The sequence below is a fragment of the Vigna unguiculata genome, chromosome 8 (assembly GCF_037176805.1).
Source record: "Vigna unguiculata cultivar grain cowpea cultivar isolate G323 ecotype 2 chromosome 8, ASM3717680v1, whole genome shotgun sequence".
In the NCBI taxonomy this organism is placed as follows: Eukaryota; Viridiplantae; Streptophyta; class Magnoliopsida; order Fabales; family Fabaceae; genus Vigna; species Vigna unguiculata.
Window position 1 is genome coordinate 5,031,076 of NC_140799.1, and position 72,089 is coordinate 5,103,164.

The window sequence follows — 72,089 nt, forward strand, 5'->3', positions numbered from 1 at the left end:
TATTTGTATTTGTGTCGGTCTAATAGAAATCAATTATCATAATCGAATATTTATAACCTTAAAAAAAGACATTGAAATAAAGTTGTAAACTTTGTATGTCTATTATATCTTATTGAGAAAAAAGAAGTTCACAATTAAATTAAATTCAAAAATAAAAAACAGAGATTTATTGCTAAAAAATATTATTTTGAAAGAAAAATGTCCAAATTATAAATCAGCATGAAAACTTTTGCATTGGATTCAAAAGTCTTCACAAAGAAGTGTAATTGTGATCAATTCGTGATACCATATCTATTATCAGAAAACTTTGTTTATTTAAAGCAACGACTTGACTATAACGTTGATTTACAAAATGTGTCCCCTACGCCCACGATAACCATTTTGGAAAAACCTTTCAAATCAAACATAATTTATTGATTGCTTATTCTTTATTCTTTAAATAATTCATTTGAAGGCTTCACACGTATACGCTACTGTAAATTATGTTAAATCACCAATATTAAGAAAAATAATTCTAGTAATTTTATGAAGAATATAAAAAAATAAAACAACGTAAAGTTCATCTCCTACTGGGTTTAAGTTGATGATATTTGAGTTTGCCCTATGATAATATGATGAAATTTTGTGTTAAATAAGAAAACACAGTTAATTAGGATTTCAACGACTTGACTATAAAAAAAGCGATTGAAACTTTGTTGAAAAAATGTGTCCCCTACCGATTTTTTATTTTTTTTTCTGACGGAGCACCTTTTGAGAATAAAATTAGAGAGGTAGCATGAGTTGAATTTTTTTTTTTTTGAATTATTTACAATTGGAAGATGAAAAAACACTAAATTAAGAAAAGATAAAATAAGGTAAAATTAATTAATGTAGTAATAATTTATAATTGTTGTAAATTTTTGAGAAAATAATTTTAAGAAATACATAAGTATATTGTTAAATATAATTTAATTTAATTATATTTTGTTGTTGGAAGTTTGTAAAGTAGCAATTGATAATTAGAAAAAATGAAGTGAATTTATATGTTATTCAAATTAGTTAATAAATAAAGGAAAACAGAGTCAAAATTTGTTGTTTCATAAAAGAATTATTAATAGATAAGTATTAAAATAAGTATAAAGATGTTAAGTATAACATTCCATTTAATTAATCAACGTAATTAAAATAAGCATCACACAATTATAATATAACATAACAGTCCTAGAGTTTAAACATAACTCTTTACTATTCAAGGCACACAATAATACCCATCAAGAAACAAGTTATACAGTTTACTGAAATCATATAGAAATTTAAAGACCCACAAGTATATGGGCCGTATCCCTAAAAAAAGTCCAAGAAGGACAGGAAGTTCAGCCCAAGAAGACCAAGCAGCGGAATCATCTACCTCCTGTTGACCACGAGTACCTCTCGCATCTAGTGTGTGCAACTGGTCTTAGTGTCTCTGGATAAAAGAAAATGATATGGGAATTGTCGATGGGTTTGATGGAGTGGAGGTCTTGAGAAATGAAAATGGTGATGAGTTGTGTAAAATGATTGGTGTTGAGGTGTCGATGACGAAGAAGAAAAATGCAAAGATGGAGGTGAGGCCCCTGTGGTGATGAGTGAAGGAGAAGATAAATTGTGTAGGTGCCCTAAGTGAAAAATCTGTTTGGTGAGGGTGCCTGGTGCTGTTAATAAGTATTTGGAGAATGAAAAAATGATGAATGGGTTGAAGATTGAGGTTGAAGATGGATGATGCAGCAGCATATTTTAATTTGAAGTAACCAATATTTTATTTCTATATGGTGATGACAGTAGAATGACAAAAATTTTGCAATTAATAATAGAATATAAATTAGTTGAAATGACGTAAAGTCCTATGCATATTTCATGGGACGATCCACTTTTACTATATAAAACATACAGCATATACTTATCTCACTTAAATGCTACGAAGATCAACACGCTTACATAGTTGTTAGAACAAAGGAAAAATAAAAGATAAAGTAGGAAACCATCACTGTAACTTAAAGAAAAAAACAAAATACACAAATTATTAATAATAACAAAATTTAAATATTAAGTTCATCTTGCTGACATTGTTTATAAGAACTATACCCCCATGTTCTCTTCTCCTACGCTTGATGACTCGTTCTCTTTTGACGAATGAAAAATACCTACGATATAAGATAATGAAAGAATTTATATTAGAATAATTAAATTAATTGGCAAGGTTTCATTGTATATAATTTTGCAATTTTAAAAAAAATATTAATACACTATAAAATATCTTAAATTGATATTTCTTCTTTCCATTATTTTAATATATTTTCATTTTTCTTACAATTTTTTCGACTTTCGATAAATAAAAATTGAAGATTAGAAAAGCAAATTGAAGGATAAAATATTTTACAAAAATAAAAAATTAAAAGTTAAAAGCTAAGATACTACTATGACATATGTGAGATGAGAAAACTCATCTGGTTTTCTTCTAAACTGAATTCATATATATTTATATATATTTGTAAATAAGTTGGATATAAATATTAATGCAATTCAAAGCAATATATAAAGAATAATTTACAATAAAAATTAAAAAATAAATGAACAATTAATGTATGTTTTACTAATTGTGAAGAACATACTATGTAAACATAAATTGAAATAAATTTTTTAACAAAAAGTTTTTTCACTCACCAGTATTATTTTATAACTTGCTTGACCTATGGAAGAGATTCACGTTGATAATCACATGGCACGAAATCGATCTCTCAAAGAATAAAGAAACTTGAAGTAAGCATGCCTTAGTTTTTTGTTTAAGAGAATGGCACAACTAACTCCCAAAAAGCCAGTTACAAATCCAGATTCAATTCCGATGTAAAACCATGCCAGAAACATAGATTGATTTCCATCTTCATCTACAAGTTTTGTGTCTTTATGATTATCATCTTGAACGCACATTTTGGTAAGTGGAGGTCCACAAAGAGCATGATTTCCCATGTAACTAAGTGTAGTGAACCCTTGAAGTTGTGTGCCTGATGGTATTTCTCCTGTTAGATTGTTGAATGATAGGTTCAAGTAACCCAAAAAGGACAAGCTGGACAAGCTCTGAGGAATTTGACCACCAAGTTGGTTTAATGAAAAATCAAGGGACTCTAAGTTTTTCATGTTTCCTATCTCATTTGGTATTTTTCCTACTAATTTATTGTGGGATAAATTCAAGGAGGACAAGCCGATGAGACTAAACATTTCTGGCGGTATTATTCCAGACAAGTTGTTACTTGACATATCAATTAAGGTCATAAAGTGCAGGTTTTTTGCATATTCTAATACTTGACCTTTAGTAACCAATTCAAGATATTCATCTATGAAGGTGTAACGACCACCATATGAAGGAATGTAAAAACAAAGTTTGTTAAATGAAGTATCGCAACCGGAATCGCGACGGGAAGGCGAATTGAAAAAGAAAACGGGTTTAAAAGAGATTTGGAGTCGCCACCATAGTTATTCTGGAAAACTACGGTGGCGACTCCCAAATCTTTTTTAAATCCGTTTTCTTTTTTGGGTTGTCTTTCCGTCGCGATTTCGGTTGCGACAGCTGGCGACTCCACTGGGAATTCTAGAGAGTCAAGCCATTTAATTAGATATGCACACTTGATGTGATTTTTTCTAATGTTTTCTTTCCCCCTTCTTTTATTTGTATATTCTTGTATTCATATGTGTTTGTATATAATTTCTTTTTGGGTAAATTGTGTGTTAATTATTTTTGCTTATGTTGATAAATGTTTTGGAATTGCTCTACTTGCCTGGGAAATTTTTTGGTTGTTTTGCAGGTGGGGGTTTGGGTATGCATCATTCTCCCTTCACACACACATTGTGCATATCATGAGTGGGGCCCTATACCCGGGTCTGTGTAACTTAGAATTAGAGGGGAATGTGTAGCAGTGCCACAGTGGATGAACTTCCCAAGTGGTCATTGTGAGAACCCCAACTAGAGTTTGCTTGTTTCCTTGGTACTCTCACTCTTTGTTGTATACCAACTATTGTGGGAAATATCATGAAGTGGGTCAAAGCTCTAGTGACCTTGATCCTTAAGTTTAGGGAACCATCCCGGGGAGCGCATGTACTTCACCCTAGACCTTAAGCGCCAAACCTCTATTAAGCACAAAGGGAGATTACTTGCTTTAATCATCATCTTGTGGTGTGCATAATGTACATGTGAATAAGTGCCTATTGAGGCACAATCATGCATAGCATTTTTATATCATACATCACATCTTATGAAAATAAGCGCCTCTTGACGCATAAACATGCATTTCATTATGTCACTCTGCATTCATGCATTTCATTATGTCATTCTGCATATCATGCATGGTGTTTTCAAATAATTGTATCACATTTCATCATCATATCATGGGAATAAATGCCTCTTGAGGCACATGCATTACATCTCATATAGGTTTTTTTTTCAATTAGTTGCATGTCATGCATGGTACTCTTTAATCGCATCGACATACAAGTGAGTAAGTGCCTCTTGGGCACAAACTTGCGTTGCAATTGTTGTTTTTAGTCATAGTGGCATGTACATAGTTTTTTTTAATCCATATCACGCAGACTTTGCAAAAGAGAGGAAGGAAATAAAAAAGTTTGTCACATTTTAAGTCACTTGTTTTTCTCGCGAATCATCAAATTCACTTCGTAAAAAAAAGAAGAAGAGAATAATGGGGTGCCACGCTTTTCTGGAGACAAATGTTTAACCAAGAATAACGACTTGACTTTTTCTTTTCAGACGTTCGTGTGCGCATGGTTTGAAACAGTTCATCCTTCGGCTTCCCTACAATGAAGGATTTGCCCTATCAACATTGACATTACCCAAGTTGATAAACATAAACCTTTAGAGTTGGTAGATTTTCTAAGTTTATCCTTGTCTACACTTGTGGGGTGGTCCTTGAATCCATTGAGACAAAAAAAAATCATTAAAAAAAAAGAAAATGAAAAAAAAATAAAGTTTGCTAGACTGAAAACCAAAAAAACAGTTTTGGCAAAAAAAAAATGCTTTGGTCAAATCAGTAGTAGGTTGAATGAATATATAATGTTTGATATCATATCTTTTGAAGCATTTGTCTAATCTACATAACATGAGAATTTCAAACTATCCTCTTTCATTACATTTCCACCATAAAACCTACATTTTGAATTTCATGGAGGATCAACATAAAATGGGCACACTGGCCTGGATAGACTGCGAGCAAATCTCTTAGCATGAAAATAAAAAATAAAAAATGTCTGCTAGACTGAAGACCTGAAAGGGTGGTTTAGGCAAAAAAAAAGACAAGAATAAAAGTAAGGGACAACCTGTAACATGAACCAATTTTCTTAATGAGTTGAAACTTCTTGAAAGAGAAAATAATCATATTTTGAAAATGATGTGTGGCCATGTTTCTTTATCATAAAACACAAAATGTGAACCTTTGTTACCCCTTTGAGACTTAAAAGAGCAAATATTTTTCTTTCAAATTACCTCGAACAAGGTTCACCTCACATTGATGATTTGCACTTTTGTTTGACAAACGGTTCACCAATAAAAAAATCCATGAGAATCAAAAAGTTTGAAAAAGACAAAAAAAAAATGATGATGATGATTTGGTTACATCAAGAAGAAAAAGAAGGAGGATCGATGTTAGAAAAAAGGAGAAATGCTGAACACATAAGAGACAAATGAATTTATGATGCATCATTATTCAAAGATCATTCTTCCAAGATACCATCACATCTTTTTGAGTTTTTACTATCCACATTTCCTTTCATACGCTTAGCCTTGACCACGATACAAGCATAATAAAGCCCACACAGATCCAAGACTGATTGTCGATACCTTTCAAAAAGTTTAATTCATGGAAATCATATTGACGTGCTGAAAGGTTTGTCCAAAAAAAAAATAGAAAATCTAAAGAATGAAAAATATTTTCTTTCACTTTATTGTGTCTGTCCGGTCGCTCGCACCGCGTGACACTCATTTTCAAAAATACCAAAATAATTTTCTTTCCTTTTGGTGTCTGTCCGACCGCTCGCATCGCGTGACACGTATTTTTCAAGTAAAAAAAATAATACAGAAAAATATAAAATTCCAAAATATAAAAAACATCGTTTCTTTTAAACAAACAAGCTTTTCTAAAGAACTATGTAACCCTAATTTCTCATTTTTAATGAGAATACGTAGGACCAAGGTCAATCCTTGTCGGGCCCAAGAAATTAAAAAATATTTTTTGTTTCTTTTTAGCATTTTTGTCTTATTATTTTCGGGGAATATTAATATTTTGAAAATCACATCAACTTTGCGTTTTTAATTAAAGGTACCGCCCTTGGGCGGGCGCTGTAGGGTGTTAACACCTTCCTTACGTGCAACCGACTCCCGGATCCAAAATCAGGTTTTTCGCAGACTTGTCTTATTATTTATGGTTTTCCGTAGTTTTCCAGAATAACTATGGTGGCGACTCCAAATCTCTTTTAAACCCGTTTTTTTTTTCAGTTCGCCTTCCCGTCGCGATTCCTGTGACGACTGAAGCATTGTTGAAAAGTAAGGTTTTGATATTACTAAGACAATTGGGTATATAACCAGAGATTGCGTTATTTGCTATATCCAATACAATGAGGGAAGATAATAGACATATTTGTGGTGCGATTTTACCAGTAAAATGATTGGACCTTAATTGGAGAGCCATTACACCATGAGATATCCAATGTGGTATGTTTCCAGATAATTGGTTATTGCGAACATTAAAGACCAAAAGAGAACGACAATTTTGCAATGAGCGAGGAATGTCTCCTTGTAGTTTATTTTCATGCAAATGGAGTGAGGTGAGATTAGATAACAAGCCCATTGATGGAGGTATTTTGCCTGAGAGATTATTGCTTCCCAAGTGAATAACAACCAAAGATTTCCAATTCTTCCAACAATTTGTAAGTCCTCTAGATAGATTATTCAATGATATGTCCAAGAACAACAAATTGTTTTTCCCATTCAACATCTTATGATCACACAAGAGAGGAGACATGTCCCCTGATAATGAATTATTTGATAACAAGACGATGACCACGTTTGGTGATAATTGAGGCAAGGAGCCTTTCAAACCATTCGATGATAGATAAATGAATGAAGAATTCAATAACACATTTAACATGTTCCCATCTATCAAATTGTCTTCCAATCGGATTTCAGTCACTCTTGATACAAAATTCCAAAATTTTTCTGGAGCCTCAAATGTTGATTCACATATAGTTAAACTTTCAATAGATTGTTGTGTATAAAACCACGTAGGAAGGTTGGGATTTGAAAACCCAAGAGTTAGTCTTTCAAGTTGAAAAGGTGGAATCCATTGGGAGTCAAAATCAAAAGTTAATGTGGAATACGAGTATATACCCAGATCCTTTAATTTTGACAATTTGGCTAAATTTCTCTCAGACACGACTCTAGTCAATCGATTTGAAGAAACATCTAAGATAATTAAGGATGATAGATTTCCCAAATTTATGGGAATGGATCCAGAAAACATGTTGTCACTAAGACTAAGAGTTTCTAAATGGTAGAATTCACCAAACCAATCTGGAATGGGTCTGTTAGTATTTTAAGGTTGTTAAAGGGATAGTTGAAGGGATAGAGAAAATGTGTGGATAGTAGAGTGTGAAAGTAATAGTTGGAGAAGTGTATTTTGTAGTTGAGAGTAGTTGTATTAGATATTGTGCTAGTTGTTCTTCATGTTACAAATGGTAGGATACATGGGTATTTATAGACCCATAGATTATTCTAGAAACTTCTAGCTAGAACTAATGCAAATACTTCTAGATTTTTCTACATAGTTGAATGTTCTTGATTTTTCTTTCTATCCTAGGCTTTTCTCCAATACTCTAGAAGTTTCTTTACATTCCAACAACTCTATCTTATATTTTTCTAGATTCTTCTAGAATTTGCATTATACTTTAATACTCCTCCTTGATGCAAATTCGGTAACTCCAAGCATAGTGCGTAGTAGTTCAAATCTTGGTCTTGGTAAGGCCTTTGTGAAGATATCTGCAATTTGATCTTCTAGTCGTGTAGCCGTCAGATAAAGTAGACTTCCAACTAGACTCCTGTATCGAGATGCATCGGCTTCTGGTGCTCCATCCACTTTTTGTAGTTTCTCATTCGTCACTAGTGGTGTGCTTACAGGTTTGCACCCGTACATCTTAAATTTCTTCAGCAAATCTTCTATATATTTCTTTTGTGAGATGAATATTCCATCATCTCTTTGACTTACCTTTATGCCGAGGAAATAACTCATCAAGCCAAGATCAGTCATCTCAAAGGTCTTCATCATATCTTCTTTAAACTCCATCAACATCTTTGTGTTGGTTCCAGTATAAATAAGATCATCTACATATAGAGAGAGTAAAAGAGTATGCTGACCTTGTGTCTTGATGTATAGTGTAGGCTCACTCTTGCTCCTCCTGAATCCTTGATTGGTGAAATATTGATCGATTCTGCTGTACCATGCACGAGGAGCTTGTTTTAGGCCATATAAAGCTTTCTTTAATCTCAACACTTTGGCTTCTTGGCCTTTAACCACAAATCCTGGTGGTTGCTCTATATAGATCTCTTCTTCAAGAACACCATTGAGGAATGCATACTTGACGTCTAATTGGTAGATGCTCCATCCTTTTTGTGCTGCAAGGGCTATTAGAGTTCTTATTGTGTCTAGTCGAGCAACTGGAGCAAATGTCTCATTGTAGTCTACTCCAGGTTGTTGTGAATAACCCTTAGCTACCAACCTTGCCTTGTGTTTGTGTATGGTACCATCAGGGTTTAACTTTGTCTTGAAGAACGACTTAACTCCGATGATATCTTTATCTTTTGGACAGTCTGCTAGCTACCAAGTGTTATTTTTCTCTATTGTCTTTATCTCTTCTTTCATTGCCTTGACCCATTCTTCTTGTTTTGCGGCCTCTTCAAAGGTTCCAGGCTCTAGTATGGCCAAGTTGCAAGATTCATAGATGTCTGTTAGAGATCTGATTCGTCTCAGAGTGGATTCAGGCGATGATTCTTCTTGATCTTGAATTGATGTTGGAGTTGCAAGAGATTCTAGAGTTATAATGGTATCTTGATCATTATCTTCTTGGCTTGTAGTTGGTTGATTGTTGGGCATGTATATTGTCTTCCTCTCAATTTGTTCCTATTCCCAGTTCCAAGTAGAACTTTCATCTACTTCAATGTCCCTACTGATAGTTAGCTTCTTTGTTTGAAGATTATAGACTCTGTAGCCTTTGGATTGTGTACTATATCCCAAGAAGATGCCTCGTACGGTCTTGTCTTCTAGTTTGTGTCTCTTTTGGTCTGGAACATGAATATAGCAAACAGATCCAAATACTCTTAGATGTTTAGCTGATGGTTTCTTACCGCTCTAGGCTTCGATTGGAGTTTTGTCTTGGACTGCTTTAGTAGGACATCTATTGAGTAGGTAGACAAAAATGTATTTGGTAGTCCTTTCTCCTTCAACATTGATCTCGCCATCTCCATGACTGTGCGATTCTTTCTCTCTGAAACACCATTTTGTTGTGGAGTATATACGACTGTAAGTTGTCGTTCTATGCCTTCATCTTTGCAGAATTTGTCAAACTCACGAGTTGTGTACTCTTTTCCACGATCACTTCTAAGTACTTTTATCTGTTTTCCACTTTGTTTCTCGACAAGAGCCTTGAATTTCTTGAATATTCCGAAGACTTCTGACTTTGCCTTTAAGAAATAGACCCATGTCATTCTAGAGAAGTCATCAATGAAAAGGATGAAGTACCTATTGTTGTGATGTGAAGGCGTCCTCATTGGTCCACAAACATCGATGTGGATTAATTCTAGTAAGTCTTTTGCTCTCCATGCTTTGTCTGTTGAGAATGGTAATCGGTGTTGCTTACCGAGAAGACATCCTTCGCATGATTCATTATTCTCCTTCAAGTAAGGAAGATCCCTCATCATGTTTTTTTGATTTAGAAGCTTTAAGGCATGTGTGTTGAAGTGGCCGAATCTTCTATGCCAAAGCCATGAGTCATCAACTTCCGCCTTCATGGCAATATTAGTTCCAGGTTTGAAGCTTATGGGAAAGCTTCTATTTCTCTTCTCCATTTTTACTTCACCAATTTCTAACCTTCTACTGTCATAAATTTTGCATGTATCTTTCTCAAAGTGAAGAGAATACCCATTCTTCATCATTTGGCCAATACTTAAAAGATTTTCTTTAAGATTGGAAACTAGTAAAACGTCCTTGATGAATTTCGTACCTTTCTTTGTCTCCACCATGACAGTTCCTTTGCCTTGAGACTCCACTGTGGCGCCATTTCCAAGTCGAACTTTGACATTGACAGATTTATCAATGTCTTTGAAGATACTTTGATATTTGGCCATGTGATTGCTGCATCCACTGTCCAAGTACCATTTTCCTTCTCCACTATGAGATTCTTGATTGGCATAGAATAAACCTTGCTCCTGATTATGTTCTTCAGTAAAGTTTGTTTGATGCTTATTTTTATTACGACAATATTTCTCCACATGTCCAGGCTTCTTGCAATAATGACATATTGGCTTCCCACGATGCCAACAGTCTTTTTCTGCATGACTTGACTTATTGCAAATGCCACACGGAGGATATTTATCTTTCTTGCTTCCAGAGAAATTTCTAGAATCTTTGCTTCTAGAATATTCTTCAATATTTTTCTTTTCTTCTTCTTCTCTCCTTTTGGGTTGTAATTTGAGCTTTGATTGGAAAGCATTTTCGACTGAATTTGTATCAGCACGATTATTTAATCTTGCTTCGTGCGCTCCAAGGAGACCAACTAATTTACTTATCGATAGAGAAGATGGATCCGAGGAAGTTTCTATGGAAGCTACTATGGAATCATATTTCTCTGAGAGTGATAAGAATTTTTTCTACCACTCTTTTTTCCTTAATTTCTTTTCCATATAGCTTCATTTTATTCACTATTTCTTTTATTCTTCCATAGTATTCTTCAATGGTCTTAGATTCCTTCATCCTGATGGTCTCAAATTCTCTTCTTAGATAGTGTAGTTTAACGGAGCGTACCTGTTCATTGCCTTCAAATTCTTCTTCCAAAATATCCTATGCCCTTTTTGCAGTTTCTGCATCCATGATCCTCCTGGCGATAGTTTCTCCCACAGCTTGTTGAAGAACAAATAATGCTTGGGCATCCTTTTGTTCAGAATCTTCTAACTTTTTCCGTTCCTCCTCAGATAGAGTCTCAATATTATCTGGTTTTGTATAACCAGATTGAACAATATCCCACAATTTTTGTGAGATAAAATATGTCTTTAGTTTGAGTTTCCAAAGGTCAAAATTTTCACCAGTAAAAATTGGTAGGGGGACTGAAGAAAAGTGAACAATGTTAGAAGCCATAGATTAAGAGAAAAAAACTCTCTTCTTTTGGAAGTATAGAAGGAAGGTTTTGGAAGTAATAGAGTAATTTTTCTACGCCCAATAAATGATCGAACGTAGCTCTGGTACCACTGTTAGTATTTTAAGGTTGTTAAAGGGATAGTTGAAGGGATAGAGAAAATGTGTGGATAGTAGAGTGTGAAAGTAATAGTTGGAGAAGTGTATTTTGTAGTTGAGAGTAGTTGTATTGGATATTGTGTTAGTTGTTCTTCATGTTACAAATGGTAGGATACATGGGTATTTATAGACCCATAGATTATTCTAGAAACTTCTAGCTAGAACTAATGCAAATACTTCTAGATTTTTCTACATAGTTGAATGTTCTTGATTTTTCTTTCTATCCTAGGCTTTTCTCCAATACTCTAGAAGTTTCTTTACATTTCAACAACTTTATCTTATATTTTTCTAGATTCTTCTAGAATTTGCATTATACTTTAATAGGGTCCATCAAAGTTATTTTCATCCAATACCAAGGCTTTGATTTCTCGAAGATTTAACAAAGTCTTAGGTAGATGTCCTTTTAAAGAACTTGATCTAAGGTATAAATAATATATATCACAACTAAGATTGAATAACCACTTAGGTAACTCTGAGTTAAATTCATTTGCAGAAAGACTAAGAAATTCGAGTTTAGTAAAATTAGCATACCGAAGAGACAAACTCAAGTCTTTAAGTTGACAATTACGCAAATGGAGGAATGAAAGTGATGGAAGCATAGTTACTAATTGAAGCCAATTGGTTTCCTTGCTAAGATCAATAGAACGGAGGTTAAGATACTCCAAAGAGGAGATATAGGGAAGCCACTGAAGGCTATTGATGGCAAGATTCGAGTTAAATGATAGATCAAGATGGCGAAGAGTTGAAGAGTTGACACATCGAAGAGGAGAAGTAAGTATAGATAGATTGTGACAATTATGATTATGTAGATAATCAAATTGTAATTCTAAGAAGTCATTGTTTCCCAAATCCAAGTAATCTAAAAATTGCAACTCCACTAACAACAAGGAGAGGTGAATGGAACCTGTAAGACAATGCGTTTTGTCTTCTTGATCTGTGTAACTTTGAATAGTTGAAGAACATGGGAGAGTGATTCGAGTAACTCTACTTGTGATGTTACTACACATTACTCCATTCCATTTACAACAATCTATTTCAGCGGACCATGAAGAAAGTACACCTGATGAATCTATGACTCCTTGCTTGAAGTTGAAGAGAGCATGCATGTCTTGTTGGTTGCAACGAATATTGATGTTGCAGAAGCCTGTGTTGAACATGGTTCCACACAACAACCATGAAAAAATGATAGCTTTTTGAAAAGGAGATATATTCATGATTACAAAAGAAATGAAGGTGTGAGCAAGGATGGATGACTTGAACATAATGGAAACAAACTTTATTTATAGTAATTGGAGTCTATTAAAAGTTTCACATTACGTAATAATATATTGAGGGTATTATATATATATATATATATATATATATATATATATATATATATATATATATATATATATATATATATATATATTTAAGATATTTAAAAAAAATATAATAATGAAAATATTCAATCTTAAAAGAAATAATAATTATTTTTAATCCGAAATAATTATGCTTTCAGAGGGTAAGATTATTATAAAAGATGTTTTTAAAAATCTTTAACGTAATGTCTTATTTACAAGTTTAATATTTATTCAATTTCTTTACTCACTCCCATACCATTATATTTCAATATTATCCTAAAACTCTTACTCACTTTAAATAGAATTATAAGTCTATTTTAAGAAAAACCCTACTACTACATTAATTTTGAATATATAATGTAATGTAATTATTGTTTTTTCTTTAACTTTTAACGGTTGGTAGTAGATAAAATTGTTGTTTTATGGTGAACTTTTGACGATGGTTTCGACCCATTGTTGATTCTTTTAACTTTTAACAATATTTAATATAATAATATTCAAAAATCGTCTTTAAAAGTCTTGATCTTTCCATAATTGTTATAGATGGTTCTCACTCTTTCAAAATATTTATGTTTTGATTTTCAACTTATTTTAAAAAGTATCAGCTTAAACATACACATATGCGATAGTGCCTGTGTCAACACTCAATTTCGTCCGGGTAACAATGATCAAAATAATAAAAAAAATTAATTAATTAAAGTTCAATTGAGAAGAATAAATAAGTAAATAATTAAAAAAAGAAAAGAAAAAAATATGTTTTAGTTTGAGGAAAAAATAATTATCTATTTATTTTTTTATTATTTTTTTTATTTATTTTAGTTTTTTTTATTTGTTTATTTGGACTTATTATTTTGATTATTACATTATTTTTCTTTCCATTATTACAGCTCCATTTTTGTTTTAAGTTTCTCATTCTAGTTTAATAAAAAAGAAAGATAAAAAAAAAGAAAAAAAAAAGAAAAAAAAAAGAAAGAAAAAAGAGAGAAGGGAAAGGGGAAAGAAACAGGTAACGTAAGGTCTCTCTTCTGTCAGACCCATGCATGCTATGCTATCATGGTTTTGTATTGGGAAGGGCATGTAGCATGGTGATGATGGCTGAAGGAGCAGGAAGCAACATCTGCTCTCAGCCTTGTCCCAAATTTCGAAATTGGAAGGTGTAGAGGGTTACATAATAAAAAGGGGAAGATTCATAAGGAGAGGGGTCTTTTTTTTGTTACTATCTGATAGGGGAGAGGGCACAAGAGATAAGTGAGGGAGAGAAGGAGTCAAATTTGGAAACAGAAACAAAGCTGTTGTTAGTGCATTAAGTTACCGTTACCGTGACGACTTGATGTTGTTGTTGATGTATGAATTAGAGCTTATGTTAATTTGATATTAAAGTTAGATGGTTTGAAATGAGCATGGTTATATCTCTTATTCATTTTTTATTCCCATCGCACCTGGTACAGTAAAGAACAGAGCACAATGTTTGTTTTTTAAGATATGTTCTTGTTTGGTGTTACTGTTGTCCGAATGAATACTGAAAATTGCCAAACCAAAACCCAAACATTTCACCAACAGTTATATTCTGCAGAGCACATTTTCACTAACTTTCTCGTCACACGTGCATAAAAATAAAAAATAAAACATGACCCAAAAGCAGTACTCACACACTGCATTCCATCATCCTTCGTAGTCCACGCATCCTTTCATTTTCACTCCACCCCCATTTTTTCTGCACAACACAAACACAAGATTCCTCCATCATCATTTTCACATTCACCTGCATAAAAAATCAAAATAAAAATAAAAAAAATAAAAAAACAGATTCACTATCATTAGCGACCGCTCTAACGTTTTCACAACACACCAAACCTTGGCGTCTCAAGACCCAAAAATCCAAATTCCAGAACAGAGAAACAGAGAAGAAAGAGAAATCGCCGACGGCAATGTCGCCAGCGAGTCGGACTTCGAACGAGCTGAGCAGCAGCGGCTTCAATCACGGTTGGGGCGCGACAGCAGGGGGCGCGACAGCGGGGCTCGCGAGGTGGATTCCAGACTTAGCGTGACTCGCGCGAGAAGAAGACTGAGAGACTTGGAACGCAGCGGAGGCCGGCGACGCTTTCGGCAGCGGTTGGCGCCGTCACCGGTGGCTCTGGTGGCACGCGAAGCTTGCGAGAGAGTGAATCGTGTTTGGAGGACAAGATGCGATTGAGGGAGCGTTCGCGCGCGCGGAAAATTAAAGGAAAAAACTGCAATGCGAACGCCGACGGCCTTCAACGGTGGCCGGCGTCGTCGATGCAGGTCATGGCCTGCCCTGTGATGGAGGTGAGCGGCGACAGGATCTTGGGTCGAGAAGAAGGAGCTGCCGTAGTAGAGGGAATGAATTTTATTTTCAATTAGGGTTTTTCTTGAAAAAGAAAGAAAAAGAGCTTCAGGCTTCATCACTGCATTACCACACGCACCCTCTCTTTTACCTCAACCACACCCTCCTCCTTTCTCTCCTTCGTGTACACCCTCTTTTTTTAATTCCTGCACCTCCATTTTGTGTTTCCTTAACACACCCCTTTATTTACTGCACACACCCCACCTGTTACTTCTCGCACCTCCCACATGTGATACTCCTGCACCCCATGCATTTGTCTATTATTTTTGGGTTTGTTGTTGTATTTGCTTTGTGCACCCCACCAATTACTCGTGCACCCTTACTTTTTTGTTTTCCACTTTTATCCATCTTAAATTTTTTTATCCTTTTATAAATTTATTTATTTATTTTTATTTATTTTATTTTAAAAAAAGAAAACAATTATATTTGAACATTATAAAAATTAAAATATAGAAAAAAAATCAAAAAATGGTTCTCTTTCATTTTTATTGTGTCTGACCGACCACCCGCGTCGTGTGACACTTTCTTCCAAATAATTTAAAAAATACTAAAATAATTTTCTTTCCCTTTTAGTGTTTGTCCGATCGCTCGCATCGTATGACACATGTTTTCAAATAATTCAAAAACACCAAAAAATATATAAAATTTCAAAATACAAAAACATCAACGTTTTTAAACAAGATATCTTTTTAAGAACTACGTGATTCTTGATTTTCCATTGTGAGATACGTAGGAACTAGGCCAGTCCTTGTCAGGTTCACCTCCAAAAATTAAATCTTTTTTTTTAAATGTTTTCCAAATATCTTTTAAAGAACTACGTAACCCTGATTTCTCATTTTTAATGAGAATACGTAGGACCAAGGTCAATCCTTGTCGGGCCCAAAAAATTAATTTTTTTTTTGTTTCTTTTCAATATTGTTTGTCTCATTATTTTTGGGGAAAATTAATATTTCGAAAACCACATCAACTTTGCACTTTTAATTAAAGGTACCGCCTTCGGGCGGGCGCTGTAGGGTGCTAACACCTTCCCTACGCGTAACCGACTCCCGGATCCAAAAATCTGGTTTTTCGCAGACTTGCTTTATTTTTATGGTTTTCCATAGTTTTCCAAAAATAACTGTGGTGGCGACTCCCAATCTTTTTAAAAAACCCGTTTTCTTTTTTCGATTCGCCTTCCCGTCGCGATTCCGGTTGCGACAGCCTGTATATGCAATATTTAGATATGCATGATATTATATTAAAAATAAAATGAGATGAACGGAAAAAAATAATTATCGATGATTATAGAAAAAAAAGAATAAGAGAAGATACATAGTCTTATAGAAAACATTATTAATTTTTAAAAATTTAACAATTAATTATATTATAAGGATAAAATTAAAATTATGAATTGCGAACACAGAAGAGAAAATATCTTTATACATTATTATAGATAAAATTGATATATTTTCTTTTTTTTTTTCTATTATTTAATTCAATTTTTCATTCATTTCATGTTTGGACCACACCAACATCTCACCGAAGAATGTAACTAAGGATGGCAATTAGGGCCCGGTCCGCGGGTCTAGCCCGCGGGCCCGCAGAAAAAACGTGGGGCGGGCCAAGATAGTGAGCCCGCATGCCCGCGGCCCGTGCGGACTGGCCCGCAAGCCCGCATAAAATTAAAAAAAAGAAAAACTTGCACTGTGTATATTAATTACTTCTTTTGTGGACTCTTGCATTAACGTTTCAAATTCTTGTATAACTGGAAAAGACAAATATTATGTAATTTTTAATGTGCTAAAATTTAAAGAATACATTGTGTATGTCATAGTCTGAATATCATGAAAATGTTGAATTATCAATTTATCATCTAATTCCCCAAAGTCTTTACTTAATTTTGTGAACTTCTTAAAGTTTTATCATAAAAATTTAAAAAAAATTTAAAAAATTATAAAAAAAAAGTGAACCGGCCCGCGGGCCTGCGAACCAAGGGGTATGCAGGGCGAGCCAGTGTTTTCAGCCCGCATAAAGTATGCGGGGCGGGACGGGCTAGCCCCGCATTGTCACCCCAAAATGTAACAATTATATATTGGGGATTTTGATTAATTGTTATGAAAAGAGATAAGATGATGTAAATTTTTCGTTCACAAATTTCCTTCCGTTGAAATATCAAATCCGTGTAATACTAAGAATTAATTGTTTGTTTGTCCGCAAGATATGAAAACAATAAAAAAACGAATTTAATTAGATTTATTTGGCAAAAAGAAGAAAATGATATTTTCTTTTGAAGGAAAGTTTGTGGAAGATATGAATAACAAAATTAAAGTCAGATCCGTGTAAAGTAGGTGTGGAAAAAAGAGAAGACACTTGCTCCGATTTAGGTTAATTTTCTTTCGAAAGGGAAGTTTGTGGAGGATGTCAAAAGATCAATATTTCCTCTTCTTTTATTACAAAATTCAAAACTTTCAACGTAACTATATATTCATCAAGTTTAACAACTATTCTCATCTACTTTGGTCCAAGTTTTCAAATTATTTTGTTTTTAAATGTAAAATTTATACATGTAGTTTTAGCTTCAATGTCTTAGGTCATTAGACCAAAAGTTGACTTAGACATCGGATCTAGTACGATAAGTGTTATTAAAATAATGACTTTAGGAGGGCAAGGATGAAAATAAGGGGACCATAACTCTTTTACCTTTTGGTTAGAATATTTTAGTGTCATGGTGTCCGTAAAACACCACAAGGTATGCGATTGTTAACTTAAAAATAAAGAAAATATAAGAATTAAATATGTTTTTGGTATCATAATTTTTAGTGAAAATTGAAATTAGTTACGATTTAAAATTTTGATTCAATTTAATAATTTAACTTTAAAAATACATAAATATAATCATTTTAAAAATAGTTATTAAGTTTATTTGATATTTTAATTGCGTTTCATGATAATTTATTAGCTAAAACAGAAATGTATAAATAACTCTAATATTATTATAAAACACAATTAGAATGTCAAATAAATTTAATAAAATTTGATTAAATTAACTAAAATCACATATTTATAAAATTAGAGACTAAATTTGATTACAAATTTGAATCCTAACTAATTTCAAAAACATTTAATTCAAGTGATGAAAAAAATTATTGGCACTACCTCTGTAGCTCATGGAGCGTACCCATACCCAAAAATTTGTTAAATTAGGGTAGATACTCTGTTATGAGGAGAGAGCGACAAAAGAAACAAAGAAGAAAATTAGGGACGCGAGAGGTTGAAAAAGAGAAGGACCCACACTATCACACGGAAGACTTTTCTTTGCACCAGCTAAGTTTCCCTTAACCTTCCTTTCCTCTATCTCCATGCTTCTGTAGAATCACTCACCAGTGAAAATGCATGCCATAAGTGAAACGACAGTTCAATCTTTTAAGCACAACTTTTTATCATTCATTGACCAAATTGTGATCCCTTGAGTGGATTCTTCATATTTTGAAAGTTGTTTTCCCATATTTATGTTTGTACAATCCGATGAGACTAAACATTTGTGGAGGTATTGTTCCAGACAAATTGTTACTTGACATATCAATTAAGGTCATGAAGTGTAGATTGTTTCCATATACTAATACTTGACCTTTAGTCACCAATTCAAGATTGTCGTCATTAGCGAAGTAACCATCTTCATATGAAGAAGCAAAGAAAAAACAAAGTTTGCTGGCTGAAACATTATTGAAAACTAGGGTTTTTATATTATCAAGACAATTGGGTATATGTCCAGAGATGGCATTATTTGCAATATCTAATATAATGAGGGAAGACAGTTGGCACATTTGTGGAGGGATTTTACCTGTAAAATAATTGGACCTTAATTGGAGAGCCATTACACCATGAGATATCCAATGTGGAATGTTTCCTGATAAGTGGTTATTGCGAACATTAAAGACCAATAAAGAGCCACAATTTTTCAATGAGGGAGGAATCTCTCCATGTAGTTTATTCTCATGCAAATGGAGTGAGGTGAGATTAGATAACAAACCCATTAATGAAGGTATCTTCCCTGATAGATTATTGCTTCCCAAGTGAATAACAATCAAAGATTTCCAATTCTTCCAACAATTTGTAAGCCCTCCAGATAAATTATTATATGATATGTCCAAGAATAACAAATTGTTTTTCCCATTCGACACATTATGACCACATAAGAGGGGAGATATATCTCCTGAAAACGAATTATTTGACAATGAAAGAAATGCTACATTTGGTGATAATTGAGGCAAGCAACCTTTCAAACCATTCGATGATAAATCAATGAATGTAGAGTTCAACAACACATTTGACATGTTACCGTCTATCAAATTGTTTATTATTTGGACTTCAGGCGTTGTTGATAGTAAATTCCAAAATTTGTCTGGAGCCTCAAATGATGAATCAAAAATAGCTAATCTTTCAATATATCGTTGTGTGTACAACCACGCAGGAAGGTTGGGATTTGAAAACCCAAGACCTAATTGTTCAAGTTGAAAAGATGGAATCCAATTGGAGTCAAAATCAAAGGTTAATGTGGAATATGAGTTTATATACAATAACTTTAATTTTGACAATTTGGCTAAATTTCTCTCAGACACAACTCCTGTCAATGGATTTGAGGAAACATCCAAGGTAATTAAGGATGATAGATTTCCCAAATTTGTGGGAATTGATCCAGAAAACATGTTATCTCCAAGACCAAGAGTTTCTAAATGCTTGAATTCACCTAACCAATCTGGAATGGGTCCATCAAAGTTATTGTCATCCAAAGCCAAGTCTTTCAGTTCATGAAGATTTAACAAAGCCTTAGGTAGATATCCTTTTAAAGAACTTGAGCTAAGGTATAAATCATAAATGCCAGAACTAAGATTGAATAACCACTTAGGTAACTCTGAGTTAAATTCATTTGCTGAAAGACTAAGAAATTGTAGTTTGGTAAAATTAGCATACTGAAGAGACAATTTCAAGTCTTTAAGTTGGCAATAACGCATCTTGAGGTATGAAAGTGATGGAAGCATAGTCACTGATTGAAGCCAATTAGTTTCCATGCTAAGATCAATATGACGGAGGTTGAGATATTCTACAGAGGAGATGTAGGGGAGCCATCTAAGATTATTAATGACAAGATTCCAGTTACGTGATAGATCAAGATGACGAAGAGTTGAAGAGTTGACACACTGATGAGAAGAAGTAGCTATGTGACAATTATGATTATGTAGATAATCAAATTGTAATAATAAGAAGTCATTGTTTGTCAAATCCAAGTAATCTAAAAATTCCAACTCCATCAACAATAAAGAGAGGTGAATGGAACCTGTAAGGCAGTGTGATTTATCTTCTTCATCCCTGTAACTTAGAAGATGTGAGAGTGATTCCAATGACTCTACTTGTGATGTTACTGCACATTACTCATTTCCATTCACAACAATCTACTTCAGTGGACCATGATGGGTCATTCACTCCTTGCTTGAAGTTGAAGAGAGCATGCATGTCTTTTTGTAACAACCATACAAAAATGATTGCATTTTGAGAGGGAAATGTTCTCATGATTACAAGAGAAATGAAGGAGTGAAGATGGATGACATGAACATAGAAGAGAGAAAGTTTACTTATAGTAATTGAAATCCACACAAAAGTTTCACATTATTGAATTATTTAAATATATAGAGATAGATAATTTTTGAAAAATAAAGCAATAATGAAAATATTAAATTTTAAAATAAATAATTGTTATTTTTTAATCTGAAATATTTATACATTTACGGGCAATAAAGATCATTCTAAAAGATAATTATTTTTCTAAATCTTTAATTTAATGCCGCCTTTACAACTTAAATATTGAAATGAAATAATTTGTTATGATTTAATAGAAGTGTGTGATGATATCGGAGTTTGTCATCTGATAATATAATGACATTTTGTGATAAATAAAGAAAATATAGTAAATTAGCATTGCAACGACTTGACTAGAGAAACCGATCGTAACATTGCTTCACAAAATGTGTCCCACGAAAACTATCTTGGAAAGACGTATCCAAATCAAACATGAATTTAACTAAAAATGTTTAATTCATAGAAACGCGTGAATGGTTTAAAATATAGTATAATTTAATGACAAGAGACGATGAAAGATGAGGTTGAAACTTTTTATTCTTTTCATTCTTTATTGTTTTAGTGGTTAAAAAACATCATCAAGTTGTAATTTTTGTAATTTTCTAACTCTCACTAATAACAGCTGCATAGAGGATTAAAAATTAATATTTAAAATTCAAAAATATGGAACTAAAAGCAAAGTAACAAAATTTAAGCAACTAAAAATATATTTAAATATAAATACATTTTATGTAACTAAAGTTTTAATAAATAAAAAATTTAATATATAATTTATATTATCATTAAAATTTGTAATAATTAATTTTAATATCTAAGTTACATTTCAAATTTATGATAAATAAATTTTATTGTTATGGAAAGTTATTTAAAATATTCAAAATTATTATAACAACAAATCATTTAGGAACATTAAGTTCACAAAATACACATAAAGTATCTCAAAACATAAATGTGAAATTAAATAACACTCTTAGTCTTGTTTAGATAATGATACTATACACAATTCACAATATATAATTCAAACCATATTATATCACTTACAAATTACAATCCTAAATGCTGTGATAAGATATAAGATCATAATTTTTCGTTCACAAATTTCCGTCCGTTGAGATATTACACGATTAATTATTTGTTTGTTCGGATGAATGAAAACAAAAATAAAGAAAATGAATTTAACTAAATTTATTTGGTAGAAAACAAGAACTTTTTTTTTTTCAGAAAGGGAAGTTTGTGGAGGATGTAAATATAATAAAATTATAGTCATATTCTTTTTCGAAAGGGAAGTTTATGGAGGAGATAAATATAATGAAATCATACACATATCAATATCTACATGGTGGAAAATAAATGAGAAAAAGAGAGTAAAGAATAGTTTAGTGACAATCCAATTCACGATTCAATCCAAAAAAAGGTGGTTAATTATATTTTATGGCTTAGATAATTTTTTTTTTATCTTTCTTTGCAAATTTTAGATATATGATCTTTACTAAAAGAATTCTACTATTTTTTTCAATAAAATCTGTATTTGGTTTTACTTACTAAATTTACTTGTATTCATTAAATGATAAAATGTCTATAAAATCTAATTTATATATATTAAAAGAAATAATTTTACATTAAATGAAAAATAGATATATCTTTAAGAAGTATATATAAATAGATTAAAAATAATTCATATTACCTTTAACTTTCAGAAGTTCTTTTCGCCGAAGAAATTAGAAATTGTTAAATTATTCTATAATATATATATATATATATATATATATATATATATATATATATATATATATATTTTGTAGAAAAATATCCATTCGGCACCTTTTTAACTCTACTATGGCACCATTAATGAAAAAGACTTGATTGTATCAAATTTTTAAAAAATAGACACAAAATTGAGATGACCAAATTGATGTTTTGTTACGAAAATTGGGACCAAAGACATAATTTAACCTTAATTATATTCAACATTAAATTGTATTTCATTTAAACTCAGTTGCATTGATAGGAAAGCCCTCAACTGAAGAAGATTCCTCTCTCTTTGAACAATCCTCTTGGTGCACTAAATCAGCTTGCTAAAATCATAACTGATAAGTCGATGTAGGTTCGTTGAGATTCTAATACTTTTGGGAGAGACCTTGACATCCCAATATACTTGCATAAACAAGATGTCATAGAAGTGATATTTTTGGGAGAGACCTTGACATCCCACAAAGAAGAATTGAATATTACCATTATTCAATTATGGATGATGTAAATCTTTTAGTTATTACTGTTATTTGATTTATTTATCTAATTACTTATATCAAATCAATTTTGTGTTTAGGTATATGTGTGGTGTCATTGACAATACAAGGTTGAATGATGTATATGGGTTCATAGACCCTCAACTCACTCATGAAGGCAATAAGTTTGATGACATCCAAGCATACATGACCAAATGCTTTCAACAGGGAAAATAATTTTATTTTATCCCTTATATAATTGGGTAAGTGTACTTTGTTAACTAGTGAATATAATCTATCATTTTAACGCATAACAATGAATTTATTTTCTTCATAGGCGTCATGGCAACTACTTGTGATTTCCTTGAGGGAAAACCTTGCTGTGTGGTTTTGCTCCTAGTATCACCCTCCTCCTCCCCATCTCAAAGAAGTAATAGATTGCAAGAACCTCAATGTTACGAACATTCTTTGTTATATAAAAGTATCCTAACACATTCCCTTTATCATAGTTCAATTGTTAGACATAACATGTTGTTAAAAAGATCAACTGCTAAAGCAAAAAATCTTTTATGATTGTCCCTCTAGGTTTGATATTTTTGTTCATATATTTATAATTATTTGATTTAATTTTTTTCCTTAATTATTTATAATTGTGTTGGTATATTACGGTGCAATAAACAAAAGTTAACCTGAGCATTTACTAACTTGTAGAAGATTTTTCATATTAACTTCTCTAAAAAAATGCATTTTGACGGTTCAATTTTAACTTTTGTACAGTGTTAATTTCTTTTTTTTTTTTTCCTTCTCATTCTTTTTTTCTCTAATTGTTTATCCACAAATTCAATCAAGAAAGCCAACAATTCTAACATGTGGTGCCATTTTTATTCTTAAATTATTTTGACATCCAACCTTCAAACAAAATAAGTGACATGATTTTTACTCTTAAATCACTTTGTTCATGTTTTTAATTTGACTTTAGTTATAAGTGGTGGAACTTAAATTCTCAAAATTGTTCAGACATCTGATTGAAATAACCTAAGCGACACAATGTCACTTTATTTGTCCAATCAATTTGACTATTAATAACAAGTGGCATGATTTCACTTCTTAAATTATTTCATTACATCTTTTTATGACCATGGTGACATGTCAACAATTTTAGATAATTACTCCAAAAAACTGAACTAATTATGAATGTTCTACTTGAGTCCCATAAATATTTTGGATGGAAAATTTTGGTGTCTATGATGAGGGTGGTAAATTTTTTTCTACCTTTTCAAACTAAAAAATGAGAATTGTGTAACATCTTTTAAACATACAGTTGTAACAAAAATATCATGTTTTAAGATACAAAAAGTATTGTAGTTAACTCTAACAATATTAATATATTAATATGATGACAAGTAACATTTAAAAAAATGCTAAAAAAACTCCTTTACCACACTGAAAAAAAAAATCAATTAATAAAAAACAAATTGTTGAAATAACTTTGTCGTCATAATGCACCATTATTAATTTGTTTAAATACCGTAAATTAGGTTTAGTACTTTGATTATTAAGCCAAGTTAATATGGAATGATCCACTTTTGCTATAAAATAGATAGATATACTCATCTCACACAAATGATAGAGACATAACAAATGAAAAACAAAAGATAAAACAGAAAACCATCACTATACAGCTTAAAAAGCAAAAACTAAATACTCCAACTATTAATAATAAAAATATCTAGATATTAAGATCATCATTGTTGACATTGCTTGTAATTTTGCCATAAGAACTGCACCTTTATTTTCTCTTCTTTTCCACTTGCATTAGAATGAGAAATACCTATAGATATAAGATAATAAAAGAATTCTTATAAGAATAAATGAATTAGAGGAAAAACTTTAAGGATTTCATTATCATATATACTTTTTCTACTTCATAAATTTTAATACATCATAAGATATCCTTAAATTTATATTTCTGAATTACTCTTCCCATAGATTTGCAAGAGTTTGTAGGATCTACTTAAAAAAGAAAACATTGTCAAAATTAAAATATTACATTATGTTTATAGACATGTTATGGCTATGAAGCGAGAAATACTTTTGTTATATAATTTAAAATCATATCATACTTACAGAAATATGCGCGCCTCTAAACCTATATTTTTAATCATTGTCATTAGGTCATGCTTTTGAAGAAGAGAATAAACTCTTTAATGCTTTGATAGAAGGTTATAGGGATGAAGGATTTATAGTTCATCAAAAAATAAGTGCAAAATAATTAAGTCATGTATAAATAATATTGCAATTCAAACAATATAAAAAAATAATTAATAATTCAAAAATAAATGAAGAACAGGAGTATATTTTAATAATGACTAACAATAAACTATATAAACATAAATTAAAATAATATTTCTAAAATAAAGATTTTACTAACCAATATTATTTTGCAACTTCTTTGACTTTAATGGAATGGATTCATGTTGACGTTCACCATGACATAAAGTTGATCTCTCAAGTTACAAATAAGCTTGAAGCAAACATGCCTCATGTTTCTGTTCAAGAAAATAGCACAACAAACTCCCAAAAAGCCTGTCACAAATCCAGATTCTAATCCAATGTAAAACCATGCCCAAAATTTAGATTGATTTCCATCTTCATCTACAAGCTCTTTGTCTTTATGTTTATCATCCTGAAAGCACATTTTGGTAAGTGGGGATCCACAAAGATCACGATTGCCAATGTAACTAAGTACAGAGAAGCCTTGAAGTTGTGTGCCTGATGGTATTTTTCCTGTTAGATTGTTGAATGATAGGTTCAAGTAACCCAAAAAGGACAAATTGGACAAGCTCTGAGGAATTTCACTCTCAAGTTGATTTGATGAAAAATCAAGGGACTCTAAGTTTTTCATGTTTCCTATCTCATATGGTATTTTTCCAACTAATTTATTGTTGGATAAGTTCAAGGAGGATAATCCAACGAGACTAAACATTTGAGGAGGTATTGCTCCAGACAAATTGTTACTTGACATATCAATTAAGGTCATGAAATGTAAGTTTTTATCATATTCTAATACTTGACCTTTAGTAACCAATTCAAGATTGTCATCATTGAATAAGTACCTATCACCATCAAATGAAGGAAAGTAGAAACGAAGTTTGTTAAGTGAAGCATTATTAAAAACTAGGGTTTTGATGTTACCGAGACAACTAGGTATATGATCGTAAATTGCGTTATATGCAATATCCAATATAAGGAGGGAAGACATTTGGCAAATTTGTGGTGGGATTTTACCACCAAAATGATTGGACCTTAATTGGAGAGCCATCACACCCTTAGATATCCAATCTGGTATGTTTCCTGACAAGTCATTATTACGAACATTGAAGACCAATAAGGAGTGACAATTTTTTAATGAGAGAGGAATCTCTCCATGTAGTTTGTTTTCATGCAAATGGAGTGAGGTGAGATTAGATAACAAGCCCATTGATGGAGGTATTTTGCCTGAGAGATTATTGCTTCCCAAGTGAATAGCAACCAAAGATTTCCAATTCTTCCAACAATTGGTAAGCCCTCCAGATAGATTATTCAATGATATGTCCAAGAACAACAAATTGTTTTTCCCATTCGACACATTATGACCACATAAGAGGGGAGACATTTCTCCTGATAATGAATTATTTGATAACGACAAAAAGGCCACGTTTGGTGATAATTGAGGCAAGCAACCTTTCAAACCATTCCATGATAGATTAATGATTGTAGAGTTCAACAACACATTTGACATGTTCCCATCAATCAAATTGCCTTGTAAATCGACTTGACTAATTCTTGATATAAAATTCCAAAATTTGTTCGAAGCCTCAAATGATGAGTCCCAAATAGTTAAAAATCGAATAGATCGTTGTGTATACAACCACCCAGGAAGGTTGGGATTCGAAAATCTAAGAAATAGTTCTTCAAGTTGAAAAGGTGGAATCCAGTGGGGATCAAAATCAAAGATTAACGTGGAATATGAGTATATTTCCAGACCCTTTAATTTTGACAATTTGGCTAAATTTCTCTCTGACACAACTCCTGTCAATGGATTTTCTGAAACATCCAAGTTAATTAAGGATGATAGATTTCCCAAATTTGTGGGAATTGATCCAGAAAACATGTTATCTCCAAGACCTAGAGTTTCTAAATGATCGAATTCACCTAACCAATCTGGAATGGGTCCATCAAAGTTATTGTCATACAAACCCAAGTCTTTCAGTTCAAGAAGATTTAACAAAGTCTTAGGCAGATGTCCTTTTAAAGAACTTGAGCTAAGGTATAAATGATAAATATCAGAACTAAGATTGAATAACCACTTAGGTAACTCTGAGTTAAATTCATTTCTAGAAAGACTAAGAAATTCTAGTTTGGTAAAATTAGCATATTGAAGAGACAAACTCAAGTCTTTAAGTTCGCAATCATGCATATTAAGGAATGAAAGTGAAGGAAGCATGGTCACTAATTGAAGCCAATTGGTTTCCTTGCTAAGATCAATACCATTGAGGTTGAGATATTCCAAAGAGGAGATGTAGGGAAGCCACTGAATGGTATTGATGACAAGATTCCAGTTATATGATAGATCAAGATGACGAAGAGTTGAAGAGTTGACACATTGACTATGAGAAGTAGGTATAGATAGATTGTGACAATTATGATTATGCAGATAATCAAATTGTAATTCTAAGAAGTCATTGTTTCCTAAATCCAAGTAATCTAATAATTGGAACTCAACTAACAACAAGGAGAGGTGAATGGAACCTGTAAGGCAATGTGATTTATCTTCTTTGTCTACGTAACTTTGGAGAGTTGTAGAACATGGGAGAGTAATTCCAGTGACTCTACTTGTGATGTTGTTACAGATGACTCCTTTCCATTCACAACAATCTAGTTCAATGGACCATGAAGAAAGGACACCTGAGGGATCTCTCACTCCTTGCTTGAAGTTTAAGAGAGCATGCATGTCTTGTTGGCTGCAACGATTATTGAAGCTGCAAAAGCTAGTGTTGAACATGATTCCACATAGCAACCATACAAAAATGATTGCATATTGAGGAGATGTATTCATGATTGCAAGAGAAATCAAGGGGTGAATGGCTGGAATGCATAATCGAGAGAATCTATTTATAGTAATTTGGGCAGTTTTCCCATTAATTATCGGATTTAGAGTAATTATATATCTTTCATAATTTTAATAGATATCTTTAAAAATAAAAGCGTAATGAAAATATTCATTTTTAAAATAAATAATAATTATTTTTAATCTGAAATAATTATGCTTTCAGTGGATAAAATTCTTATAAAAGATATTTTTTTATAAAATCTTTACTGTAATGCCATATTTACAAGTTTAATATTAAACTGAAATAATTTGTTATGATATAGTAGAAGTATCTGACGATATTAGAGTTTGTCCTTTGATAATATAATGAAATTTTGTGTTAAACAAGAAAGTATAACTAATTAGCATTGCAACGACTTGACTAGAGAAACCGATCGTAACATCGCTTGCAAAAATGTGTCCCCCACCCCGCGAATTTTGGAAAGACCTATTCAAATCAAACAAATTACGCATCGATCGTATTCATTACTTAAAATATTACCAAACATTTTAGAATTAATAATTTTATTTAGGTATATATATTTTTTCAAACTAAAATATTTAATTTATAGAAACGCGTGCTACGGTTTGAAATACAGTATAATATAGATGAAAGATGAGACAAAAGTTTTCAATGTTCTTGAGATACAAGATTTAAACTTTTTATTTCCTAACTCTCACTAATAACATCTGCATAGAGAGTTAATATATAATTTTCAAAATTAAAAAAATATGGAAATTAAAAATAAAGTAACCAACTTTGAGTAACTAAAAATATAAATATAAATATATTTTTATGCAACTTAAGTTTTAATAATTGGACATTTTAATATATAATATTTATATTATCATGAAAATTTGTAATAATTAATTTTAATACATAAGTCATATTTCAAACTTATAATAAATACATTTTATTGTTATAAAATTTTATTTAAATTATTCAAAAATTGTATAACAACTAATCATTTAGAACATTAAGTTCCTAAATACACATTAAGTATCTCAAAATACAAAAAGAAAATTAAATAATACTCAAATAATTTTATCGAGAAATATTATAGTTTTCACCATTACTCTCGTACTCATTATGAATAAAAAAAATCATAAAATATCACTAATGCAAATATACAATTTGACTACACAGAGAAATTACGATTACTCAAATAACATAATATATGCTGACATAGTGACGTTTTTTAAAATAATTTCAATATGTTATGGTAGAAATAATATTGAAATACCAGTATATGTAATGGTTTCTTGGAGTAATCGCAGCATAAAATAGTCTTAGTTTAGGCTATGATTACTTTGAATGAATTGTAGCCATATGTTACAATTTTATCTCAACCGTAACCTAAATCTCATTGAATAAGATTAATTTCTTAATTTTTCACCTACTTGAGAAAGTTATTGTTGTCTTCCACCATGCAGAGCTCGTTCTTTTCCTCCTTTACCGCAAAAGAGAGAAGTCTTTTCTCCTTTGTTCTTAGACTGAGTTTGGAATCACCCCATTTAATTTTACTGAGCTTGTGTATGGTTCCGTGCAACGGCATATCTTAACCAATGAAAAAATAAATATATTTTTTTATTCTTCGATGTATTTTTTTTAAATATTTATTAAAATATTTACGTTCAATTAAGTAACTATATATATATATATATATTACATATTTTTTAGTTTTTATTTCTTTTAATTATTTGGTTTGTCATGAAATTCATTTATATCTCATATATTTTTCATCATATCATGACCTTTATGCAATTATGTTCAAATGATCTAATTAAATATTTTTTATGTTTCATATTTGAATATTTATATTCCTTTTTAATATTTTGATTTCACGTGAGAATGTTTAGCCCTCTCAATTTAAGTGTTAACCTTTCATTTCATTTACTATGTAATATAAAAATTTATCTTTTTTACTTTATTATTATTAAATTTTGTTTCATTTTAATAACTCTTTTGTTTACCTAAAACAGTTCTCGTTATCTCTCAACCATTGACTATGTTGATATTTAAAAAATTTTCTTAAGTCGTGTTCTTTTGGGTGGATATACTATTCACAAAGAATGAGAAGAGATGATTAGGAGCTGAGTGTGTTCTTTTGGAGGTGATACAAAATGATGGGAAGAGATGATTAGAGGGATGGACTGAAAATTCAATCTCATCATTAATGGTGAGATTAGAGGGTGACACAGTTGGATTTACGAAATTATCCTTCATTATTTAATTTGTTACATGTGATCTAGCGGTTAAAATCAATATACGCGGTGGTTTTAGTTCACTTTCTTAATTCTATGTTAATGGTAATAATAATTTATTATGGTTATAATAAAATTTATTACTTCTAAAATTACTATTAAAAAGAAAAAAAAGTTTTCATGTAAATTAATTATTTTCTACCTTATATATTATATTTATTTTTATACAAAATATATTGTACTATTCATTTTTTATAAATATTTTTTTATATTTTCAATAATTCAATAAAATTTATAAAATAATTTTAAATTATTTATATATAATTTTATATTACCTATAACAATAAAGACATTTTGGTAATGTAATTTTTTCTATTAAAATACTTTTTTAATATATCACATCAGTCAATTCAGACACAAACTTTTACAGACTTTAGCCTCTAATCAACTCTAAAATCACCTCTGAATTACTTAATAGAAACAACACCAACTTCACCCTCTAATCCTTTCGATCTCTTCCTCTCCCTCTCCCTCTAATCCTTCCTCTAAAAAGAACACGACCTTAGATCTCTAAGATATTTTTCATCTTATCATACCCTTAATTATATAATTGTTTACCTTACTGCGATTTAATTCAATAGTCTCTCAAATTATTTCTAAGACACTCATTTGATAATTTTTTAATATTTTTATTTGTTATTTATTTTTATCGTGTATAATACTATTTTGATATATTTTATATAATTATTTTTTATTTTTCAACTCATTATCTTACTGTAATTTTGTCACTATAATTGTATAAATAAATTTTATTTACTATAATCTAAATGCCATGAATTTTTTTTATCACCATCCAACATATATTGAAGTTCAAAAGATATCATATTTATGTTAAAATTTTATTATTATTAGTTTAATATTTTGGTCTTTGCGTGATTTTGATCAAGTGATGTATTATAACTTTTATTAGTGTATGAAAAAAAGATTCTTTAGGATTTGAAAAATTAAAGTAAACCGACATTTAAAATATATTTTAATTTGAATATTTGTTTTTCATTTATATTTTTTTAAAATATTTTTAAATTTTATCAACTAGGTTTCATTAACGTTTGCAAATTTACTAAATGTTTTGGTTTTCATGAAATTTGATTTGGTATTCTAATTTGAAATTTATACAATTATAATTTCTATATAAATATTTGATATTTAAGAAACAATCATCCTCTTAATATTGAATAGTTGATAATATTATTTTTCTTTTATCGTAATTTTTTATTATTTTATAAAGATTAGTTAATTAATATTGAAACAGTAACAAAGCGGGTACGGGCATAGGTAGGAGTATATACCCGTTATCCAGGATGGGATGAGACAAAAGTTTGATACCCGTTGGGTTCGGGTATGAGGATATAGATGAATTTTTTCTATGGGGATGAGTATGGGAAAGCGAAACTCGTCCCCACCCCACCCTGTTGCCAGGGTCGGCTCAAGGGTAAAGTGAGTAAAGCACTCGCTTTAGTCCTCCAGCAAAATAAGGCCTCAACAATTTTTTTTACTACTATTGTTTTTTTATTAAATTAATTATAAAATTATGTTTAAGAAAAAATACCTCAAATTTTTTTTAATACTAATATACCTCTATTAAATTAATTATAAAATTATGTTTAAGAAAAAAAAAGGCTCAAATAAATATTTTATTACTAGTATAGCTCTATTAAATTAAATATAAGTTTATGTTTAAAAATAAAATAAAATACAATTATTATTGTCTGATAATTTTTATTGGTATTAAAAAGGATAATTAAAGAGTTAAAACTTTTTTTAGTAAATTATAATTTTGTTTACGAAAAGGAGAATGATTGGTGATATCTTTATTCTCTTATAATCAATTTGTATTCTATTATCTTCTTTTACCTCTCAGTGACTTCTCTTGTCTCTTCTTACTTTATTCTCTTCTAAGAGTCACTTTTTTAGGATTTTAGCATATTACATTCCTTGAATCTCCTCATCTTGAATCTCATGTTGTCCGTGTGTACCAATATTTTCATCCCCATTTCTAATTAGTATGTTTTTTCTTTCTATTTGTGTTGCTCTTATTTTTATTTTGTTTTAGATTTGTATAAGAATTAGAAATACGTTTCTTTTGCCTAGTTTTTTCTTTGATACTTTTCGATTTACGAGTTTCTAGAGTTTTTTTCATATATCTTGCCTACTTACGGTTGAGGAACAATAATTTTTTTGAATTAATTTTATCGATTATTAATCTTAAAATAAACTCTGCAGGTTTGTGAAAGACTTGAGGCTTGAGAAGGAGAAAGAGGTTTAAGACGTTAAGATACTACAAGTCTACGATCAAGTTTACTTCCTTGACAACCAAAACCAGGTTTTATTGTTTTAATACATTGGTTTTATATATTTATCTTTAATAGTATTTTATATATTATAATTTTTTATTTCATATAGATATGTCAATTATAAAATTTGAATCAGGCTATTCGGAAGTCCAAAAAAAAGAGAAAAATTGAGACATTAATTGCATCACAAAAAGGAGCTATGAATAAATTTATAAAAATAAATAAGAAAAATGAATTAGAAAATTCAAGTGGATGCTCTTTGAATTGACAAGATAATAAAAATATAGATATAAGTGAAAGCAACAATAGAGAAAGAGAAATAGTTATTGATTAGGATAATGTTAACAACTCCAATGTTAGTTGTTTTCACCCAAAAGGAGTTTCTCAAAGCTAAAGCTAATAAAAATTTATTTAAGATCAACAATGTCCCAAGACAAATTAGACGAATTAGCCTGATTATCTATTGAAAAAGAAATGTTAAATAAAATTAATTATGACAATTTAATAAATAATTTTGCATAAAAAAAGTTCAAAAAATAAATTTAAATAAAAGACCTCATTTTTTAAGTTTGCTTTAGGTTTCTAAAACTCTTGAGTCGTCCCTGCCCGATGCCATCCCTTCCAGAACCATTATAGATACAAACGATATAAAAATTTTCTGATTTTATATCAGTTCCAGAATCGATATAGAAAAGTTTCTTTTTTATACCAGTTAAGGTCACACCCAATATAATAACCTAAGACTATTCTTTCTTTTCCTACACCAACCATGAATAATGAATAAAACCAAGAACTAAAAAACAATTATTCATTGATTGAACACACCACCAATATATGATAATCAAACCACAATTAAAATTGGTTATGAAAAAATCTATAGCAAATTACTTTTTCTTCTATATTCATTAAAAATGAATATACGAAAGACTCATGAAATAAAAAAATAATGTTAACTATCAAATAAATATTTCAATATCAAGTGAGATGAGAGAGTTACTTTTTTTATTCAAGAATGGAAATGAACAAATAATAAGTAAGAGCAGAAATGATGAGTTTATGTCTAATTTTTTTTTTTCAAAAAACAAAAACACATAAGAGTGGAAGATAATAGACAATTTTATTGTAGTATAATTACAATTTATGAAAAATTCAAAAAGACAATAAAAAAATTAAAAAATATCTTAATAAATATTTTTATTCTTTATTATATTTACTTCTATGTTTCATTATTTATTAACTTTAGATATCATGTTTTTTTAAATAAATAAAAAAATATTTAATTTAATTTTTATTAATTTCTAATATATACTATATATATATAATTTTTTTTTTAAAATTTGAAAATGTTTAATATATACATATAATATAAAAAAAATTAAAAAACATTTGACCACTCCTCCCCTCTTATGCTTCTCCACGGGTTCCCTGTGGTTTTCTTCCTGACGCTTTCCTCTCGTCTTATTACCAGGGCCGTAAGGAGCATTCCAAGGACTATATCCGGTGGTGGAACTTCGATAAAGAATTCAGAAGTTTCATTTTATTTTTTTAAATTCATTAAATTATAAAATTTTTGGAAAGTTATTTTTAATTATCTTGGATTCATGTGAAATTCCTCAAGTTTTATTTACGTAGAATTATCTTTTTCATCTTCATCATAAGTTTTCTCTTTGAAAAATAAAGAATCAATTATTTTACTCTATATTATAATTTTCTAATATAAATTTATTATTACTCACCTGTTTAAAAAAGAATAAATTTATCACTTTCAAGTGATACACATAATAATATACAATAGACAAATTTATCACATAGAAGAAAACATAATGCTTTAAAAAAAAGTAAAAAGCAAATTTATTCAAAAGAAAAAATTAGTCGATTTAAAATGTTTCTTAACTTCTTAAGTCTATCTTGATATAATTTTATTTTAAAAATAATGTGAGATTGAGAATGAAAATTAAAATAAAAAATAAAATGGAAGAAGTGGAGATGTATAAGAAAGAAATGAAAAATAAAAGAAAATAAAAACTATGCATGAAGTTACATAAAAGGTTATTGAACAAATTATATATTATTCATATTCCTTTCTTTTCATTCTCACGGGAAGTGTTGGGTCGGGCTGAGTTGACGAACTTGACGGACATGACCTGCCCGCCGTCAGGTTGATCAGGCTTGTCTAGATCATCGAGCCGACCCAACCTAGTACGTATGGGTTTTACGACCCGATTAAATCGTCGGGTCGGCCCGACCCATCTAAGTCGTCGAACCCATTTCCAAATTTATCATGAACTCAAAACATAATTAATTCTAAAATAAATATTTTTAAAATAAAATTTTATCTCACAAAAAATTCAATTATTTTATCCAAACAAGAAATTGAAATGTAAGGTATTTTTTTATCCAAACAAGTTATTTAGAAAATGAAGGGAATTTAATTGTAAGCAATTCAAATACAATACATTTCAATTTCTCATAATTATTTAAATGTTTCATCCAAACACAAGGTAAATGTTCTACAGTTAGAAAATCAAATACTAATTTTCCAAATTTTCCATCCCAAATAACCAAGTATATTTCCACTTTTAATTCTTTACCTTGTGTTTGGATGAAGCATTTCAACAATACTAAGAAATTGAAATGCATTGTATTTGAATTGTTTGCAATTTTAAATTTCTTTCATTTTCTAAATAACTTGTTTGGATAAAGAAACTATAATACCTTACATTTCAATTTCTTATTTGAATAAGATAATTGAATTTCTTGTGAGATAAAATTTCATTTTAACAATATTTATTTTAGGTTTAATTATGTTTTGAGTTCATGATAAATTTGGAAACGGGCTCGGCGATCCAATTGGGTCGGGTCGACCCGATGACTCAACCGGGCTGGGAAACCCAAACGGGCTAGGTTGAGTCGGCTCGATGATCTGATCAACCTGACGGCCCATATAGGCCGGTCATGCCCGTTAATTTCTTTGACCCAACCCGTCTAGGTTGTTGGCCCGACTTGGCCCCACTAGGTCGTCGGGGTCGTCCGACCCATCTGGATTGTCGTGCTTGTTTGTGTCATCGGGCACACCTGACAAGTCTGTGTCGATGGGTCGACCCGACCTAGCAAGGTCGTCGGGCCTGATTAGGTCATTTGGTCGGTCAGGCTTGTTGGGTCAACAGGTCGGTCGGGTCCTTAGGCCTGCCCGACATGTCTAGGTCGTCTTGCCCACCTGACACCTCTAGGTTGTCTGGTCTACCAAACTCGTGTGGGTCATCGGACCCGCTGACCTATCTTGGTTGTCAAGTCGGTTCGACCCATCTCTGTCTACGAGCCCACCCAACTTGTCTAGGTCGTCAGTCCCGTTTGGGTCATTAGGCCCACCTAACTCATTGATGTTGTCGGGCCCGCTGGTTAGTGTGGGGTGTCGGGCTTGACCGACCTATTTGAGTTGTCAAGCTCGACCGACCCATATGTGTCATCAGGTCACTCAGGTCTGTCTAGTTCGTTGGGCCCGTTCGACCCGTCTGGGTCATTGGGCTTGCTTGACCCGTTTGTGTCGTCAGGTTGGTCTGATCCGTCTTGATCGTCTAGCCAATCCAGCCTGTCATGGTTGTTGAGTGTGTCGGGTTCGTTTGAGGTTGAGTGAGAAGAATTTTAAATTCTACCTATTTTGAGAGTATTTGAATTTCTTCTAATTTAGCTAATTTAAATACTTCAAAAAAATATGCATACATTTTAAATGCTTTTTAATTTCTCTATTCAAACAAATCATTTTATTATAAAGAATTTCAAATTCTCCAAATAAATGAATGATCCTCTTAATTGTCTCATCCAAACATACCATTAGAATATTAAAAATATTTATTAAAATTTATTACTTTTATGTTTTCATAAACCCAATTATATATGTTCAGTAAACAGTCCAAAAAAATATAAAACCTACCATCTGAGGAAGTCATATCCACCTGAGAACCCTCCTTCCAGAAACTGCACTAACCGAACTTAACCAACAACCTGCACTGCACCGAACCGGCCTGCAGTTCAGCCAAATCATGTGACCCACTTATTAAGAATGGACCAAGTCTACACCGAATGCAAAGACCTAATCTACCAGAGCAAATCCCGCCGCACCTCTTTTTCCCAATCACTCTCGTCAATCAAATCCACGTCATGTTCAATAATTCCATAAAAAATAAATGTTAAGGAAAAAATATTGCTCTAAAGAAATTCCTGATTGTTGATCTTAGAAATAGATTAGTCACATTCTTAACAAATAGTATTATTTTTACAAATACTTTTATTTTCATTTTCTTCTCATTTTAAAACGTATAAGACGGGTGTCTTCTATTTTTCCATTATTTTATTATGTACATTTTAATTTTATTTATTTCATCTCCGTCTTAACGCGTGTTTGGTTTAGTTTTTATTGGACACATAATTAATTTTTCAACCTAAAATCAGTCTTCTTTAATTTTAAAATTAATTTAAATAAAATTCACGTTTACAGAAAACTAATTGTTATTTTTTCTTTAATGAGTCCGTTCAACCACAAAATTATTTTTCAAAAGCATCTCACCGAAAAGTGTAATAATATATATATTAGATTTAATTGCTGTGATAAGAGATAATATCTTAATTTTTCGTTCATAAATTTCCGTCCGTTGCGATATAAAATACGTGTAGTAGTCAGAATTAATTATTTGTTTGTCGATGAACGGAAACAAAAATAGAGAAAATGAATTTATTTTAATAATGTTGTAAAAAGAAGAGCGGAATATCCTTTTCAGAAAGGGAAGTTTATGGAGGGTGTAAATATAACAAAATTATAGTCAAATTCGTGCACATTACGGTGGAAAAAAGCAGAAGGAACAAACTCCAATTTAGATATACTTTTTTTTTTTTTCGAAAGGAAAGTTTGCGAAGGATGAAAATATAATGAAATTATAGTCATATCCAAATTTACATGGTGGAGAAGAAAAGATAGTAAAAGAATGGTCTAGAGTGCACCATCCGATTAACATCTCAATTGAAAAAAAAAAAAAAATAGGTTGTTAAGTATTTTTTTAGGACTTAAATAAATTTTTTATCTTTCTTTGCGAATTTTAAATATATAATATTTAATAAAAGAATTATATTATGTTCCTTAATAAAAGTTGTATTTAGTTTTACATACATCTATGAAAAAAACTCTTTTTAAGATAATTTTATATTTCAAGCTCAAATAACTATCTCACAATAAATTCTAATTAAAATAATATTTTAAAAACAAATTAATTAAAAAACCAATATTAACAACTAAACGAGGACATAACTAAATGAGATATAAATATGTACTTATCAATTTTGTATAAAAAAAATATTTAATTTAACTTTCAAATATCAGTATAAGTCAATTAGTGAAATTTTGACATCGAACTAATCTACTCTATAACACAATGGATTAATATAAAAAAAAATTATAAAAATAAAATTATTTTTAAATCTTTATTAAATAAATATTTATGTTATTGTCAAGTTAATGAACACTAACATTATTTATTTTTCAATACTTATATTTATTTAAGTTAGCATTATTCCATTCATATTATTTTCTTTTTTTCTTTTTTTCACAACATACAATTTAAAAGTACAAAATAAAGATCTTATCTTAAAAAGCCTAAAATGTCTGTGTCGGTGGATGTAATTAAAATAAATATAAAATTATTGATTCTAAGGTAAGTATAACTTTAACAAATAATAAATCTATATATTTTAAGTATTGAGCATAGGAATACTCTATTAAATTATTAATATTAAAAAAATAATTTTAAAATTGTTAAAGTGAACCAAACAGACGTTAATAGTGTTGGCTTTAGCAAAATTAGATTTAACGTCAGTTTGGCTTACTCTAATAGCATTGCATTTAAAAGTTGACGTTGTAGTAATGGATTTTGTTTTTTTAAGTCTCCATTTTATAAGATACAAAACCGATGCTAGTTTCCATTTAGCGTCAGTTGTTTTGAATTTGCATCGGTTTTTACCCGACTCTAACCGAAAATTTTTTCTCAGTGAAATCAATTTTATAATATAATTTAATCATATATTTGATGTCTCCAACATTATAATGTTGACATATGCAAATTTAAATAAATTGATTTTATGCATCTCAAATCTTTTACTCCATCAATTGAATAAAGAGATAAATGATTAAGAAAGTCATGACACTATGAAAAAATCTCCTATCAATTATCAAATTTAGAGATAAAAAATAATTAGTCACTATAGTCCAATTTATAAATTAAAAATTATTGATAATTAAAATGATTTTTAAATTTATTCCTATAGTGAACTGATATTTAAATTGGTCACTAACATTAACTATCAATATTTTAGTTACAAAAAAGAATAGTCTTTAAATTTGTATCTAAATTGGTCACTAATTTGACAAATTTAGAGATCAATTTTTTTAGTAGTTAATGTTAGTGACCAATTCACTATAGTGACAAATATAAAGACTAATTTAAAAACTAATTTAGTTACCGATAATTTTTAATTTATAATCTGACATCTAAATTGGTCCCTATAAAGACTAATTTTTTATCTTTAAAATTAGTTATTAATAAAATATTTTTTTGTAGTGTTATAAATGCTATGAATAAAACATAGTTCCTTGAAAAACTTTTATTTAAAAATGGTTATTTATAATTCATTTAATTTACTTGATCATGTTCTTATTAGTTATTATGAAAAGAGATAAGATCATGTTTTCATTATATTTATTTGGTATCAAGAAGAATGTTTCAATAAGGAAAGTTTATGGAAGATGTAAAAAATAAAAGGTTAAATTATGTATTTTGTCCTTATTTTAGTAGAAAAATATCAATTTGATTCCTTTATCTTTATTTATCTCAATTTGATTCCTATTTTGGGAGATTTGATGCAAGTATTTTTTGTTAGTAGTGTAATAACAACGTTTTAAAGAGGAGGTTATAGAGGTGTCAAGTGTTAGTTCCTTGTTTTTTATTTTTTATTTTAAAAAAAATATTTTTTTAATTTTTTAAAAAAGTTAAAAATTTGTTATGTCAAGCTGACGTCGTGCCACGTGACAGTGGCAGTGTGATGTGGCAGAGACAGTGCCACGTGTCACTGTTACGCAATGTGCCATTTCCTCATCCTCAATTTGATCCCTATATTTTTATTTTGTCTCAATTTTTGTAATCCTTCTCCAAATTAAAATAAATTAATTTTTATATAAATGTTATACAAATATTTTTATTAAATTTGATATTTTTATTATATATTTTAAACAAAACTTAGATTATTTAAATTTGTATTTAATATTCAACTTCATTTAAAATTGCTTTCAAATTTTAAATTTTTATATAAATTGTTTAAAATTATTTTAAAAATTTATATTTGTATTTATATAATTATTATTTTTACACCAACTCAAACATTTATATAGAAATTATTGAACTCCACACATTTTAAAAATATAAAATTATTTGAAATATAAATTCAAATAAAAAAAAGTATTAAAGTATGATGTAATAAAATATCAATACAATTACTTAAATTTTTTCCATTAGCATTATTTTTTATTAACTACTTTAAAATAATTTTAATTAAAGTTCAATGTAAAATATAAATTTAAATTAAATTTAGTTTCAATTTGGAGAGGGACAAAATTATTCAATTTTTACAAAAATTAGGATTAAATTGAAACAAAATAAAAATACAGAAACCAAATTGAGGAGGAGGAAATGGCAGCTGGCGTAACAATGACATGTGACACTGCCACTGCCATATCACACGGTCACTATCACGTGATACGACATCAGCTTGACACATGGCAAACTTTTATTTATTTTAAAAAATTAAAAAAATAATAAATCAAATATTAAAAAATCAAAAAATCAAAAAAAGAAATCAAAAACTAACACGTAACATGTCTTAACCAATGTTAGTAGAATACTAACAAAAATTGCTTGGTTACATCAAATTTTCGAAAATAGAGACCAAATTAAGATAAATAAAAATAAATAAACCAAATTAATATTTTCTTAAAAAATGGAGAACAAATTTATAATTTAACCAAAACAAAATTATAGTCAAATTATTGAAAAGTAAGTTTGGAGAAAAGAGAAGACACTAACTCCAATTTAGATATAATTTCTTTTTAGAATGGGAAGTTTGTGGAAGATATCATCCTCTTCTTTTATTACAAAATTCAATAAAACTTTCAACATAGCTATTTCTTTGTTAAGCTTTAACAACTATTCTTATCTACTTTAGTCTAAGTTGTAAAAATCTAATGTTAAAAAAAATTCATACCTTTCCAAAATCTCTTAATACACATCAATGGAATAGATGCTCTCCATTAAATATCATAATACTGTCTATTTGATCTTACTACAACCAAAACATTATTCAATTCTAACCAAACCTATCAAGAAAAATCTAAATTTATTTCTAGTAGCAATGGTTGAGACAAAAATTGGCCAAAAAAATAGCCAAAAAAATATTATCACCTTCTTTCAAGATTGGAGTCAAGAACTTTATAAGTTAAAATCTTTTTCTAGAAAAATTATTCTTCAAAATTATAATTAAAATCTCTATATTTATAATTATTATAAATTTGACGTGGTCTCTATATTTTTTTATTCGATTTTTTTTAATAAAATTTTCATGACGACAAATGTTTAATATCAGCTCGCGGAAAATGGTAAGAAAATTTTGATATATGTTATATATATATATATATATATATATATATATATATATAAAGAATAGATTACTTGATCTCATATATGATGTAGAGTAAAATTAAAAGAAGCTTTATTTTTCACAGAAAAATTAAAAAAAATGATAATGTATCTATTACTTTCTCAAAAAAGAATGACAATAAAATTAAGCGACTTGAAGATGAAGAAATCTTTTGATAACTATTTGTAAAATAAGGAATTAGGATGGACAATATCTCCCTTGAACCAATATTTATACTTTCAAAATTATTCGATATTGCAAAAAATTCAACTCAATCTGTTTAAGTTAATTTGAGCAACGAAGTAATTGGTTTCAATGCAATTTTCTATTACATTATTCAAATAAAAGAAGGATAAGAATTTGTTCAAAGCTCCTATAGTGAGCGAGAATGGGTAGAATGAAATAGATTAGTTACGTAAACAAAGGATATTATATTTAACCTATAAAATATTTATGGCAACAATTGCCTACAAAATTAAAAGATTTTTGGAGTATAATGCAAGTTTCATATGTTAATTCACATGTTTATAAAAATGTTGGAAGGATAATTTATGTACTAAACACTAAAACAAGATGTTGTAAGAACTTTAATATAAACAATAATTCAAAAAATTACTTCTTGCACACCCCCATAGGATTTGAAATACTGGTTTTGTCCCTTCGAGTTTTATTTGAAATAGTATCCTTCTTGAAGATGTTGTGTTTTGCTGCTGGCCTAAGCTTGAAAGAGGATAGTTCCCAGAAGAGGGTAATGTCACATTTAACCTTTTAGATTTTTATCAATTTTTTTAATAGAAAAATTATCACGAAGTAAAATATTAAATTTTTGAAGTTATTGTTTTGGTATCTATTTTAGTTCATATAAAGACTTTAAAAGTTTGTATAGTTTGTTCTCTTGACGAGAAAAACTTAATCTTTAAATTGAGCTGTAAGTTTCTTCATTTATTTTAGGTATAAATACACATTTGGTATCCAAACTTTTTTGAAAAGTTCAATTTGGTACCCGAATTTTAGGAATGTTCAATTTGGTACCCAATTTTTTAAAGAGATTCAATTTGGTCATCTCCGTTAGGTTGGAGTTAACACCGTGTCCGTACAGGACACGTGTCAAGCCATTAAATTTTTATTTTTATTTTTAACTTTTTTTTCAAAAAAAATAATTTATTTTTTTCAAAAATTTAAAAACTGCCACGTGTCAGTCGTGCCACGTGGCAGCTTACAATCATGATATGTGGCAGTGTAATAGTTATTTTCAATTTAGTACCCTAATTTAAATTTTTTGTTCAATTTAGTACCCAAATTTTTTAAAATGATCCAATATTGTTCTTGCCTATTTGAGACCAAATTAGTAAATAAGCTTAATTATAACTTATATAAACATGTTAAAATAATTGTTTTGAATTTATACATCAAATCACTACACCTAAATATTCAAATTATTTTAATCATGACAAGTGTAAAAAATTTCATGTATAAAAAATTACAAAGGTTAAAATGTAAAAAATAAAATAATTTAAGTATTTAGGTGAAATGATTTGATGTATATATTAGAAAAAATTATTATAATATATATATATATATATATATATATATATATAGGTTGTAATTAAGCTTATTTACTAATTTGGTCTCAAATGAAAGATGACGAAATTGGATGATTTTAAAAAATTGGGTACTAAATTGAACCAAAAATTTAAATTGGGTACTAAATTGAAAACAACTATTACACGGCCACGTGTCATGATTGTAAGCTGCCACGTGACATGATGATAAACTGACACGTGGCAGTTTTTTAAATTTTTTGAAAAAAATTTATTTTTTTGAAAAATAAAATAAAATAAAAATAAAAATTTCATAGCTTGACACGTGTCCTATACGGACACGGTGTTAACTCCAACTTAACGAAAATGACCAAATGGAATCTCTTTAGAAAATTGGGGTACCAAATTGAACATTCCTAAAGTTCGGATACCAAATTGAACTTTCCGAAAAAGTTTGGATACCAAATGTGTATTTATACCTTTATTTTACTATTTAAAAAAATTGTCTTAACATTTATTTGGTGAATAACTAATTCATAAATTGATTCTAGAGATAACAACATTGAATAGAAGAAACAATGGCAACCATAGCAGATTTATAAATTAATTTATGTCGGGTTATTGAGTAAATTTTGTCTTATATTTTTCTATAAATCTAATGGAATGATATTTTTTCTTAAAAGTTTATTTACAACTAATGAGTTATGTCTCTTTAGACAAATATACTAAAATTCAAGTATTATTTTACGTAATTAAATCAATTTCAATGTTAATGACTTTATTTCAATATTTTACATCAGAAACACTAATAACTTCTAAAAAACTTATGGAACCATTTTTTACGATATAAGTCTAAAAGTAAGAAGTTTATTTTGTGTCTTTTGCATTCTCAAACCCTCACACATAATTAACATCTAAAGAATTCAACGTGTTCATCTCTATTATAATAATTCGATCAATTACATCACTTCTAATAAAAAACAAAATCTACAAACAACACCGTGTTCCACGTAGGCTAAAAACAGACAATAAAACTTGTTTTTCTTTTGTCACAGTCGGTAACAACATTTTAACTAAACGCCATCACTCTTTAGGATATTTGAAATTAAATTAACTTTTATTCCAAATCGAATGAGAGTCTGAATTTTGTCTTGAGTTAATTGGTCTCGATCTTTGATCAGATTAAGTTGGTTCGACCTTCAATCTGCAACAACTTGTCGTGACCTTCAACTTAGATTTATTTGTCTCGACCTTTGACCCGAGACCTTTGACCCGAGTCAATTCTGGACCAACTCGTCTTGACTTTTAGCTCAAGTCGACTCGTCATGACCTTCATCCTAGATTGAGTTATCTCGACCTTCAGCTCGGGTAGACTCGTCACAACTTTTGGTCTAGACTAACTCATCTCGACTTTTAACCTGAACCGAGTAGACTCAACCTTCGATCCTGGCCAAATCGACTTGACCTTCGACTTATGCAATTAACTTGACTTTTATTCCAAACCGACTCTACTCTATTTGAAATTCTTCCAGTTTTTCAATTCATTTGAAATATCTAACAAATTTTCTTAAATTTTAGGTCTTTATTAATTACTTTATCCAAATAAGTTGTTTTATTGTTAAAAATTTTAAAATCTTCAAATAAATGAATTATCCTTTTAAATCATCTTCCCAAATACAACATAAAGTTTTAAATTGAAAATGATCTCGATCCTTACATAAATCAACTAATATCTGATTTATTGTTGTGTCTCTAAGATGATTCCTCGTTCAAAAGACCCATCACTCTTTAGTGTCAACAAGAACCTTCTCACCATACCCATCTTTGTGATCAAGCAAAGGTTGCATCTTTGAGGGCTGCACACATGTGGTGCACGTTCCTTCTGCATGAAGTGACAATAGTTTGAACGGTTGTGAAAAGAGTGTGCAGAGTACTACTTTGGAGAACTGTGTTTAGAGGGCAGTGATGGAGGCAAACCCAGAGAAGATGGGGTGAGCGAGAGAAATGTGTTGGCCAAAGCCATCACTGTTGTGTTTTGTGGTTGTTTGACTCATCATTTGTGCAAGTGGAGTGAACAAAATAGGAAAGTGATGAAGCAAACCATGATATAGCTGCGAAGTAACTTCATATGTAGTTAGAGATTCAACTTTTAACTTATTGTATATCCATGGTCCTTAAAGAGCTTGATCAAATTAATTGAGAGTATTCTTCCATATTGTGACCCTTAAGAAAATATTGGAACTATTAAATTTACAGATAATTTGTGGTGGAAAAAATGTTGATACATTAATTACAATTTCATCCTCTTATCCTTTTGTTCTCTCCTATTGTCTGACAACATTTACTAGTGTTAGACCAGAAAAGTGTGGTGGACCTTTATAGTTAGCGGTGGAAATGAAATGATGAAAGTACTCTTTTCTAATGATTCCTCAGCATAGAGATTTTTATCCATTCCTGGTGTAGAACAAGCCTCTTATAATTGTTGTTCCAAACACATGGTTGGTGTAAGGTAATAGAATTTACCATTATCTATAGTTACCAGGAAACATTCTTAAATGCTCCAGAGCTGGGAAAATGCATGACCATAACCTCTAACATTTATGTCATGCCACTGATTTCATCCAACCACATAAATGTAGCTTTGAATTTGGTCTATTTCACGGACACATTTTGCTGTATGCATCTCCCTTCTCTATCATTATCATGTGACTCGGAGATTCTCCTTCACACTGCAAACACTGAGCCCTTACTCAAAAGGACTAAAACTTGGTTCTATGGAGAAAGGAGCAACGGTTTTTCCTTTTCCCACAGCAGTTTCTTGTCTTTTCATTGTCTTCATTTTCGCTACTTCTGTTTCAGGTAGCCTGCTTTTCAACTTCTATGCAGCTTCATGCCCAACTGCAGAACTCATCGTAAGAAACACTGTCACTTCATCTTCTTCTTCTGATCCTTCAATACCTGGGAAGCTTCTTCGCTTGGTTTTTCATGATTGCTTTGTGGAGGTTAGCTTATACTATTAAAATTTTGGCTGTATATATTCATATTACTCAAAAATTTTCATGATCTTTCTCATTTTCTGCATTTCACTGTTGTGCTTGGACTTAATCGCAATTGTTAATAAAAAATCAAATGGGATTAGCTCTTAAGATGATGATGAATCATTTCATGATATGTAGGGATGTGATGCATCTTTGATGCTATTAGGGAACAATACAGAACAAAGTGATCCAGCAAATAGGTCTATTGGAGGATTTTCAGTTATAGAATCAGCAAAAAGAGTGCTTGAGTTCCTTTGTCCAGGAACAGTTTCTTGTGCTGACATAATTGCTTTGGCTGCAAGAGATGCTGTTGCACTCGTAAGTTATCCACTTACCCTCATTGTTACATTACTTATACTATAAATCTAAATGTAGAAATGAGAAAATTGAGTAATATATCAGAAATTGAGTTTAATTTGTTATGACTATTTATCTGAGTGGCACTGACTTAAGAACAGACTGGTGGTCCTATGATTCAAATTCCCACTGGAAGGAGAGATGGCATGGTTTCAGTTGCTTCAAATGTAAGACCAAACATTTTGGACACAAGTTTTACAATGGATGAGATGATTAACCGATTCTCCAACAAAGGGTTGTCTTTATTTGACCTTGTCATCCTCTCAGGTTCATATTCTTCTAAGTATTTTCATGTCCTATAATATTGGCACGCTTCTCTTTGATAAGTATCATTCCATTCCTTTGATTTTCGGTATCTTCTTCTCCTACCCTTTATTCTTAGAATGTAATTGACCATGCGTTTCATCATGATTGTGGTGAAAACCCCATAAAGACACGAGGCTAGACAATAGGTTCTGTTAGGTAGAAAGAATTGAATTTCTGATGCCATGCAGATGGAAACCAACTCACCACATTTATTACAATTCTGAGTTGGTCTTGTTTTCAGATCTCATTTTTTAACATTAAGAAAGTGAATATGTTTGGTATTCAGTACAAAGATCTCATAATATATAAAGACCAAATTAGACCGTCACCCTCCTACAATTCATAACTTTAGGTTTAAATATTATTTTGTTATTTGTTTTGGTCCAATTTGTTCAATTCGGTTCCTTTTATTTTGTACGTTCATTTTGGTTCATGATTTGTTAAATTATATTTAATTTCGTCATTTTCGTTGATGTTGTTTAAATGGATAACAACATAGTATACAAGCCGACACGGTTCACATGACGTGATACTGGTCACATTATGACTAGTTGTGTTTTGTTTAAATAAGTGCTTATTTTAGTTAAATTTGTTTAATTTAGTCTCTATTTTAGTTAAATTGGTTCAATTTAGTCTCACCCTCTATTTCATGATCCTTCATCACTGTCATCACCACCACTACCACTATCACCATCACCACTGTTTTTGCCACCACCAAATTGAACAAACTGGAGTAAAATAGTATTTAACTTTATAACATCCCTTCTTGTACATGAATACATCTTTTATTAGTTCTCAACAATTTAGAATCTCTACTAGTTTTTCCTGTATTGTTTGTTTGTTGTACCTTCAAATTACGCTGATAAATACTGATTTTAATATTTCAAATATATTTAATATTGTTTCAGGGTATTACTTATATGGAAAATGATATTTTGACTACTAAATTATGATAACTTTCTCTTACAACATGAAGTGTCATCTTTTAAGTAGTTTTAAAATACTAAAAATAAGAAAAAAGAAAAAATGGAAAACCACTTAGAAAATAAGATCTAACATTGTAAGAGAAATTGTCAGTCAAAAAATCATTTTCCTACTTTTATAGCAACTATACTTAAGGGCAATGAGTTTTAAGATGAAACTAGTAACATGCTTTTTTTGGATTTGTAGGTGCTCACACCATAGGAACAGCTCATTGCAGCTCATTCAGGGATAGGTTTCAACAAGACTCCAAGGGAAAGCTGACACTCATTGACAAAACCTTAGATAGTAGCTATGCTAATGAGTTAATGAAGGAGTGTCCCTTAAGTGCAAGCCCATCAGTGCTAGTTAACAATGATCCTGAAACTTCCATGGTCTTTGACAACCAGTACTACACAAATCTTCTCACCAACAAGGGTTTGTTCCAATCTGATTCTGTCTTGCTTAGTGACAACAGAACAAGGAAAATGGTGGAGGACTTGGCAAAAGATCAACAGTTTTTCTTTGAAAGTTGGGGCCAGTCTTTCTTGAAACTCACTACTATTGGAGTCAAAACTGGTGATGAAGGTGAAATTAGGAGCTTCTGTGCATCAACTAATGCATAAAAAACACACATATATATATAAAAGAGTGCAGCAACCAAGATTCTCTATGCATAATGGAAAATAAAGTCCAGGCACAGTTTTTATACCATGTAAAAAACACAGTTTATGTGTTTATGTATCCCTTCTCAATTCTTTCTGTCATCTGATGCATATTTCTTTTGTATTGCTGTAGCATAACAAATATTGATTTTCTTAATGAAGTAATGGCAATTGAAACTATACATGATTCACAAATATTGTTTCTTTCTAAAATAGGAACTTCTGATGCAATCTCTTTTTTTCCCTTGCCAGTCTAGATTTCCTTATAGATGAAGACTACATATGTACTAAACTAAAATTCATCTTTAAACTATAATAAAATTTTGTGTTTAATGTCTAAATTAAATTATAATGTATTTGCTCTCCAACAAAGGATACGCAGTTTCACAATATAACCTCAACATATAATCTATTAAAGAGAATATGCATATCTAAGAAGGATCTTCCCGATTAACTCAAAAGTCACTATTCTTAATAGAAAAGCAAAAGTTATTAGTCAAATTAGATTATGCAAAAAGATATGCAGAAGAATTTGAAGAACTAGTAAGAGCCAAATCAATAGCCTTAATCCGGATGAGACGAAAAAAACAATCAATTTAATCCATTTGATATGTTCAACTAAAATCGAAAAAGATAAGAAGAATAAAATTAAAAAGGCAAGATTTTTGGGATAATATTTCTAAGAATATAATATTTATCAAGAAGTTTTTAAACCACGAAAAAATTTAAAAGTATTCGTCAATAATTTCTCTTTAAGAGTATTATTGTAAAATATGTGTATTCTAGTAGACATGTCAAAGTGAGCCAACTCAACTCACACGAGTTGGTTCATCATGAGCCGGGTTGAAAATGAGTGAACTCAATCCGGCTCACTTTATGGTGAGTCAGAAATTTTGTAACCTGGCTTAACCTACCACGGGTTGGTGGGTTAAGTGGGTTGGAACCCACATAAAAAATTATTTATTTATTTATTTTCTAGTATTCAAATATTTAAATCAATTTTTAAGTAACCCATGAGATGACAATCATAGTAAAATCAAGAACCAATGTCTTGATCATGCTCACCACCAATATATGAAGAATTATTTTCAAGAAAATATCCATATAGTCTAAGAAAACATGGCGAATATTACAAATTTTCTATCATGCTATTCAACAAAATATAAATAAAAAAATTATACATTTTTGTCATGCTAATTTAGAAAAAATTATTTATAAGACGATTGCTTGAGTAATTTATTATAAAGATTACAATTAAAGATTAAAGTATCAACATATATAACTTAACAATCAAATTAATTAAAGATTCAAACTATTCAAACTTGAGCAACATTCTAGCATTTAAAAATATGAAATTATGAACATATATAATAGGAGTAGTAAATAATTATTAAAAAAATTAAACAAAAAATAAAAAAAATTGTAAAAAGATGTTGATGGATTAAGTGAGTTTGGTTAAATTCAACCTGACCACTTTTTAAAAAATTGAAAACCCAACCCGATTTGAACCCGTGATGAATCGGGTTGACACACGGGTTAAAAGTCATTTTGACATCTCTATATTCTAATATCTTCTTGTTCATATCTAATAACAACATCTCTATCAAGTATGAGTCGAGTGTTTTGTGAATTTAAGTTTGTTGACGAAATAAAATAGTCTCGATATTTTTTTAAATGTTTTTTGTCAAAGAGTTGTTTTTCAATATTTGTAAGTCTTTCTTTAACTTAATAACTTTTATTCTTTTTTTATCATTTGATGAGTCTGGGAGAGAAAGAAAGTGTGAGTTTAACTTCTCAGTTAACACATATTAGGAATGAATATTGTAGATACAAAATAGTTATCCTGAAAATGTAAAATATTTTCAAAATTATTAATCTATATATATCAACTTTAGTTACTTATGAGAAGAATTTGCAGAAGTAGGGTCACTATATCATAAGTAGATTTGATATTGAAAAATTACAACCAATCATTGTAGATCTTCAACTTTGTGTTGTCTTGCAGTCTTACACCATTATTTTATAACTAAAGTCCACCTTACCCAGGTTGGCATCCATGACTAAAAAAATTGTGCATGGGTGCTGCTGGTTCGTATCAACAGCTATAGATCATAATGATGGGATAAGTTGAGTGTCACTTCATTATTCGTTCTCTTTTCTGAATTAAAAATTAATTTTCATCCTCATCCCTATATTTAATAACTATACATTTTTTATCTTAATTTCATCTCTATTTTATATCCATATTATTTTTACCGATTTTTTAATGTTTTGAATATTAGTTAGATAATTTTTTTACTAAAAATAAAATTACAATAAAATCAATATAATATTATAAGACATTGATTGTCGAAAGATATTTTTTAATTCTCATATAAAATATCAAGAAAAATAATATTAAATAATAATTGAATAAAAATCATATAATTATATAAAAACGTAAAAAAGAGTTAATGTATGTTTAGATATAAAACTAAATTTTAGTAATTTAAAACGGAGTTACGTGTGAAAACAAAATTAGTATTAGGATGTACCATATCTATGAAGAGATTCATTTGTTATCTCGATATATATAAGTTCATATATATTTTCTTGTATGTGAATAGAAAAAAAGTTAAAGAAATCTATTAGAATTAATAGTTAGATTCTTCTATAAAAAAATTATCAATTAATTTTGTCTTTTTAAACAAAAATTGTGTAGCTCAAAACGGAGAAGTAAGGAATGTACAATACGCATTACCATTTGTTTTTCAACATAAAAATATTCAAATTAGTGCAACAACTGGTATAAAACTGGGCTGGGATAAATACAATAAACTCTCTTCTCTTTTCAACATAAAAAAAAAAAAAACTATTTGTGTGAAATTGTAAACATTGTTTCGTTAAAATAAAATAAAAATCATTAAATTAACCTTTTATATACATGCACTTTAGAATAAAATTAACCTTGGACAAGCACAAAGGTACAAAATATTGGCATTATTTTCTATATATCCAATAAATGAGGAATTAAAATCATAGGAGGGAGAAGGATTAAAATTCAAAAAAATCATAATCTTTTGTCACTAAAAACATATTCATAATCTAACGATCCAAAGCAAGGAGATCATCCGCAGACATATGGTGATTCACTTTGGCAGACCCAATCCCACGCTGCACGTGCGCTACTTGCGGCACGTGCAACGCCTCCACCACGGTGGCCGACGACATCTCCATCTGGCAAACCCTGACGCCGCCGATCAACTTCTCCGGCAGCTCATCCTCCGTCTGCGCCTCCACCACGAATCCCATGTCGATCGTAACTGCCGTCACATGTCCCAAGGCGACGTGCAGAATCGCATTCGCAATGGCGCTGCTTCCTATATCGACGTCGATTTCGAGGTAATTGGTCCCTCTGTGGTACGAGCATTGTAACGCCTTCCCTAACAAGCATGCGCCGTGGTTACCCACGGCTTTCTTCACGATCCACGGTCCCTTCACAATCCGGTTCACCAGCTTGAACCGCTGGTTCCGGAACGTGTCGTCGCCGTGCACGAACCGGTTCAGCAGCGAACACCTTTGGAGCGATTCCGGATCCTCCGCCGCGAAGTAGAACACCGCGCTGTGGTGCTCCTTCCCGCCGGGGATCTGGAGGTTCACGGCGAAGACGAAGCTCTTCATCGACTGCCCTTGGGTTTCCTGCGACCTTTTCAGCGCCTGCATTACGCGATTGTCCGTGCGTGAGAGCACGTGCTCGATTTTGGCGGTGGATTTGAGCCAGTCCATGCCGGCCGGCGCGAGGAGGTAATCGCCGGCGGGGGATTTTTGGCGGTTCTTGAGGTAGTCGGAGGAGCGGAGGGAGAAGAGTTCCCCCGGCGGCGACGCCCAGCCATTGGTTCCGTGTTCCAGGTCGACGTGGCGGAGGGATCCGCCGTGGATCGAGTCAGAGATCCAATCGGGAATTCCGCCGACAGAAGCGGATCTCCGGTGAGGATACGGCGGCGGCGTCATTGGTGGAGGATTTTATTGCAGACACTGTAGAAGTTGAACTGAACTGCATTTAAGATGGAGAGAAGAGTGTGTTAGCAAGGATAATTTGAAGGAGGACCTAGAAATAAAAGATAATAATTACTTAAAAACAATTAAGTCTTGGACGATAAAAGTTAAAAGTGTTAAAATAATACAATTAGAGACTAAAAATAATTAAGACAGTATGTACAGAGATTAAATAGATTATCTTTAAATATAAAGATAAAATTTGTATGATTGTAAGAACTGAATAATTTCTTACAAAATTAAATTTATAAAACAGCATATGTACTATTTAAAAATGTTCAAAGTTCAATAATTTAAGACATCAAATAAAGGTTCAACTTTTTCTGTAAACTGGAGAATAAAACTTTAGAACACAGTAATGAAATTATTGGCTTTGACAACTATATTTGGTGAATTATTGATTTTAAACATTATACTAATTCTGGAATGAGTTGGAAAAGCAGTGTGTATATTATTTTCAACTGTGTCCACATAGCATATATTATGTAAGATATTCTTTAAGAAATGTGTTTATCTACCAACCATATCATACATAACTTATCATCATTAAATTGCATAGATTTCTCCTCCTTTATTTAGTAGAAGAAAAGAAGGTTCTTAAATGTTGTAGATTAGGTGCATAATGAAAAATGTTAAATATCAAACCTTGATGAAGCATGTGCATAATACATTAATTTGAAGGAAATTGTTTGACAAAAAGACCTCGTTGAAGCTTGAAGAGATGAAAATGGGTTTGTTGAATTTGAAGCGAAAAATGAATGAGCGTTGGAAGGTGGTGGTGGTGGTGTAGGCATGTAAAGTTGTGTTGTGTTTTTGATGGATTTCATCGGCCATTGTTACTTGATTTGGAGTTGCTGGAAAGAATTTTTGCGTTTCCGTGAATTTTAGCAAATTTTTGGGGCCATGGGATTTAAGGAATTTTCTATTTCCTTCCCTTTCCCTTCTCTTTCTCTCTGATCCTCGTTTTGTGGTGTATCTACTCTTGTGGATCATTTCTTAATGTAGCTATTTTTATTTTTGGGTAAGAGAGGTGTTTCATAAAATCTCCAACCAAGAAAATATCATTTTCTGGTGTTGGCTATAGTGTTGTAAGAAAATATTATTACTTAGAAGATCTATTGAAATAAAATGTAGTGGCTATAGGTATATATACATCTTTCAATTAATATAATATAGATTTTTTTTTTAATTTAAAAAAAATGAATTGACAAATCAGCCTATCTCATCCATTTTGTAACTCACTAATTTAACTTCAATTCGTCATCCATGTTATTCAAAAGTTTCACTTAACTTGTAAATCAAAGTTGTTACTCGATTCATTACTAGTAAAAATTATTTTTTTTCAAAAAGTTTAATACTTTAAAGCTATTTATGTTAAATATAGGTTAAATTTCGTTTGATTTCAATTTTTATTGAAATCATTTAAGAAGGCCTCTTTTCTTTTTCAATTAAGTTTCATTTTTTATAAATTAATTTAATTGAGTCTTTTATACCACCTACATTAAAAACATATCACCTGTCAATTCTTAGATTTATAAAAACTATTAATTAGTATAAGTATATTTATTAAATAAATTTAAGTTTCATTTACAAAAAGAATAATACCTAGAACTATTATATTATTAATCCATATGTTTTATAAGATTAAAAGTAATTTATTTAAATGAAATCCAATGATATTGTTAGAATTTGTTTAAAAATAATTTTATAAATATTTAATAAAAATGTTTAATTTTTCTAAATATGAGACTTAATTAAAAAAGTAAATTTCCAGTTAAGTACATATCAAAGTATTTGAAAAGAAGACACAATTCACGGCATACAAAATATATTAATCTTAAATTTATCCAAAGAAAAAAAAAAGGAAAAAAAAATCATATACACTTCGAGTAGTTATTTACACCCACCATGTAAGACTTAAACGCAAATGAGTTTCTTAACAAGATTCATTTAAAGAAATATATGAGATTCCCCTTAAGGATCTCTCGAGAGTCCTCATTCTTCTTGATGTAATCATTGAAAATCTTGGTCATCGTCTCTCAAATTCTAACTGTGATCATCCTTTACTTTAATGGTTGATAAGATAAGTCCTCTAGAACTTAAGTTATTTTCTTAATCAAATTCTTTACTTTCGTATTCAATATTATGTGTGGTTATGATTTTTGTAACAAAATCTGCTTCAGTGCGGCTTTTACGAGTTTCATAAAGAGGCTTACCGACCCAAACCAATAGACATGAATGATTGTGAACATCGTACACAATATGATTTAGTTTGCAGTTGTGAAATCACAATAATAATAAAACAAGATTAAGTTCCAGCTCAATATGATACAAAGAGATCATTTTCCCAAATAATTTGAGAAAGTTCTACAAAATTGACATGATTTGTTAATCCATATATGAAACAACAAGTATAAACTAACATTCTTTAGTAAAATGTAAATGCTTTTCCGCACACAAAAAATACATAGTGAATAGCCATTTACGTTTATTGAACAACATGTGTGGTTACAATTTTATTTGAGTACAATGACTTCGAATAAATATTTTTAAAATGATTCATTTTTAGACAAACGACTTATTTTATAAGCATATGGGATTTGCTTCTTGAAATAAATAAATGACTACTCATTTGTTAAAATAACATTATAAAAACATTTTAAAAAAACCTGTTTAACATATTAAAAAACATTAGTTTTAAAAATACAAAACCAATCCATATAATTATGTTTAAAATAAATCGGATAAAGTGGGAATGTTTTATGGATGAAGACTTAAACCGAAATTCATTATTTTGTGAAGGATCAACTAACCCCTTCTATTAAGACATAAGCATAACTCGTTAAACTAAAGAGATGAATTTTATGCCAAATTTTCACATATCCTTTCATATGAAAAAGAAAGTTAAACATAAACTATTTCCAAAAGATTTTGGTAGAGTTGCACCATTCTACTAGTGCTTCAGTGGGGTATGAACATCAAAAAGTTCCCCAATCGTTAAGACCAAAATTACTTATCAAAAGAGACTAAAGTCGTCCCAACCAACCACAAAGACCAAATTTAGAGTTCATCCAAACCACACTTTTGGAGGAAAAAGAAAACTTAAAACAAAACAAAACACACCATTAAGAAGCACAGTGAAATCACTTTCAGCTTTAGATTACACGCAGGCAGCTACATATAGGTTAACTGGTTAAGCCAATTCCCTAAAATGCAATATAAATTGACCACTGATATCAAATAGCACACAGCTTACACTATTGTACACATCTATAAAAGTAAAATTACCAACACCAAAACTGCAACTTATTGTTATTATAGAAGTTACAAAAATTAAATTACATAAGACATACCCTTACCAATCGCTTATTTCGATTGATACCTGCATTAGATCACAGAACCAGTATATAATGCTTTTTTGTTCCAAATTTTATTGCGTACTCTGTGTGTATGGAACTTCAATGAACATCAGACAAACCCAGTAAACATGAGACCCGAGTTCAGAAATTAAGTGAACAGCAGATATATCATTCATATTTCCCATTATTTATTCTCTACAGGCAGTAACAGGTATGGTACAAAACTATGAACTAGACAAATTTTCTACTTCTCAAAGATATTCTCACAAACTTGTTGGTGTTTCAGATTTTTTCTTGTGTGAATATCAGAATTAACAAGTAAACACATGCATATTTCTAAGACCTACAGCCAAGGCTTAAAAAGTCAACATTGACAAGATAAGAAAGATGAAATCAAAGGAAGATCATTTTATTGTGAGAAATAGGAATGCCGGGACTCATCAATATTAACTAGTAAACACTTTAACAACTTTTTTTCTAACAAATTCATTGTTATATTCACTAATATGTAGTGAGACTCGTCCAGATACAAGAGTCTCAATAAATTTTAATCAATAGTGAAGAGTGTGCTACAAAAGGCTCAATAAATTTCAACTAATATTGAAGAATATATTACATTGGTACATTAAAGATTGTTGCTAGCATTTCTCTAGTTCTAAGCTAAATCCCGGGATACTGGTTTAGCTCTGGTTATAGATCAGGACTCCAACAGACACCCAAAAATTTAATGTAATACCTTTGGTTAAGGCAAACTATAATAACACAATGCAATCATTCATAACAAACAGTTTAGATCAAGTTTCCAAGGAAACATCTTTTACCCACCTTAAATACCAACATAAGTGCTCAACTGCTCATAAATACCTGATTCTCCCTGGTGTATCACAGCCTTGTTACCCACTTCTCGACAAAAATGATACAACTTACTTAAACACCAAGATCCATGCCCCTTCCCATAGCCCACAACTTCAAAGTCTTAATTTGTAACACCATTCACATCTATGAATGCAATACATAGATATAAATACTTGAAGAGGAGAGCAAATAAAACAATTTTCTCCATAAATTAAAATAAATTGCTGCAAAATCTAATTTATAAAATCTCTCATATACCAAGTTCTCCAGTAACTTATTTTTATTTATAAAATAAGCTCACAAGAAAACTTGTTTCATTTGTTTCTTCTTCTCATATAGGTGTTGATTTCGATATTTTTGAATCACGGAAATAAACATAATGCATGTTTGAATAAACATCACCATAAAATACTTCTATGAACAAGAGAGCTAGTATAGGTTAAGAAAAATCATGCTGTAGAGAAACTAACACGAGAACTACAAATTACTTTACATATAAATAACTCATGGAATAACTTCTTTCGTTTTTGTTGCTATTTTGTCCTTGAAGTATCTATGAAAACCTTTATCCAAAGACACAAAGCACACAATACAAAGAACATAAGATGAACTAAATTGCAGCAAGATTCTACTCCTCGGAGATTATTCAATTTTGGCACAACAAATCACACTCTAGCTTGTGAAAGCAAGCAATGTTGACTATATCACTAACACTCAATTTAAAAATAAACAGAAACCTCATTCACCACTCTTACACAAAAAAAAAAAACAAAAATCCTATCCTCTAATGCACATAATTTCACACAACAATTATTTGTAGAAAACGAAACTAAATGAGATTTTTTTTTTTTTTTAATTCAATCAGTGAGCTTTTCTTCTCACTTGCTGAAGTTCTTGTTGTTGTTGTTGCTGCTGCTGCTGTTGCGACCTATTGTCAGTGGCCAATCTATAAATCCAATAGACCTGAAAAAGAGAGATAGAAGTGATTAGATTAGGTTTTGATAAGGTGAAGAAGAGGAAGAAGAAGAGTTAAATTGTTAGGGCTACCAAGGCGAAGACGTGAAGCGCTATTAGAAGAACGATCAACAACGACACTGCATAGGAGATCCATGAAGGACCTTGCGATTCAGATTCCGCCATTGAACAAAAAGAAGAGAGGATTTGGATGCGCAGCAGCACGGCGTCGTTTTACTGGAATGCGGATCCAACCCTTTCCTTTTCCATTTTCTGGTTTCTCGACACTCTCAGTAAGATCTCACTCTGTCTCTTGTCGGAACATGCTCTCACTTTCTCACTTCGTTGAAAAAGTTGAAAAAGTAGAAATGAATCCAATGGTTCATTTTGTTTACGATTTAGAAGAGAAAACTGAGTTTGCCGTAAAATTTAGTCATTTTCAATAATTTATGCTGATTTTCTTGGTCTAATTTATGTGCATTTAGTTTTCAAAAATGTTCTTATGAAATTCCTACAATGTTTAAAATTGACTTATTTAGTGATGTTATGTTAGGTTTGAAAATTTTCAATCTTTGTTTTTTGTTTTTCTTTTTAATCCGAAAAAAGTTTTGAAAAACCTGATACTAAATATTTAATGGTAAAATGTGATTACAAGGTTCTTGTCCCTAAAAGAGAAATGATGCAATGACACCTTTTTTCTTACCACTTCCTTACCACTTGATATGGCGTGAGATATTTAATTTTAATTTTTTTTAATTTAATTGAAAAATGAAATGACAATGCAGAAGGTTAGATTATGCACTCGCGCCTATTGGATACTTACCATTCATCACAGAACCTTCCTCTCTTTTCATTTTGATTTTTCAAAAAACGTCTCTCCTCTGCTCCAACTCTTCCCCAAACCTCCCCAGAAAACCCTCCCCGCACACACCTCTCCTCCACCTTGAAAATTCATCACAGACCCCTCTCTCCTTTGAATGTTGAAACCCCAAACTGTTCTTCGAAAAACCCTATACCATTTTAATCTTCAAATTGTTCCCCCTTTCCCAAATCCCTCTGAACCAACTGTTCCCCATACCTTTGAACCAACTGTTCCCGAAACCTCCCCAGAAAACCCTTCCCGGACACACCTCTTCTTTCATTGTTGAATCCCCCAACCCGTATCAATTCTTCGAAAAACCATAAACCCCAAATCCCTTTCCCCTCCCCCTCGACACCACTATCTCCTTTCTCGACACACGCATTGCGAAACCGTCAGTCGTGGAGGCGAATGTGAGGTGCAAGAAGAGCGATTTTGGAACCTACTCGTCGCCCTGATTTTGCTGTCGTTGGTGAGAAGGTTCAATGTTTCTCCCTTTTGAACTACTTTTTTTTGCACACTTAGATTCTGTTGGTTGTTTATTGTTTTGTGTAATTGGTTATTGATTTGTGCAATTGTTTTGTGCAATGGCTGCAATAAGTGTACTCAGTTCAATAGCTTTACACCTACACACCACTCACATCCAAAGTATGTCAAGAAAGGAAGCAACTTGGAATATAGATTTAAACAGACAGCCTACTTCAGAACAGAACATCAGTGATTCCATCAAACTGAACCAGAATTTATGTTTTGAAACAAACATTAGAAAATCAACAAAAGATAGAAATTAATTGAAATTGCTTGCTTATTTATTGTTAATATTCGGTGTATTCCATGTTGGTCTTTAGTATGAAGTATAATTAAAAAGAAAAAGGGAAATGATCTAACACACTCATATTACTTGAAATTGATTGCAAATGACATAATTTTATTACACTCAAAAGCCCATAATTGTAACAAAATTTTAACAGCCTTAACTAATAATTCAGGATCATAATTAATAAAACAACCAATTTACAATTAATTTATTATAGCTGTAACAAATAAACACAACCATAGACATGAAAGTATTTCGCATTTCCTTCGTCGCTCAACAACAATGAAGTAGTACATAGACTCCCAACCAAGTACTCATACACAAGACTACCCTAATTATATTTTCCAAGACTTCCAAAGTCATCCACAATGTTGAACAATATTGGAAAAATTCTACCACTGCGACTAGACAATAGAAACTCACATATGCCTATCAAAACATACAATCTACAAAAATCAACTACACTTAAATCTCCATGATGTTGCAATAAGAATTCATAAACCATTTTGACATCAACATTTTCATCATCAAAGTGTTTCCTACACTCACTATGAACAAAACCCTCATTCAAATCAATTTTAGTTCCAACAACCCTCAACCATAAACCTAAGCATACATCTAATAAAGAAAATCTAACGATTTCTTTACTAAGGCGAAAACCTCTTCTCCTCTCAACCCAGACATTTACCAACTCATTCAGAAGATTTCTACTTATCTTCATAGACTCTTTCAACTTCAGCATCCAAGCAAATGGTGTTTTTCTAGACAAATAATTTGTTCTGGTGTTAAGCTCTTATTCAAAGAACCAACATATTGCGTCCGACATGAATGTCTAAAATAAATCTGCATCCATCATAAAAAAACTACATAAAGTCATTATTTAATAGATATATTGAACAAGCTTATATAACTATTTCCAAAGTCATACCTTTGTCTCAGTTGTACAACCATCGTCTTCATTAGCATCACTCATCATTCCCAAATCAGATCTTCACTTCACAAAAATAAATATATATCAAATAATTCATTATGTATTCATAAACCATTTTGACATCATAAATGCACACATGTATTCAAGTGCATTTATGAAATATAACATATAAAACTCCTAATGAAATATTAATCAAATGTTAACTGAATCCACAAAATAGTATTATGTATGTTGCCCCAACAAATTGCTTTGATCATTGAGCACGCAGAGAACTATTTTAGCTCAATCAGTTCATCATCAAATTCATGAACCATAACTGCAACGTTGGACAAACTCCATTATTCATCAAATGGTAATAATTCTCCAACATACATAAATGAAATATGTATTCAAATATAAAGTTTGAATAGCTAAAATAGATATTTATTGAAAACAATGAATACAATTGCTATTGATATAATATTTGAGTACTCTTATTGCAGCCATTAACACAAAAATCATATTCGAAAACTTCTTAAACCACAAAATGAATAACTTCTTTGCGATCATCACTATATGGTGGGCTCAAATTGCATTGTATCATTTACAAAAATCAATAACCAATTGCACAAAACAATAGACAACCAACAAAAACTAAGCGTGCAAAAAACAGTAGTTCAAAAGGGAGAAACATTGAACCTTCTCACCAACGACACCAACGACAGCAAAATCAGGGCGACGAGTAGGTTCCAAAATCGCTCTTCTTGCACCTCACATTCGCCTCCACGTCCGACGGTTTCGCAATGCGTGTGTCGAGAAAGGAGATAGTGGTGTCGAGGGGGAGTGGAAAGGGATTTGGGGTTTATGATTTTTCGAAGAACTGATACGAGTTGGGGGATTCAACAATGAAAGGAGAGGTGTGTCCGGGAAGGGTTTTCTGGGGAGGTTTCGGGAACAGTTGGTTCAGAGGTATGGGGAATAGTTGGTTCAGAGGGATTTGGGATAAGGGGAACAATTTGAAGATTAAAATGGGATAGGGTTTTTCGAAGAACAGTTTCGGGTTTCAACATTCAAAGGAGAGAGGGGTCTGTGATGAATTTTCACGGTGGAGGAGAGGTGTGTGCGGAGAGGGTTTTCTGGGGAGGTTTGGGGAAGAGTTGGAGTAGAGAAGAGACATTTTTTGAAGAATCAAAATGAAAAAAGAGCAGGGTTCTGTGATGAATGGTAAGTGTCCAACACGCGTAAGTGTATACTCTAACCTTCTGCATTGTCATTTCATTTTTCAATTAAATTAAAAAAATTTAAAATTTAATATCTCACGCCACATCAGGTGGTAAGAGAAGTGGTAAGAAAAAGGTGTCATTGTATCATTTCTCGTCGCTAAAATTATGTGTTCTTTTAAACATGTGTTTTTATTTGATTATAAAAATACCATTATGTTTTGGTTTTCGTATTTATGTTGGAAATAAAAAAAATGAATTTCAATTGATTTTTAGATTTGAGATCTATTTAGGAAATAAAAAAATAGTAATTCATAAACAGATTTGTAAAAACATAAAATAAAAGAAGTAAATGAATCTAATTGTACATTAGTGACAAGTCATCTTTCAATCTTATTTCTCAAACAATTTTGACCGATGTTGCAACACATCTTCACATAAATACAAACACAAAAGTCTTTTTAAATAACATTGTTTTACTTTTTTCTGCCAGCAAACAAGAGGATAGTACTAGAAGTTAGTGTATAGAAGCAACAACCAATGAATTTTCAATCATTCATAATATTAGAAAATTAACTAATATATATATATATATATATATATATATATATATATATTAACACCCCATTTAATTAATAAAGCTAATTAAAGGAAATGTCACACAATATAATATAAGAAGCAAGATCAGAGGAGTATAACATTACTCCTACAAATATCCAAGGTACTTATAGGACAATAATTGAGGCACACCACGATGTCGATACAGAAAAGGGTAGAAAGTCTAAAGTATCCCAAAATACAGTGATAATAATGTAATACATGGGTCACAACCCTAACAAAAGACATAATGAGTAGAGCCCAAGTCCAGATGACTAAGCAGCGGAACCTCCATCTCCCTGTTGGCCACGAGCATTTCTCGCATTTGCTCACATCAATAAATTGATGATCATCGCATGAAGAGAGAACCACACAAGCAAGACATACAACAAACAAAAGGGTAAGCTAGAGTAGAAAATAGTTTATCATACTGTCACATACAATTTCACAGCCAAGATGCATATGTCAACCAATCATGTTATGACTTTCCAACCAATACACTAAGACTCAGATACGACTCATCTGGATACGTATAATTAACTCAATTATGTTATTTTTTTATGTGTCAAACGTGTTTCCTAGTAGATATTAAAGCGAAAACGTGTTAGATAGTGTAAACAATTTACATGATAACATAAAATATGGTTGACACTTTAAAAATATTAAAAAAATATTAACGTAATTAAATTAAAAGGACTATATCCATTTATTTTTATAATTTAAGTACAAATATGTATTAAATTTTTGGACATGGACAAATTAATAATTTTGTGTCAGAGTTCATAAATCAAAGATTAATATATAAAATTTTTAGAGAAATTTATTAATATATATATATATATATATATATATATATATATATATATGAAAAAAAATTTGGGGACCATGCCCCTATAACTAGTCTAAGGTCCTCCTTCTTCTTTACAAGCTTTTATTACATATAAAAGCATACCATTAAAGAGACTTTTAGATCAGGTCAACCGGACTTTATAAACATGTCAAACTCAAAATCAAAGATAATATACCATAAAAAAAAACAAAAGTAAATTTATTAATAATGATAGAGCCTTATTTAGAGATGTCAAAATGAGTTTCAACCTGTAAGTCAATCCGGCTTACCACGGTTTCGAACTAGATTGAGTCGAAAAAAATTCAATTTTTTCAAAAGTAGGTTGAACTCAAACCGGCTCACTTTAATTTTTAAAAAGTATATAGTTTTTTAATTTATATTTTATTGAATAACATAATAGAAAATGTGTAATATTAAGCATGTTTTCTTGAACTATATGAACATTTTCTTCGAAACAATTAATCACATATTAGTGGTGAACATGATGAACACATTGGTTCAAGATTTTACTGTGATGGTCATCTCATGGATTGCTTAAAAAATTATTTAAATATTTGAATACTTAAAAATAAATAAATAAATAATTCTTTTATGTGAGTTGATGAGTCATCCACTTAATCCACCAACCCATAGTAGGTTAAGCTGGGTTGCAAAATTTATAGTTTACCATAAAGTGAACTGAATTAGATTCACTCATTTTCAATTCGACTTAAGGTAAACCAACCCGTGTGAGCTGGATTGACTCAATTTAACATATCTAATCTTATAATAGGTTATTTGGTAACAAATTAGACTTAAGCCCAATTTGTGAAAACAAAAAATAATATAGAAATGGAATACCAATGGCCCAATTCATATGATAATCTTTATACGCTGAAACATTGAATTTGTGCAAAATCATGTCTTAGATGAGATTAATTCTTGTAACAGGAACATTAAAACATTAACGTAACATTAGTAAATGGAACATTGTGGGAGTGAAAGTTGTCGTTGTTACACTAAAATAACATATATTAACCTAATTTATATAACACCAACATCACCATACGATATAACCATTTAATATGAAATAGTTATTTGTTAAAATATATCTGTGTACTAAATTAGTTCAAAAAATTATTAATACATATACTAGTTAGTTTTATTTTTACTTTCCAAATATAAACATAAAAGAAAAATATTTTATATTGAAAACCTCAAACACTAATAGGACAAAAAAGACTATTATTTTAGCATTTTCCTTCTATTTCACCTACTAGATTTTGATTTAACAATTCTTATAGCAATCCATTCACTTTCTTATATCACATAGGTAACTAATAATACCTATTATGTAAACTATAGAGCACTACTACCTTCAAATTTCAAATAGACATGTTAAACTCTGAAGCTATTTTATTGTTATTTAAAAAGTACTATAGTATGGTTTGAGTAATGTTTGAAACTTGAAATTTCAAATCCTAGTGGCTAAGGCACCAATCCTACAACAAATTCAAATCACGAAATATTCTTCAAAGTTAAAAGAAGGCACTACTATAACAATATCCACAATGGCTAAACAAAGTCTATAAAGACAGTCTTAAATCCATCGTTAATTAAATCGTCATTAAAATCCTAAACAACAACGACGGTTATAAAACCGTAATTATAACTAATACCACGATGATTTGAAGAGTCGTAATTAACTACAAACAACAATTATATGTCTTATACACTAATGAACCAAACACATTTGAAATATCTCCTCTTATTTTTACTAATTTATTTCTCTTATAACATTCAACTTTTAACCTATATAATTAAACCATCATCAAAATACAAATTTATATCTCACACTATACAAAGATTTTAGCTATTATTTTATATATGCAGCCCACCAAGGAAATAGGTCTATATTCATTTAAGCCAATAGGGTTATCTGTTTTGGGTATCAAGGATATGAAAGAAGCATTGCACCCTTTTGGAATGAAGTTATTTACCTGAAAATCAGTTATAGCTTGTTCAACATCCCTTTTAACAATTTCCCAATGCTTTTTTAATAAATCCAAAATTAAACCCAGCTGGTCCAGGACTCTTAGTGCCATCACACTGCCATACAGCTGCTCTAATTTCATCCTTTGAAATCACCCCGATTAGCTTTTCATTATCCTGCTCAGTTATAGAATTAAACTCTATTTTTCCAAACCTAATTTGCAATGGTGTTGGCTCTGTAAGCCTTTGTTTAAAGTAATCCTTTACAATCACTTTCACCACATCTGGTTTCTCATACCATTGTCCGAGGATATTCACACCTTTGATCTCATTTTTCTTTTTTCTCCAATTAACTATAAAGTGAAAATACTTAGAGGTTTATTGGATAGTGTTGTTGTGGCTAATGAAGTAATTGAGGAAGCACGCAATAACAAGAAGCAATGCTTGATAGTAAAGTTAGAATTTGAAAAGGCATATGACTCAGTTAGTTGGGATTTCTTATACTATATGTTGGGCACATTAGGGTTTGGAACTAAATGGGTAAGTTGGATAAAAGCATGCCTTGAGTCATCCAAAATTTCTGTCCTTGTGAATGGTAGCCCAACTCAAGAGTTCACTCCAACAAGAGGATTAAGGCAAGGGGACCCTCTAGCACCTCTTTTATTCCTCCTAATCGCAGAAGGGTTATCGGGCTTAGTCAGACAATCTGATAAGATGAATTTGCTTGAAGGCATAAGGGTAGGGAGAAATAAGCTTAATGTCAATATGCTGCAATTTGCAGATGATACTTTGTTCTTTTGCAAGCCAAGTTCTAATGATTTAGTGGATATTAAAAGTATCCTCAGATGCTTTGAACTTGCATCAGGTCTTAAGATTAATTTCCACAAGAGTAAGCTAGGAGGTGTGGGGGTTGGGGAAGATGAATTGTTAAGAAGCTCTAATATACTCAATTATGGATTAATGAATGTCCCATTCAAGTATCTAGGTGTTTGTGTAGGAGGAAATCTTAGAAGGAAGCAATTTTGGGAGCCTGTAGTGAATAAAATAAAGAAAAAATTAACTCGATGGAAAGGAAGGTTCTTATCTTTTGCTGGGAGAGTGTGCTTACTTAAATCGGTTTTGACATTTGTACCATTGTATTATATGTCTTTATTCAAAATGCCAATCATAGTTAGCAAAGATATAATGAGAATACAAAGAAAATTCTTATGGGGTTAGGGCACAGAAGGGAGAAAAATAGCATGGGTGAAATGGGCAACTTTATGTAAACCAAGGGGGGAGGGTGGTTTAGGTATCAAAAATATAAATCTATTCAACAAAGCTCTCTTGGCTAAGTGGAAGTGGAGATTAGGTATTGATGAAAAGGGGCTATGGAAAGATATCTTAGAGTCTATATATGGATCTTGGAAAAGTCTGGATGATAGAAAGGTTGTTGAAAGTGAATCTAGATGATGGAAAGACTTAAGAAAGATTTGTGGATCTAGTGATGATAGAAAATGGTTTGAAGAGAATGTGAGGTGGAAAGTAGGTTCAGGAAATAGGATTTTGTTTTGGGAAGACAAATGGATGGGAGATAGATCACTTAAGGAGGCTTATCCTAGGTTATATGCCAACACACATAACAAAAACAAAACAATAAGCGAATGCGGGAAGTGGGACAATGATAGATGGGAATGGATTTTTTCTTGGAGAAGACATTGGTTTGAATGGGAGAAGTCTCAAATTGAAACGTTCTTGGAAGAAATTGATAGCAAAACTCTTGTTAGAGGAAGAAGCGATATGTGGATATGGAATAATGGGGAAGATATGATATACACGGTTAAGTCAGCATATAATTTGTTGCAAGATTCATGCCCTTCAGATAAAACACAATTCTTTGAGGGCTTTTGGAGAATAAAGGTTATACCATCTGCAAAGTTCTTTGTATGGCGGACTATTCTAAATGGGGTGCCGACAATGATTAACTTAAGGCATAAAGGGGTCTTTTTAAACAATGTTAGCTGTGTTATGTGCGGTGAGCAGGATGATGCCATCAATCATCTTCTGATTACTTGTAAAGTGGCTACTAACATATGGAATATGTATAACAAATGGATTGGGAACTTGGGGGTAAGCCATAACCAAATTCAAGCACATTTTGAGCATTTTCATCTTTTAGAGCTAGACCTCAAAGGTAATATGTTATGGAAAGGGGTGTGGATTGTTATAGTATGGACACTATGGAATCATAAGAACAATATTGTTTTTAGGAATGGTGTACCAGACCCTGAAGAGATGTTTAGTTTGGCCCAAGTGAAGATATGGGCATGGTTGAAAAATAAAATGAAAAATGTAAATTTTTCATTTTCTGATTGGTGCATATGTCCCATTCTGTGTTTAAGGTCCATAGCTTAGAAAATCTTTATCCTTTTTGCTTTAATGAACTAGGGGCAATAATAGGCTACTTGTATATGGTTTTCTAACTTATAGCCTAGACTTCATGGTCTAGAGTGCTTGGTTGTTTTTCTTGCGGATGTAGGCTTCAACTCTCTATATGGATTAATCACTTTTTTCTATGGTTGGTTGAACTCTTTGTAGAGTAGTTGCAGAGAGAGGCTACCTGGAAATTCACTGGAACCACTTTCTTCACTTGCATTTCAATATGCAAGAGGAGTAGTTGTAACCTGTGACAAACCACGATATTTTGTGCTTGAGGGCTAGTATAACATAAATGAGTAAAAAAATACCCTCATGTACTCACTTTACCTATATGTACCGGATAATATTATTAATCTGTTGTGAAAATCTACAGGAAGATGGAAATGTTCTTGGTAGCTAAAACTATATGATTTACCTGTTGATTTTGTAATTGATGAACTAATTTTTTTTGTAAAAGGGTTAAAACATCCCAAGTACTTTATTATTAATATATTATTTATTTGCCGATAAAAAAACTATACAAAGATAATAACATTTAAATCACACTCTAAGAAAATTAACATTACAAAATTTATTTTTTTATCGACTTTTGAGTATACTAACAATTCTGTCAAGATTTATTTTCTTCTTGAAACATTTATATGCTTTACTGCAAGAATGATGAAAGAAACCATTCTTTACATGCATCAATGACTGAAACAATCCATTTACATGTATCAATGACTCATAATGTTAAGATTTAAAATAACTTGTTACTAATGTTACAATAGTTTAAGTTAAACTAATTCAATTCCTTTTAAAAATATAATAATAATTAGAAATTTTTATAGTTGGACAATCTGGAGAGATAATAAAGTAAAGTACTTACACGTAAATTAAAAAATGACTTTAAGAGTACGCTACATATGTTACTTGAATTATGATGATAAAATAAATCAATCTCATCCATTTTTTTCAAACCTATCCTGATTAGATAGGTTGGAAAATTTGACACATCTCATAACTTACCTTTTTTTTATACCTTATTTTTTATCTTTATATATATATATATATATATATATATATATATATATATATATATATTACATTTAATTATATATATTTTTTTAAAAATTTTAATTAATTAATTAATTAATTAATGTTTTTAATTGAAAAAATTAAAAAGATAAAAGATTGTTATTTTCATACATTAAATTACTTTATAATAACTAATAATTGAAGTTTGATTTTTTAATGGTAATAATTTAAATTACAACATTATTTCATATTTATACCTTTTAAATAATATAATACAAAAAAATTATCTATTAAATTATTTTTCATTTTAATTTTTTATTTAAAAAAATTACTTGTTCCATCTTGTAACCCACATAAGTTGTCTAAGTAATTAAAAGAATTATCAACTTGTCGTTACTAATTCTAATAACTCATGTTTACAAGATATTAGTGATAAAAAAAAAAATTCTATACCATCAAATGATTGAAAAAAGCTAGCATAAATAAAATGTTAGTCTCACAATAAATATGATGTTAAAAAAATGAGTGATCCTCATGATTACACTTACCACATGATTAATGGTAAGATCCTCATCATCACCCAACATAAGACCTAATTTAAAAAATAAATAGTTTCTCCTAACTTTACCATTTCTAACCAATCTCTTGTTATAATTAAGAAATATATTTGAGTGAAAACAAATCCCAAGAGTGATCATGAGATACAATATGAATCAAGTAATTAAAATTAATTCAAAATCAAGTAATTACGTCCTAATAATTATAACTTAAATAAATAACTTACTCAAAAATTTAGATTGTGTTACAATCACTTGCTATGATTATTTAATTTATTTCACTAAACACATAAATAATCAAACAATGATTTCAAAATTTGAAAGAACGATAACTAGATTCTCTTACACAAAGCAACAACATAAACATATGCATTCATATTAATTACAACAATGAAAACCAACCATGTCTAACTCAATTGAAGATCCAATCAATAGAAACTTGACCCTAATTAATATGTGGTTGAAAAGAACACAACACAACACAAGCCACCATTGTTTTTGGAAGTACAAGTATGATAAATGGAGTTGTAGTTTAGTTAGGGTTTTGCATACGTGGTAGTTGGAAATTAATTGGGACAAAATAGAAGCTCCCTTTTGATAGGGTTGATTTGTGCCCTTTTTCTTGTGATACACACATAAGAAAGTAGTTGAATTAGATAGGCCAATGAATTAATTGCAATGGAGAAGAGAGGCAAAACATGTGCCCTATAAACAAAGATGTTTTAGAGGTAAGAGAGATTGTGATATATCTTGAGATGTGGAAATCACACCATGGGAAAATGTCAAAGATAAGATCCAAAACTTTGAAAATAACACCATCATAATAACAACACAATTTATTCACACCATTCTAACATGGGATTTCTCTTCAAGGAGCTTCTAATCTCTCTCCATGTCTCTTCTAACCCTAAACCACCATAAAAAAAAATATTACTTAGTTGTGTCATTTGAAAAGGACTTTTCCATTAATCTTTATAAGAAGATAATCAAAATAAGTTTTTGATTACAAGTTATTAGTTTATGCATGTGTTAAAATTTAGATTTTAGAAATGTTAATAAGAAATGACTTTTTCTATAAAAGGGTCTCTTTTAACAAATTTCTTCATAGGTATTTTCAGGGGAGAAAATTAAGAAAGAAAATAAAGTTTTATCATGAATTAAAATTAGTGTCAACTAAAAATAAGACTTTTAAAATAAATTAGATGTGTTGTATAAACTGGTTTAATTTATGGATTTTATTTTTAATCTTCTCTAGAAGAAATAGTTATTTAAAAATTATAATTTTTTTTATTTAAACATAAATTAATTTATAAACCAGTTTTAAAAGTCTTGTTTTTAGTTAAAAAATGAGTGTTAATAGGATACGAATCACAAAAGGTGCTACCAAACAAATAAAATAGTTTAACATTTTTTTAGTAGGGATCAACTTTTTAAAATAATGTTTGCATGATTATTTAATTTTTTTCTAGATTTCAACACTTTCCCCATCTCTTGCCACATGGCATGATTACCATACTTTCAGTCTTACATGAGAACCCAACAAACAAAGAAAATTTAAGAAAAAGCAATGTCTTATCATACCATTTATTCAGGCAACCATTAATTGTTTCTTCTTTTTATAGTTTCATTGATGCTACGTTACTGTTTTTAATATGCATTTCTCTTTTTCGAGTTTCGTTTTTTAACTAATGTTTTAATTTTAAATTGATTTCAATGTTTGGATTTGAAATTTAGTCCAATAAACCATCAAAAGAGCTTAATATTCCTTTGAGTGTGTTTGAAAAGAATGTTACGAGATTATTTATTAACTCATAAATATTGTCAAGTAGTATAGTAGGTATGAGATCATTTTTATTAGTATAAGTTAAATTATTACTATAAACATGTTGAGTTTATATCGTTAAATAATTTGTTAATACAAGATATCAAAGAAGATCACAAGAGCCTGTCTATTAGTAAAAATTTTGAATAATTTGTATACGATTTTTGGATTCAAATTTTATTATTTTTATTGTAAAAAATATATAATAATTAAATACATTGCTAATGCAACAAAAAGTAGTAGAATGTAATGTAATGTAGATCCTCAGTGCATGTATTAGTTATTTAATTTCTGTTAAATTAAATTTGTAGCACAATAATTTCAACTTGCAAGAAAAAGTCATATTTTTATACTATAAATGAGGTTTTTATGTTCATTAGAAGTCATATACTTTTGAAAAATAAGATTAAAAATATCTGAGTGATAAATTACATGTTCTCTAATTAATTGAATGGACTCAAATTGCAATTAAAACATCTTCAAAAGTTAAATAAACAATTATGAGAATATTTTTCTTTTGTGAATAAATAGTAACATAATAGGGCATATGAGAGAAATGCATAATGCATGCTCTATCACATGAAAAGTTGAGTTTTTCAAAGGAATGAATGGATTTTTTTAATCAAAGCCTTTTACTTATGAAAATACATAGCAAAGTGAGCATCTAATGTAATGTACAAGATAAGGCAGAGATCTCATAGAGTGGAGAATGAACAATATTATAAACTTATTTTCTATTCATATTTTTCTTAATTTATCATATTAAAGATTAATCTCATTTACAATATTGTACTTATTATTATTACTTAATTAGATAAGTTTTTTTTTTCAGACAAAAAAATATAAATTATCTATTATATGAATACTCTCCAGATTTATGAACAATAATGTTTAAGCATTTTGACAACAACACTTTACAAGGGTATAATCACTTTATTAGAAAGACTACAAATTATCAAGTTTTGTGATTGCTTTTTCTTATATTTAACTCATAATTTTCTTTCACATAATAGACTAATTGTTTTAATTGAGTTTTCTTCCACCAGCAACACATTTGTGAGAAAAATATCATTGTTGAAAGAAGATACAAAGGGTTTTTCACACGTTATTATGTATATTTTATTATCAAAAATGATGCAAAAGGTTGATATTTCAAGCATAGCAATAGTGAGCATGAACAACACAATGTCTTTTTATACATAACAAGAGCTAAGAGTTAAAACATAAGAGAAAAGCTCGTGGATGAGATTGTTTCTCTCTATTTTAGATTAATTAACATAAACCATGTAATTTAGATAAAATAATCGTGATTAATTTCTTAAAATTATATTTTACTCATTGGAAAGAGTATTAATGTGGCATTGACTTACCCCTCACAAAAACTTCCCTTATCCTCCGGCAACTTGCACGTTGAATACCGACCAAGTTTTAGTGCTTAA

The 72,089-nt window shown here is 30.4% G+C and overlaps 5 protein-coding genes and 2 long non-coding RNA genes across 8 annotated transcripts; 1 reads left to right on the plus strand and 6 right to left on the minus strand.

Moving 5' to 3' along the window:
- Window positions 1-2,730: 2,730 nt before the first annotated feature.
- On the minus strand, window positions 2,731-12,787 carry LOC146884044 (receptor-like protein EIX2). The gene is made up of 3 exons (XM_085665637.1): window positions 11,902-12,787; window positions 6,542-7,597; window positions 2,731-3,401 (listed from the first exon to the last, which is right to left on the minus strand). Exons 1-3 carry the CDS (start codon window positions 12,785-12,787, stop codon window positions 2,731-2,733), a joined length of 2,613 nt encoding a protein of 870 aa, XP_085521763.1.
- A 1,596-nt stretch (window positions 12,788-14,383) lies between these two features.
- Window positions 14,384-15,366, minus strand: LOC114164506 (uncharacterized). Its single transcript, XR_014984137.1, has 2 exons — window positions 14,771-15,366; window positions 14,384-14,678 (listed from the first exon to the last, which is right to left on the minus strand). It is a non-coding gene; the product is annotated as an uncharacterized LOC114164506 (long non-coding RNA).
- Window positions 15,367-18,739: 3,373 nt separating this feature from the next.
- LOC146884045 (uncharacterized) lies at window positions 18,740-20,661 on the minus strand. Its single transcript, XM_085665638.1, has one exon. It carries the CDS (start codon window positions 20,567-20,569, stop codon window positions 18,740-18,742), a length of 1,830 nt encoding a protein of 609 aa, XP_085521764.1. The 5' UTR covers window positions 20,570-20,661.
- A 4,042-nt stretch (window positions 20,662-24,703) lies between these two features.
- Window positions 24,704-28,230, minus strand: LOC114195480 (receptor-like protein EIX2). The gene is made up of 2 exons (XM_028085966.2): window positions 25,551-28,230; window positions 24,704-24,950 (listed from the first exon to the last, which is right to left on the minus strand). The coding sequence occupies exon 1, from the start codon at window positions 28,215-28,217 to the stop codon at window positions 25,578-25,580; it is 2,640 nt and encodes an 879-aa protein (XP_027941767.2). The 5' UTR covers window positions 28,218-28,230; the 3' UTR covers window positions 24,704-24,950; window positions 25,551-25,577.
- A 17,393-nt stretch (window positions 28,231-45,623) lies between these two features.
- Window positions 45,624-48,591, plus strand: LOC114195428 (peroxidase 46-like). Of its 2 annotated transcripts, none has more exons than XM_085665491.1 (5): window positions 45,624-45,758; window positions 45,943-46,085; window positions 46,260-46,439; window positions 46,580-46,745; window positions 47,955-48,591. In XM_085665491.1, exons 1-5 carry the CDS (start codon window positions 45,662-45,664, stop codon window positions 48,368-48,370), a joined length of 1,002 nt encoding a protein of 333 aa, XP_085521617.1. In that variant the 5' UTR covers window positions 45,624-45,661; the 3' UTR covers window positions 48,371-48,591. The 2 variants fall into 2 exon arrangements, with proteins under 2 accessions (XP_085521617.1, XP_027941703.2); XM_028085902.2 differs by lacking the exon at window positions 45,624-45,758 and adding an exon at window positions 45,761-45,875.
- A 2,782-nt stretch (window positions 48,592-51,373) lies between these two features.
- Window positions 51,374-53,247, minus strand: LOC114195215 (protein ENHANCED DISEASE RESISTANCE 2-like). The gene is made up of 2 exons (XM_028085607.2): window positions 53,090-53,247; window positions 51,374-52,442 (listed from the first exon to the last, which is right to left on the minus strand). Exon 2 carries the CDS (start codon window positions 52,397-52,399, stop codon window positions 51,494-51,496), a length of 906 nt encoding a protein of 301 aa, XP_027941408.2. The 5' UTR covers window positions 52,400-52,442; window positions 53,090-53,247; the 3' UTR covers window positions 51,374-51,493.
- A 4,084-nt stretch (window positions 53,248-57,331) lies between these two features.
- Window positions 57,332-57,977, minus strand: LOC114193612 (uncharacterized). The gene is made up of 2 exons (XR_003606288.2): window positions 57,706-57,977; window positions 57,332-57,621 (listed from the first exon to the last, which is right to left on the minus strand). It is a non-coding gene; the product is annotated as an uncharacterized LOC114193612 (long non-coding RNA).
- Between the last annotated feature and the right edge of the window lie 14,112 nt (window positions 57,978-72,089).

Excerpts from the sequence above, each read along its gene's own strand:
- LOC146884044 (XM_085665637.1), bottom strand. The coding sequence starts at position 12,787 with ATGAATATATCTCCTTTTCAAAAAGCTATCATTTTTTCATGGTTGTTG. Across the intron at positions 7,598-11,901 it reads GGATGAAAATAACTTTGATG|GACCCATTCCAGATTGGTTT; the intron begins GACCCTATTAAA and ends AAAATACTAACA. Across the intron at positions 3,402-6,541 it reads ACTTTTCAACAATGCTTCAG|TTAACAAACTTTGTTTTTAC; the intron begins TCGTCACAGGAA and ends GCGATACTTCAT.
- LOC114195480 (XM_028085966.2), bottom strand. The coding sequence starts at position 28,217 with ATGAATACATCTCCTCAATATGCAATCATTTTTGTATGGTTGCTATGT.
- LOC114195215 (XM_028085607.2), bottom strand. The coding sequence starts at position 52,399 with ATGACGCCGCCGCCGTATCCTCACCGGAGATCCGCTTCTGTCGGCGGA.
- LOC146884045 (XM_085665638.1), bottom strand. The coding sequence starts at position 20,569 with ATGGAGTTGGAATTTTTAGATTACTTGGATTTGACAAACAATGACTTC.
- LOC114195428 (XM_028085902.2), top strand. The coding sequence starts at position 45,761 with ATGCATCTCCCTTCTCTATCATTATCATGTGACTCGGAGATTCTCCTT. Across the intron at positions 46,086-46,259 it reads TTCATGATTGCTTTGTGGAG|GGATGTGATGCATCTTTGAT; the intron begins GTTAGCTTATAC and ends CATGATATGTAG. Across the intron at positions 46,746-47,954 it reads TGACCTTGTCATCCTCTCAG|GTGCTCACACCATAGGAACA; the intron begins GTTCATATTCTT and ends TTGGATTTGTAG.